The following is a 72089-nucleotide window of genomic DNA, read 5'->3' as shown; positions in this document are numbered from 1 at the left end:
GGCAGTGGTGTGTGTACATTTCTTAGGTGGTGACTCTTCTTAGATGCTCTTGGAGTACAGCATCAAACTCAGCCATCAGTTTCACAATTTTAAGGAAGTTTCCATTGTTTGGCACATACAGCTGATCTGAAGAGCCACGCAGTGTTAGGTTTTGGGTAGCAATCATTCTCACAATGGCAATGAGCCTTTTCAGAACATTTTGCCAGTAAAGAGACTCTGATGCAATCTTCTCTTGATGCTGATCATCTTTGGTGGCCTTTAACCTTAGTCTCATCTCAAGCTCTTTCCACCCATGGAATGCTCTCTCTGATGATTTGCTGACTTCTCATGGCATGCCAGATTTCTAGCCAGATTTTTCCAGTCCTTTGTTCCTGTAGAACCCAATGTGGCTGGAATATTAGACTGGAAGAGTTTGCAACAAAAACAGTTTGCAGCATTCTAGGTTTTTGAGTACATAAGCCATGGCCTCTCCACTTTGTCACCATTGAGGATTTCACACCAGTAATGTGTTGGATGGAAACTTCTGTTTTCATTGTCTTTTGGGGACCTGAAGTTTTTCACTTGCTGTGGTCCATGAAGTAAAAGGAAGTCCCTCAGGCTACTGCTCAAGTGGGTCCATAGTCCTGGATCATCTAGGCTTAAGGAACTAAAGCAGCTGTTTCTTGTTACTCCACCACACTCTTCTCTGATCTACGCTTTTCTTCAGGATTGTGCATGGTTACATCCATTTGAGATGGAGATATGGATGCTGCAGTAGCTGCCAGGTCAACTGCTCTCTGACTAACTAGAAGATCAGATATCTCCTCACCACTCACATCCTCACTGGGGCCAGAAGGCTCACCGTGAACATTTGCATCTATGTATCTCAGGAGAGCTCCTTCCTGCTTAGAAAGAAAAGCTTCCTTTGCTTTCTTTCTTTTCTGAATGCTGCCCCAGAGGGGCATTTTCTTCTTTCACTCATGACTGCTGTTCTGTGCCAGCAATAGTGGCTCTCAACACTCAGTTGAAGGGGACAAATAAGCAGGCTGGTAGCAGGGCCTGAGTGAGGGAAGATATCAGCATCTTAAGGGCCTAACTGGCTCCTACTACTTCAGTTGACTGCCTGTTCTCCTCAAGTGGGTTCAGGGAAGCAGCAGGAAACAGGAAGCTCCCTGAGAAGCTGGTGTGAATCAGTCCAGGTTCCTCGGAGTGCTAAAGAGGTACATAAGAGGCTCCTCCTCCGCTCTCTTTCTGAAGCTCCTGCTGCTTTCTGTTATTCCCTCTCACCTTTTCTCCTGCCTGTCTGTTATGTCTCTTGTGCCCTCCTTCCTCCAGCACAGCACTCCACCATCTCTGTGCATCTAGAGCAGAGAGAATAAATATGCACCACCAGCAGACACAATTTTCTGCACTCTGGATCCTAGGGGCACCCCCCCCCCCAGTCTGGCACCTGAGGCAGTTCACCTCAGTTTGCCTCATGTTAAGGCCAACCCTGGCCTTCCAGCCCACGAGATGTAGGAGTTGACCACAACTGAGTAGGTGCTGGTGCAGGTTGATGACCTGGCACCTCTTCCCTCACCCACAGTATCCAGATTTTTGATTTCTGGTCAGTACATCTGATCAGACACTTTCAGGTCCCCTTTTCCATCTGCCTTTCTGGCTGAAAAGCGGATGCCTGGCAACCCTAGATATGGATCAGCTCTGCTCTTTCTGTTGTCTTCCTTCTCCCCACTCACTGCACCGAAGTGTAAGGACTGGGACAAGAGGTAGCACTAACAATTTATACTGTTCTGATTATTTTAGATCTTGGATTTAGACACCTCCAAACTCTGGACATTTTGGGCCACTGTATTAGGAAAGAGAAAAATTACAACCCAGACTCAATGGGGACCACATTTTGAAAAAATCTTTCTCAAATTTCCTTTTCTGGCATTCAAACAATTGCCGAATCTCACCAAGCTCATCATGACCCTTCTATAACAACTCATGCAAAACCTGCAGATATATCCCCACTGGCATGGTGATCAATATCCTCCACAACACCCCTTTCAAGATCCATGGACCCTACACATGCAAGTGGTGTACCTCATCCAATAATAACTGGATGTATCCAATAACAACTACGTGGGTGAAACCATATAATTTCTACACGCTCGAATGAACTCTCACAGAAAAACGATAAATGACAAAAACATTGTGGGTGAACACATTTCACAGAACAATTGCTCCGTAGCTGACCTCTCAACCACAGTCCTCAAAGGAAACCTGCACAACACCTTCAAAAATGAGCCTGAGAGCTTAAATTCATAACTTTACTTGATACTAAAAATCATAGTCTTAGGGCTGGTCTACACGAGGAACTTACATCAGCATGGCTACATCTCTCAGGGGTGAGAAAAATTCACACTCCTGAGGGATGTAGCTATGCCGACTTAACCCCTGGTGTAGATAGTGCTAGGTCAATGGAAGAATTATTTTGTTGACCTACCTACTGCTTCTCAGGGAGGTGGATTACCTACACCAATGGGAGAACTCCTCCTTTTGGTGCAGATAGTGTCTATGCCGAAGAGCTACAGCAGTGCAGCTGAAGAGGTGCTGCTATAGCAGTTGAAGTGTAGGCATTCGGTTAATAAAGACACAGGATTTACAACTTGTTACAACAGTCTTTAACCTGCCAACTCTCTGTTTTTGACTTCTGATGACTTCAGAGGTGTTAACTGGCTACTTCACCTTGCATGGTCTATTACAAAATGTGTTAATTACTTATGCCAAACAATCTGTTCCAAGTTATATTTAGCTTTGATGCTCTGAACACCTTTCCCAGACCTGAAGAAGAGCTCTGTGTAGCTTAAAAGCTTGTCTCTTTCACCAACAGCAGTTGGTCCAATAGAAGATATGACCTCACCCACTTTCTGCTTCTAATATCATGGAACAATATGGCTACAACAACACTGCAAACAATATGGGGGAGGGGGCAGAATAGTAATTTGTGGTAGGAATGTTACGTTTGTATGTCAGACCTTACAGCTTTCCAGTAGAATATTCTTCCATTCTATTAGCCAGACTTCATTGTGCCATAATCATAGAAATTTAGAGCTAGAAGAGACCCCAAGAACTCATCTAGTACATCCCACTCCCAGTGAGGCAGGATTAAGTATACGTAGATTATCTCCGACAACTGATTCTCTCATCTGTTCTTTAAAACCTCCCAGGATGTGACTTTCACAACCTCATTAGGTTCCAGTGCATCATAATACCTACTTGGTAAAAAAACAGATCCTATTAGCAGCCTCCCTTCCAGGACCATATTGAGTAACCTAGTCCCTAGGTATTTCCCTTTTATATTTTCTTTTCAATAGTCTAGTTGCTCCTCAGTGTATTATAGAATTGTTTATAAACAATTCTATATACTTAGGGTCAAATTCTGATGTCAGTTACACCAGTATAATCTGGGAGTATCTCTACTGGTTTCAATTTCACTGAATTATTGAGTTTTTTATTGGGCCCCTGGAGTCTAATGGGCATTTTCACCATATTTTTAATAGTTTAAGGAAGGTCAAATGGCATTTAAACTAGTTGAACCCTTAGCAAATTTTAATGTGCCAATCTATTATGATATTTTCATGCAACGTAACTAATGCAAGATCTCATGATAATTCAGAAAATAAATAATGACAGCACTGAACCATCTGCCTGCACCACATCATTGTAAGATGTCATGGGCCATCAAAAAGCTAATTTGCTAGTATCCATTTATTTGCAATTGCAAAGCAGAAGGTGAAACTGAGGAAATTAATTGAGAGAAAAAAAAGAGGAATAAATGTTGAATGACAGCAAAAGATAGGGCCCAACAATGCCTTAGGATGCTCATATGGTGATCTTCAAAATAACTTTGAGCTGTTGCAAGATAAAGATAAGAGGCTCTGGCAAGGGTTTGTTGAATAACATCATGCAGCTAGAGAGATAGGTTAAAGGAAGCCTCTCGCGCACACACAAGAAGAATAGATTAGAAATGTATAGATAATAAAATACCTCACCTGAGTGTACCTCTGTTTGTGATCCGAATTAGCACAACAAGAGATGTGGCACTGGCAATGAAATATTCTTTCTATATGCAGAGGCGGCTCTAGCTTTTTTGCTGCCCCAAGCATGGCAGGCAGGCTGCCTTCAGTGGCACGCCTGCGGGAGGTCCGCCAGTCCCGCTGCTTCAGCGTACTCACCGCTGAATTGCCGCCGAAACTGCAGGACCGGCGGACTTCCCGCAGGTGCGCCACCAAAGACAGCCTGACAGCTGCCCTCACGGCGACCGGCAGGGCACCCCCCGCGGCCGCCCCAGGTACACACTTGGAGTGCTGATGTCTGGAGCCACCGCTGTCTACATGTATCTCCCTTGTTCTCAAGGTTTTTACTACGGTGCATTTCCTCTGCCTGGTTCTTCTGCTTTGTTTAAATAATATCTTGTATTATAATAGATTGCAGAGAGTGAAAACAGTAAACTGCAAATTGACATACTGAATTTGTGGTTGACTGGCATATTTAAAAAAAATAAACCTGTACTATGGAAGAAAAAATAAATTTAAAATGGTTCTGTATTGTATTATTCTTCATTAGACTATTTTTTGCACACCGTGGGCCAAGTCTACTCTTGGTTATACCATAGTAAATCTAAATTAACACCACTCAGACAAATGGATTGAGTCTAGGCCAGATCATACCCCCTAGATTCACTCAGGGAGTGGATACCCTTGCATGCAGATTTCATGAGCACAAATTCTTCCTGATCCCTCAAGGTGGATGAAACTGCAAGATGACAAGGTCATGCTCTATCACTGAGGCTTCCAAGACTATGTAAAGCAGTCACCTCTACTTAAAAAATCTTAATCATAACCAAATTGTTCTAGGATCCTTAATAAAAAGGCTATTCAATATGACCAAATGCTTCAGGGGTGCCCATTGAAATAAAATTAGCTATATTAATTTTCTTAGCAAACTATGAAACTAAATAGTCTATTTAAATTAGCTCATGCACACCTGGCTGATACAAAACCTGCCCAATCTGGGTCAGTTATATGAAGGAAGACTTTTAGTTAGGCATCCTTTCAGAACTTCAACTAATACTTTACTGTCAGAGTTAATTAAGCAGATTGGCCTATAAGAGGCACATTGCAATGGATCTTCATGAAGCAGAACAACTTTTGTCTCCTGCAGTGTAGAGAATACAATTTTCTTTTTCCTGAATCACAAAACACGTCTTGCCCAGTCTGCTCTGATTTAAGACATTTTTAACAATCTATGGAGGACCTATTGGACCATGGTGATTTATTACCAGGGAGAGAAATTTGACCGCCTCCAATTCCTTTAATGTTAAAACATCATTTAAAATAATTATAGCAATAGAGGACACTGAGTAATTTAACATGTTGGAGTCAATGAGTCTTTCCATTGACTTCAAGGGGAGTTGAATCCAGCTCCTGGTGCCTAGCCTTGGGACATTCATATTTCCATTCCTCATCAACTAGTTTGCCAGGATTATTTTTCTGTTCATAACACTGATTTGTGCGTTAGGGTCTGAAATGTGCCCAATTACGACATTGTGTATTTCATCTCATCTCTAAACTTGGAGTCTGTTATCACTCCTCTGTGTTGCACAGTTTCCTTTCTAATTCTTTTGATTACTTCAGGCAAATTCTTTTAAACGGGGTGAATAAGAGATTATGTATGACATTATCACTGGTTTTGAGGTTTTACATAATAAAGACTGAAAGTTACCTGTGTTTTCCCTTTCATTAAATCTTCTATTATTCTTTTTTTTTTTTTAAAGGAATGAATAAACATGTAGTTTTGTGATAAGAGATGCACTGGCCTTAGTGTGTGCAAATGCCTCCGAATTTTAATCCATCCCAGTTTCTCAGCTGTAGACTTCATATCTCGTGCCTCTGAGGAAAACTTATCAAGTCTGTCTGATCTTTTTTTTTTATCTCATTGGGGACATACACAGAGACACAATGTTTCCTTATGCTTTTTAGGGACCAGTACAATTCCCACTGAAATAAACAGAGTCTTTTCAGGGACTTCACTGGGAAAAGGATCCATCTCTAAGACACCTTCTGCTGATATCCATTTCCCATGTAATTCAGTGGGGTTTCAATATTCTCCCACTTTAGCTTTGTGTATATTAACATGTAGGCCTCACTCTATCTGCCACAACATCAGGCATAAAAACATAACCAACCCATTCCCTCCGTATTTTCTCATAGATCCTTTGAGATAGGTGGATTTCTGTAACAATGCCACCTGTGCTGGATTTCTTCTAAGGACAGATAAATGCTCTTTCCTTTGTTCTGGGATGATATAAGCCCCATACTTTCTAGGACCATACTTTAAATCTATCAATGGTCATTCACTTCTTCAATGATGTCTGTATTTCACGATTATTAATTATGAGAGTTTGATATAATTTGTACTGCAGTAACACTCAGGATTAGGGACCTGCGATTGAGTGTTCTGGGCTCTTTGAGGCCCCCTACTGGAGGCCTCATGGTCTTACCACACCCCACCCCAGGAAAGGAGCAGTGAAGGTGGGTCCTCCAGGCCTGCCTAGAGAGGCTGTAGAGAAGCAGCCAATCAGAGTGCAGCAGGCCCAGTTAAAAAGGAGCTGCAGGGGCTAAGTAGATCAGCTGCTGACTCAGACTAGAAGGGTGAGGAAGGACAGGAGGTGAGATCTTTATAGGGTGATGTTCGGACACCATAAGCAGAGCATGTGCAGGTTTCACCTGTCAGTGCACTGTTACCAGCCCCTGGAACAGCTGCACTAACATATAGGAAGAAACTGTTTTGAAGAGCTTATCTGAAAAGACATAAAACAGCTGAAGGGCAGGGTAATGGGATACAACATCCAAACAAGAGTTAGGCTGATCAAAGGCATGTGTCTTGTTAGTTCTAATATTGGGTTTTTTTCCTCTTGTTTAATTTTCTTAAAATGGGTGTTTTATATATTTTGAGTTCAGCTCTAGCTTTTATCCATTTTGGCTTATAAAGAGCAGTTACATATTTTACTTTTATCCTTTGCATTTGTCTTTTAATTTTTTAAAATATATTTAGTCCTATAAGTCGCTGCAAGTAAGTCAATGGGAACAGAAGAGCAAACTCTGCCTCCCCCAAGGGAATGATGTGGGAGTCCTCATGGAGCTTTCTTCCCTGCATAGCCTCCATTCAAGTTTTCTCTATTGGTGGGAAAGTGTGAGCAACTCCGTGGGAGATGTTGAGTAGCGTAGGGCACTAAATGGGAAGTTTCAGATACAGAGACTATTTAGGCAAGCAGAATGTGCAAGGATTCTGGAATGTTGCCAGTACACAGGGTTGAATAATCCTTCTGCCAAAAACTAACTTTTGTTATTTAAAAAACAAAACAAAACTTGAATGCTATTGTTTTTGACATATTGGACCCGATTCTTTTCTGACTTATACTAGTTTTAAACAAGAGCAACTCTGTTGATTTCAAGTGAGTTACTCCGGATTTACTAGTGAGAGAATAATCAGGCCTATTGAATCTAGCCAGTGTTTAGTTGCAGAGCAAATGATCATCGTGTTCTGCTTCATGCTTTCCTGGTCGTTCATTTTTAAATTGTCCTAGGAGCAAAGGTTGGATTGGGATGTAGCAATATTTTTCTTACATCTGTTTTTGATGGTATTCCAAGATTCTCCATGAATTTGATACACACAAGCTTTGTACATTTATTTGCTCAGTATCTTTCAGCATTTATAATTGCTGTAATTTACCACCCATTGAAAGCTCTCTACGGCAGTGGTTCCCAAACAGTACGTCCCTCGGCCTGTGCTGCTTCCAGCAGCTCCCATTGGCCTGGAGCAGCGAACCATGGCCACTGGGAGCCGTGATCGGCCGAGCCTGCAGACGCGGCAGGTAAGCAAACCAGCCTGGCCCACCAGGGGCTTTCCCCGCACAAGCGGTGGAACAAGTTTGGGAACCACTGCTCTGCAGTGATTCCTCAGAGCTTCTGTTGGATATTTTATCTATATATTCAAAAATAATTTAATTGAGGACTTGCATACACATGTGACTAATACTACTGTGAGACTTTTCTCTGCAATTCATGGGTCTGCAGGAATCTTTTAATTTAAATGAACCCTTCTGTAGCATATACTAATGGTCATACCCTTTATTTTAGTTATTACCACAAGTTTCTGTCTTTTACTATTAATGGTGATACGATTATTTTTGGATCACTTTTATTTTACTACTTTTTGTATCCCACATGCCATATATCAGACATGCTCTGTGTGCTTGAGAGTTGATTGAATACTTTATAGTGAAAAATCTAGTCACGAAAATTTATTCAGTGGATTTTTTTCTTCTCAGAATTCATGGTTGCACTGTGATTTCCTCAAATGTATTTGTTTTTTGAATATATTTGTCAAGCTGTTTCTGTTAATAATCCTTTGTGCACAGATTGCTTGTGAATAGCTAATTGCAAAGGCTTGATATTTGAAACTGAAGTTGTTTTTATTGGACACAAAGGTCACATGGTATTTTTTGTTCCCTGATCAAATGAGTCTATCTTTTAAAATCAGTTTCCATAAATATTGCGCAAGTCTTACTTAAAATTTGCTGTTTTGATTAACATTCTTGTCAGTAAATTCATTTTCTGGACTAGTTGCATGAAATAAAAGCAGTCAGTCAATTTATTAAAAATTCAAAAGAAAATACATAGGCTTTTTTTGTTTGTTGGTTGTTCCAGTTATCATCCAACTATATAACTGGCATTTGGGGATCCTTCCTGAATCAAAACAAAGCAAACTCCTTCATGTAGTCTTTTTCCTTTCCAGTGATATAGAGAATATGATAACTTACTGACCTTACTAGGTGCTTTATGATAAACAGCTTTGGGTTACTTCAGCTAAAGTATGATACCTCAGCATAGTTTAGTTACATTTCCATCACTCTCCTTGGTATGACTCTACTCTGAGAGTATTAAAAGCAGTAATACAATACCTGGAAGCATAAAAGTGTGTGTGTGTGCATGCATATGCGCACAACAGTTGTCCCACGGAGAATGCTGTTTGTTTTAAAATAATTTCTATATGCAAAACTCATCCTGAATATTATCAATTATTCTTGATATGTTTCTTAATCTAGATAGGCCTAGAAAAATCTTAATATGAGTAGTCTTTTTACTTTTCATTGATTTAAAATTATTTTGATGATTTGAGTTGAAGCCTTTGATCTTTTTCCTTCACCTGTTTTTATCTACTTGCCCTGTGTTTTATATAATAGTTGACTTGTGCAGATATGAATTTCTTTCAACTAACAAAGCAGATGATTCAAAATATGGGAGTGATTCTAAAATGACTTGCGTCCACAAGTCTTGACTGTAACTTTTAACAGGAACAGATCATCTGAGTCCAATGACAGTCCAGTTTTATTAATATTTGAATAACAGGAGAATGGCAGTTGACACTTCTGGAACTAATAGATCTGCTTTGTTGTTGCTGGGTTTTTGTTTGCTTTCCCATCTGGAAAGTAGTCTGAGGTTTGATACGAGACACCTTGTTATATCACAGAATAGCAAGAGAACACAACAAGGAACGCAAATGATAAAAATGGAGGTTGGTGGATTCTGTGATGTTAAGTCTGCCAGCAGGTACATATCATAATGAAAATCGCCAAGGATTATATATTAAAAAAAAAAAAAGGAAGACGGATCCCAAGAATATTAAATGTTCACAATAATTACCCAGGTGTAACACTGCTGATAGGAGCTAGCAAAATTGTCTGTGGAATACAATCAGGAAAGTTAGCGGGCTTCTATTTCTGATATCACAGATCATGTTTGAAGGCAAAAATGTAAACAGAAGCTTGGAAGAGTTAATAAATCCTATTTGTTTGTTCTATTTTAAAGGTGGAGTTAAGAGCCCTTTATCTGCCAGTCACATTTCTTTCAGGTACCTACTGGCACTGCAATCCCGTGGAAGCAGTTTCCCAGTGATCACAATTTAAAAGTGTGTGTATGCAAAAAGGAGCTGCTGATCATGCTCCTTTAATCTATACTGACAGTCCAGCAAAGAAAACATTTTAGGTGACCTGAAGAGTTCCCTGATTCCATTCTGCACATGTGTGACTACAGGTATTAGCACAGTTATTAACTTCTTTTTGTCTGCAGAAACAGTAGGTGAAATCCTGACTCCTTTGAAGACTATGGCAACACTCCATCTACCTAAGTGAAGCCAGCATTTCACCCATCATCACCAAAACATCCCTCTTGGTCTTTTGGGAGAAGTAGGTCTCAAGACAAATTAAATGAAAATATTTGTGATAGTCTTACTATGGGGAAACAAACAAAAAGTTTACAACAAGACAGTGCCCATGATATCTGGTTATATTGACATGATGTATTGCACAACACAATTTCACCTTTTAGGCTGGGTCTTCATTACCACTTAGACTCCACCTTGGGATTTGTCATAAACCCCACAGAAAAAGAAAGGAAAATTAAACGTTGAGCTTCTGTGAAACAGTAAAGTTTCCATTTTAGGTCAAGTAAGAGTTGCCAACAGATTATTTCTTTTGGGAATAACTACTCGCTTTTATTTTGTTAGAGCATAGCATTGTTTTCTTCTTCTTCTTCTTCTTCTTCTTCTTTTTTTTCCCCATCTGTAAGATGCAGCGAAGAAAAGATGTAAAGAAATGGTTGTCAAACTTGTTTCATTTGTGGATTTATTTTATTTTATTTTTTTTAAATGGAGATGTGGAACCCTTTGGAAATCTTAGACATGGGGTCTGCAGACACTGGTTAGAAAACTACTGATGTAGATTAGCTGCTTCCTAGGTAGTTCAGTTTACTATGGACTGCTTTCTCATTTAACTTCTTGTACATTGATTGAATTACCTTCCTGTTTTCAGATTTCATTCACATCTTTAGGAACTCCAGGCTGTTTGAACAGCTGCAAGAAGGGACTTACTCCCCAGACCAGAAAATTACCATTGGGGATGTTGAAGTGCCTCTAGTTATCCTTGGAGATCCAGCCTACCCCTTGCTCCCAAGGATAATGAAACCTTACTACTGTCCAGGCTGCCTGTGTACGGAGCAGTTCAACTATAGGCTGAGCAAGTGCAGAATGGTGTAGAATGTGCCTTTGGATGTGTAAAAGTTCGCTGGCACTGTTTGCTGACTAGGTCAGACCTCAGCGCAACCAACATTCCCATTGTTATTGCTGCTTGCTGTGTGCTCCATAATATCTGTGAGAGTAAGGGGGAGATGTTTATGGCGGGATGGGAGGTTGAGGCAAATCGCCTGGTGTCTGATTTTGAGCAGCCAGACACCAGGGCCATTAGAAGAGCACAGCAAGGTGTGCTGGACACCAGAAAGGCTTTGAAAACCAGTTTCATGACTGCCCAGGCTATCGTGTGACAGTTGTGTGTGTTCCTCCTTGATGCAAACCCACCCCCTTTGTTGATTTTAATTCCCTATAAGCCAACAACCCTCCCCCCCCTTAGATCACATCTGGCAAAGGAAATAGAGTTAATATTGTTTTGAAACTCTGCATTCTTTCTTTATTTTTAAAAAAGTGAGAACTGACAAGGTAGCCCAGGTGGGGTGAGGGAGGAGGGAAGGATAAGGCCACATGGCTTATTGTAGCCACACTACAAATCAAAATTGCTTGAATAACAGCCTTCTGTTGCTTGGGCCATCCTCTGGAGTGGAGTGGCTGGGTGCCCGGATTCTCCTCTTCCCCTTCCTCCCCCGCCTTCTTGGGCATCTGGGTGAGGAGGATATGGAACTTGGGGAGGAGGGCAGGTAGTTATACAGTGGATGCAGCAGTGGTCTGTGCTCGTGAGGTACAGGAAAGGCAACCACCAGATGCCTGAGCATGTTCATTTGCTCCCCCATTAGCCTCAGCATCACCTCCTGCCTCTGCTCATTGTGCTCACTGTATGCTTTCCTGGCCTCTGTCATGTGTGCCTCTGTGCATTCAGCTGTGCCCTATCAGTGTGGGAGGACTGTATGAGCTTGGAAAACATGTAATCACAAGTGCGTGTGGTGGTTTTTGTTTTTTTTTCTCGCCTTCTAATCTGCAATAACGTCTGGGACAGAGATGATAGGAGAAGCGTAGAAACATTTGCACCTGCAGAAGGATAAAAAGGGAGAGTAGAATTTAAGAAGATATATTTCTGAGAACAAAAGGGAGACTCCTTCACAGTGAATCAAGCAATTCACAGCAGACAGTACATGTGACCTTGACCCTAAAGCACATTTTGCCTTTTATATTGAGCGCCTACTGGAATGGTGACACATCACACATGGCTGGGCAACAGAATTCAGTTTCCAGGCAGCCATGGTAAGCCAAAGGATACGCGGGGTTGGCTTCTTCCACCTTCATAACATGTGGGAATGGTTTCAAACTGCAGCACACTCCTTTCCCATAGCAAGCAATGCCAGTTGGGTTTGCCGTTTAAAAGGAGGGGCTGTGGTTTTGGGGTGGATGTGCAACACACCCCTCCCCTACCTAACCATATGGCTATTCTCTGGGATGATCCCTTCACTCCTCCCCCACTCTGTGGCTATTCTCAGGGATGATCTTTTTTAGCCAGTCGCAAACAGCCCAGCATGAATGGGGTCCTTTTACTGTTCCCTTACAAAAATTCCCCTATTTCAACCAGGTGACCATGAATGATATCACTCTCCTGAGGCTAACACAGAAAGATGTAAACGGAATGTTGCTTGAATGTGACCAAAACTCAGGACCATTCACTGCCAGGCTTTGTGCTGCAATGATTCCAGGCTGCTTGCTGTGGTAAAGTGTCCTACCATGGGTGGAAGAAATAAGGCAGGCCTCCCCAGAAACCTTCTACAAAGGCTTTCAGGGTACCTCCAGGAGAGCTTCATGGATGTCCCTGGAGGATTCCCACTCCATCCCCAGACATGTTAACTGACTTTTCCAGTAGCTGTACTGGGCGTGAATGCATCCGAAGTCTTCAGGGCAAATCAAACATTAAACACAATTGCTTTTAAACCCCGTAGTGTAGTTAAAAATGTGCACTCACCAGAGGTGCCTTCTCTGGCTTCAGGGTCGGGGATCCCACCTTGGAAGGATATTGGCTCCAGGGTGATGAAAAGGTCCTGGCCATCAGGGAGAACAGATTCTCCACTTGCACATCCTCCTCCTCCTCCACAAAATCCTCCTCCCCATTGCATGATACTCCCCCCTTGCAGGTGTCCACAGACGGTGGTAGGATTCCCCCTAGAATGCCATGCAGCTGATCATAGAAGCAGCATATATGGGGCTCTGACCCGGAGTGACCATTTGCCTCCTTTATCTTTTCGTAGGCTTGCCTGAGCTCCTTATTTTTCTTCTTTTTGATCAGAGTTCGGCCTGCACAGATTCTTCTCCCCATACAGCAGTCGGATCCATTGTCTCCTGTTCGCTCCATGCTGGAGCTCGTTTGTGATACTGGGGGGACTGCATGGTCACCTGTGCTGCTGAGCTTGGCACAATGACCAAACAGGAAATGACATTCAAAATTTCCTGGGGCTTTTCCTTTGTACCTGGCTAGTGCATTGGAGTTGAAAGCGCTGTCCAGAGTGGTCACAATGGAGCACTCTGGGATAGGTCCCAGAGGCCAATACCATGGAATTGCATCTGCACTACCCCAAATTCGACCCAGCGAGGTCAATTTTTAGTGCTACTCCCCTCACCAGGGAGGAGTACAACAGTAGATTTTTAAAAACCCTTTAGGTCGACGGAATGGGGTTGGATGTATAGATGTATTGCTTATAAATTTAACCTAATCTCATAGTGTAGACCAGGGCTCAGGATTTTAAGTACTAGTTAGTGCTAGTGTCTTTCGGTTTATTTGATTATTTGGCAGTTCTCTAAGCAGACCTTTTTTCCAATCCATCCCATCTGAAACTTCCAATTTGAAATCTCACAAGCCTACTGTCATTGGACAATGAGAGCAGAATATGTGCCTCTTCCTTTTAAAATGGGCCCTATCTCATACTAGGCTTTATTTTAAACTGGTGTAAATCTGTGTGGCTCCACTGAAGTAAATGAAGCTATGCTGAGTTACACCAGCAGAGGACCTTCCTCACTGATTTTTATCCACAGTGGTGTATGTAGCTATGTAGATGTAATTTTCTGCTTAGAACATGGGCACCCAAGAATTCCAACATCAGATCAGACCAATGTCCTGTAGTACTGCCTATATTAATTCAGTGTTAAACCTATACAGATCTGATGTAATATCTGTAACATTATACACAATTTTCTCATGATATGTAATGTTAATGTTCAAAAGCAACATTAGTGATTTCGGTGACAGGAATCTGGAAAACATTGGAATATGTAATAGGTCCTAAAACCTAATGTTTCTGTAAAATCTAGCACTTTACTGGATGGTCTTGTATGGTTGCCTTGTTTGTCAGTAGAGAGCTAGATTGTAACTTTAGGCCTAGCTCTGAGTGAAGGAGGGTGGCATCATCAGTAATGTTGAGAAGTTGAAACACACACACACACACACACACACACACACACACACACACACACACACACACACACACACACACACACACACACACCTCTACCTCTGCATCACAAAGCTTTTCCCATTTCCTCCTTGTGCCTGGGAGATAGTAATTAATTGCTGGCATAGGTTAGCACTGGGTAGGTAGTAATCTACTGCTGCATCAGCAATTCTGGGCAGACAGTAAGAGGGGATGAAGCTTTGGCTTCACCATTTCCTACTCATCCCAACTCACTTGTTCCAGGGATGGAAGGGAGTAAGCAGCTGACTAGACTATGTTCTCCTACATGCCTAGACCCAAAATCCAGGTAGCCTATGTACCAGGGGTGAAATTAACTCAAAGGAATTATCGGTATGCTGGAGTCCTGAGTGGGGGCGTGGCCTCAACCGAAAGAGGTGTGGACTCACTCAGAAGGGGCAGGGCCTTTCAAGATTTAAAGGCCCTGGGGCTCCAGCTGTGGCTGGGAGCCCCAGGGCCTTTAAATCACCCCGGAGCTACCAGCTGCAGAGGCGGCTGGGAGCTCAGGGGCGAATTAAAGGGCCTGGGGCTCTGGCCACTGTGGAGCTCCGGGCCCTTTTAAATCACCATGGGAGCCCGGCTGCTGGAGCTCTGGCGGGAATTTAAAGGGCCCATGGCTACCTGGAGCGGCTGGAGCCCTGGGCCCTTTAAATCACCGCCGTGGAAGCCGGTCCAGTCCGTCATGGCATACTGGCTCTTGCCGGTATGCTGGGCCGGACCGGCTTACTTTCACCTCTGCTGTGTACAGAGTTCTTACTCACTCTTATTTCTGAGCACAGGCCTATAATGTGAACCACGCCATAGCCCAAAGTTAATTCAATGCTGCCTCTGCCTCTCACTCTGAGGCTACCCCACAAGAAATCCTGAAGACTTTGGCTGTGGCTTTGTGAGGAATAATAAGAAAAATTGGATCAGCTCTTAAGAAACTAGATTCTATTTTTGTCAGCAACTTATGTAGGGGTTTTTTTTTTTTTTTGTGTCCCTGAACTAAGATAAAATAGAAGAAAACAACGAGACACTGTAGAGGAAGAAATTTCCTCTGAGATTCCCAGGAGGTGTCAGTTGGTCTTTAAGAACAATGCAGCTGCTATGTTTTTACAAACCACTCTACAGCACCTGCTTACTGACAGAGGCTCATTTCCTAATTTTCTGTCTTTATTTATTTTGTGCCAAGAATATTAAAAACATCTTGCCATTATTTACAAGATGATGTGGATCAAACATTAGTTTCTTGACTCCACTTATGTTCTACAACTTGGGTCCCTTGTGTGCTAGGTTTTCAGAGGGTGAAATAACACTGGATCAAGGTAGCGGCTTGTTTACAGCTTTTCAGTAGACACTTAAAGATTCAGTCACAGATTTTTTTTTTATTTTTTTGACAGATCTCAAAAGAGCAGATGAAGTTGTCTGAATGAGGAGTGACAGTATCAGTAAATAACACGAGACATTTCCATGTGAACTGGTAGATTTTTTTTTTCTTTGTGATTATAATGATATTGATTAAAATACATTAGGTGGCGTCACTATTTGGCTGCACACCTGTCCTAAACACCCCTTAGTATGTATTTCACATGTGAATAATGATTTATGGCAGTTGTATATGCTGTTTGGGAGAGAGACTCTAGTTTTAAAGAAAAATATATATAGAAAATGATGATAATCCTCCATCTGCAGTTAAAAGTCCCAAGCCTCTTCCTACTGAAATCCATTTCAGTACATTTTTCTATTGATTTCAGTGAGGTCAGAATTGATCCCAAAATATGGTTTAAAGTAACATTAGTAACAGCTTAAGCTATCCTATTGACTGACAAAAATAAATCCTTTTGATGGAGAATAGGCATTATCTCTGTCTAACTCAGCAGCACACAAGAAGGACTCTTACAAGGTAAATGATAGAATGCACCCCATCCCCAGAATAGAAGGAGCTCCTTAAATTTTTTAAGTATTCTGCACAGCCATAAGCGCAAAAGCGTTTGATTTATTTAAGATAGAGATATGCTTGACTTCCTAAAACGCTTACGTGTTTTATTTTTTACTTGTTTGTTTGTGTTGCTTTTCATTTTGTATTTTTCCTACCCTTTTGTTATAGGCCTAGAGGATGACACTGACAATTTGTAGCTGGAGTCAAAATTTCCTCTTTAGTTACTCCACTGCACTGGAGAGGGACTACACTTCAACACGTCTGTACTTATCACAGAGTACACTCCCCAAAGTGCTGGCATAACTACCCCACCAGGTGCATGGGGTGTAAACAAGGCTCTGTCTACTCCTTACACAGTTCTGCTTCTCGCCTATCTGTGTGAGGGTTTTGCAGAATCTACAGTCCCTTGCATGCAGGGATTAGTGGTACAGAGCCCAAGTACAAGGGAGTAAGGGGATGCCTTATGCCCCCTCCCTTCCACTGTGCCAGTTCACAGGATGGGACAAACAGTCCCTTTGTGAGGAATTAGGCAAGTGAATTTATGATGTTGTAAAACGTCTTATGAAAGTATTGTGAGTGAATGCTGTATACCATTGTTCTTTCTGTATGAAAACAGTAATTAGAAGATTAAGCAAAATTAAAAACCTTCTCTCTGGATACTGTTTCTTGATCTTAAGGTAAAATTTACCAAAATGAACATTTGCCATGTGATAAATATATATTTTTTTCACTTAAACATATACCTAGAAAGGATGTTGAAGTTTAGTGTCTGGAAAATTTTCTTCCTCTCCCTGCCAAGAATTTCCATTTCATAACGTCAAATTAAGATAAGCACATTGCAGCCAGACCATTGAATGCTGCACTCCCATTAAGAATCAGGTTTGGGAGTGGATTTGACGTTCCCCCAAAGGACCAGCACATTTAAAACACAATGTGGAGAAGTCAAGTTAAGAAATTCAAAAAGGAAATGGGGGTTTGCTTGAACACAGTGCTTGTTAATTTAAAGACACTGTGAAAATTCCATTTTGCTTCAGCTGAGTTAATCACATTTATATCCTATTCTAGCTGGAAAAAAAATAAATTGTAGCATGCAGTCTGGCAATAGGTATATTAGTTTATTAATTGTCCTATTACAGATCTTCACATCAATAGCTATATTGTATATGTGTTAAATGTATGTATAGCATATGTCTAAGTCCCCTTCTTTAGAACATTGTTCCCTGAAAACATCTTTTTTTCAACCAGGAATATTTTTAAATAGGTATGTGTGAAATTCTTTAAAGGAGCAGGTAGAAGCAACCCTGAATGGCTCTGAAGGAACTATGTTCAGTTCTCTTTTGCTAAAAGGACAAAGTGGCCTGGGAGGCAGGACCTTTTGAAGAGAATTAGTAAAAGTGAAAATTTGAGGAGAATACTAACTCATTTCAATAGGGAGTTCAGCATAAAAACTGATGGCATGTCATGGCACCACCCACGGATTTCAGGATTCGGTACATCACTGGCTTTTTGCGTTTGGCATGTTTTACAGAAGTTTGGGAAAAAAATTATTTCAAAATTTAAAGCACTGCAAAGTATCTCCATTTAGAGCAATAAATTTCTGTGTACTTCTGAAGTTTGCTTTATAATCAAGAATTTCCCCTGACTGCATAAAATAAATGATTTTTAATTGTTAGGGTCTGGTTGACGGGAGGAAAAAAAAAAGTAGTCACTGTTATCAATTCACCTTTTTGGTGGGTCAGCCAAGAGATACCATAACTTAACTTTAATGCTGTGCAAAGTAAATTTCTGCCCTGAACATGTAGATTACATTATTAATTCCGCACAGATCTTTCATTCTGAAATAAGTGTCCTGATGTTTTCTTATCTCTAACCAAATATTCAACATTAATTCACTTTGGGATGCAGCATGTTTTGTGACAGACGGTAATACATTTGACATAACCAACCAGGTGAATCATTGTATGGCAAGTATTCCACAGATACAATTTTTAAAATTTTAATAAGCAAAGAGTAAAATATGTACACTTTCAACCTTAGGGTTTTTTCTGAAGGAGATAGAAAGAGACCAGGACTCGAGAGCATGTTTGTCACACATTTTTCAAACAATCTACTCAACACTTACCAGACTTAGTCTAAATAGATTACAATATCCAGTTAACTTATTCACATAATTACAAAGAAATGGCAAAACTATACTTTATTTTTGTTACTTGTTTATAATTATTCTCTTACTACTGGATTCTTCTTTGGCAGGGAATAGATTAGACAGTTGCAAAGGATTTAGTTCAGCTTAGGTCCATTGCAATGCTGAATAGGGATGAAATGTGTATTTTCTTTAAGATAAAGTGAAGCATTTTTCTTTCTTTTGGCTGAATAGGGATGGACTGCTGAACTGGCACCGAAATCCTGCTGTGTCATATTGGTGAATTACATCAGTATTCAAACAGAAATAAAGCTGACTATGCTTTTGTCCCATTTTAAACTAGCAGTTAAACTCTTTCCAGATCCGTGAGCCACTTAGTTGACATTTGTCAAAGGGTTAGTTTCCTTGCTTAGAAAAGTCATTGCCAAACCTCTTTGGCCCTGCTGCTCTGAATTTTGAGTTTCCAATAAAACCCCGAAACCAGGCAGCTTTTCTTTATCATCAGCTTTGATTGATTGTAGAACTCTTGTACAATTCTAGTATTGGCTTCCTCTTCAGCTAAGGAGGGTTTACTACAGCTCTTCTGCTTCACTAACACTCACTGACTGATCAGTTGCAGATGGGGAGACAAACTCCTGAGAAGTGGGAGTTATTAGGGCTTCGCTTGTATCCACACTTCTCTTGGGAGGATCTGCAATTTGCCACCTTGGAACTAGATTTTAAGTGAAATCTAAAGGAAAATTCAGGCACCAAAGGGCCAGATCCTCAGCTGGTGTAAATCAGTGTTACTCCATTGACTACAACAGAGCTAGTCCAATTTATACCAGATGGGAATCTGGCCCACTTTTTATTTTTAAAAAGGGGAGAGGGTCTTTCATCTATTCATTTTGAAAGTTGTCTATCACTCCCTTTATTTGTAGTTGTAATCTCATAAGCACTAGCCTTTTCTTACTCACTGAAATATCAGACATTTTTCATTTTCTGCAAAGAGAAATATCAAAACACTAGTTGGTGACAGGGGATGACAAACTACAGAGACTCTCCTCCTTGTTTTGCTTCTAAAGTGTAACCTGCAGTGCAGTCATTTGGAGGCCATTGGAGAGCTAATATTTCCCAAGGGCATCAAAGGAAAAGGTATTTGATTCCTAAGTACTTAAAAACCGAGAGTCTCAAACCCCAAACTGGGCATTTTTCTTTGAATCTGACAGCAAAGATTACTGACCATATTTAGCTGTCAGGCAGTTACAGGTAAAAATACTGGTCACAGGTTCACAATAGATACATTATATTGATGTATGTGCTTCACAAAACAAGAAAGCTTAACATAAGTCCACGTTCAATAGAAAACAGCCTGAATGGCCATTTGGAAGGGCTACAAACTAAGCATTTGCACATACCTCATGGAAAGTCTGTGTGAAAAGTAGCTATACCTTTTTAATGTTTTGTCAGTAATTCGACAACTTGACAATTTGTTTTATAAATTATTAAAAATGGACCACCCTTCCTACCAGGGTTGGCCTGCTGGGTCACAGGCCAGAAGTTCTTCTCCAAGCAAGGGCTCAGCTGACCTCTCCATCCTCTGCTCCAGTTGCAGGCAGATCCACCTCCACCACCCCATCCTCTCTCCCATGTGCTCTCCAGCAAACGATCACCATTCATCTTGCAGGCAGACCTGACCCTCCTCCCCCTCCACACACCCCTCTAATCAACATCCAGCTGTTTTACCCAGCCTCAATTTTTTCCCAGTCTCCAAAATGTTGAGTTAAAGGAATTTTTTTTCCAGTGTACATCTAAGTTCCTTCCAGAACTGGAAGCAAAAGAGATGAAACATTTCAAGAAAGGCAAAACCATCGACAGAAATAGCCTGACCAGAAGCCCAAAACATCAAAATCTCACAAGACAGCCAGTTCTCCGACTTTGATTTTCCTGCTCAGCTTTGACTATTTTTAGCAGATTTTGATGAGCATCATAACTTCAAAGCTATCATCTGAACCAAATTTGAACTTCGAACTGTGGCACTGCAAGACAATACTCTGGCTCGAATAAATTAGATAGCATGTAGACTAACCTGGTTTGAAGTATCAGAGGGGTAGCCGTGTTAGTCTGGTTCTGTAAAAGCAGCAAAGAATCCTGTGGCACCTTATAGACTAACAGACGTTTTGCAGCATGAGCTTTCGTGGGTGAATACCCACTTCTTCGGATGCAAGTGGGTATTCACCCACGAAAGCTCATGCTGCAAAACGTCTGTTAGTCTATAAGGTGCCACAGGATTCTTTGCTGCTTTAACCTGGTTTGGTTTCTAAGCTCTGTAACTGAATACATCCTACTTTATGGAATAGCCTAGAGTTTGTAAGATCTGTAAGCCACATAGATAGGCTTTGAGAATTTAGAAGCTTCACAGACAGACATGTCTGGCATATTTTCTAAGCTCTGGAAGTTGAGTAGGCTTGTTTCTGCTTATTTTTCTCTTTTTAAGCTCTGTTAAAATAAAGTGTCTGATTAAATGAAGATAGAAAGCTTCACTAACACAAACTGTGGACCACCCAGAGCTAAATGGTTCCTGTCAAGAATTGAGAAACTCCTCAGATGCACCAGCCTGAGATATTTGGCTTTCGGCATTTAGTAATCTATCTCTGGTTCAGGAAACGTAGAAGCTTACCACTATGAAACTTCCAGGGTCCACCAGCAGTCAAACTTAAAAGGTAGACAAGTGCAGCCTATCCTGTTTGCAGACTGTGGATGTCATACTTAACACCATAGAATTTACACATTACTGTGTGCTCAGTTACCAACCCTTGACTCTTACAAAGCTATGCCTGCAGGTTTTGTAAGGGATTGGCTATACCTGAACTTCTTGTTAAGGGCCTATGTAATGCCTGAACAGCTGGTAAGCTCTGTCAGATTAGTGGCTATAGTTTATGGAATTTCCAACACAGGTGCTAGAGCTTTTAAAAACTAAATAGCACCTATTCAGTTTCAGTTCGTTTCCATTGGCAAAATAGCTTGAGTGCCTAACTCCCATGTGAGGCATAAGAAGGTAAATTATTAAAGACCCTGATGCTGCTGCTCCCTTTGTTTCCCAGAGAGGGAAGAAGGCTCCAAAGCTAATGGTTCTCTGGTCTACCTCTTATGAGAGAACAAGAATTCCTGTTCTCTCAGCAAAATGTCTGAATCACTGCTGTGTTGCAGAGCAGCTATGGCTGCAATCTTGTGTTCCAAAACAGCACTAAACTACTTTCACTGTTTTTAATCTGGGATCTGGCGCTTCACCAGTGATGGGCTGCATGTCGCATTGTAGAAGATCTTGGCATACATTCCTTCACATTTTTTTTATACATCTAGCCACTTGAGGTTCCGTTTCACTAAAAATAAAATGAATGAAACCTAACTATGAAACTAAATCTGTTTATTCCAAACGTAATTTGTATTAGCTGCCCATGGAGATTTAGACTGGATGTTGGAAGAGAACGGCTTGAGATGAAAAAATAAAGGCCAAGAAAGATGTGTGTTAGGAGAGAATGGCATTTAGGGTTGGCTTTCTGCCCATTTTAATAGTTTTCCCTTTAAATAAGATTTGTAGGAATGGGGATTGGTCATTCAACAGGGTAATTTCACTGAGCTATGCTTCCAGGTTTCAAGAGGATACATCTGAGTTTCAGCAGTCTCCTATGCAAAGTCAGGCTTGATGATGAAGTGACAGAACTCACACCAAAGAGACACATCTTTTTAATTTTTCCCCTTTTCCATGGTATCTCAGATACTACAATAATTTGTCATAATACCACATTCTTTCCTATTTGAAGTAGCTCTGATGCTGTGTCTGTCTTTGTTCCATTAATGCATTACCTTAGTACCAGCCCATAGTGTAGAACAGTGATTCTCAACCTTTCCAAACTGCTGTACCTCTTTCAGGAGTCTAATTTTTCTTGCATACCCCAAGTTTCACCTTACCTAAAATCTACTTGCTATAAAAATACAAAAGTGTCACAGCACACTGGTGTGAGTTCTGTCACTATTACTGAGAAATTGCTTACATTTTCATTTTTACCATATAATTATAAAATAAATGAATTTGTATATAAATATTGTGCTTACATTTCAGTGTATATTATAAACTAATCATTGTCTGTATGAAATGTTAGTTTGTAATGACTTTGCTAGTGCTTTTTATATAGCCTGTTGTAAAACTAGGCAAATGTCTAGATGAGTTGATGTACCCCTAGAAGAGCTCTGAGTACCCCCAGGGCTACACGTACCCAGGGTTGATAATCACTGGTGTAGAATATTCTTTAGTAAATATTGATTTTTTTTTGTAGTCAACCACTGTACAAGTTTCTAATGTTTTATACAAAACACAAAGCATGTCTAAAGATCTGAGAGCATGCAACTTCTAAGATCTCTGCTGTCCATTGACACAGGAAATGGGCCAATGAAAGAGATCATAGGTTACAGTGATATAGTCACCCACTGGGATATCTTTTTATTTGGAACTAGTCTTGGCAAGGATGAGCTAGACAGCTCATCCACTAACCAATGCCCATCAGCGAGTGACAGGCTGACTATCAGTTACACAACATTGAAAATACCCTGCTAAAGTGTCTCATCTGTACAGGACTTTCCGATTTCAACATTTTTCAGTTTCACTTTGTACACTTCATAAAATGAAATCCAGACATTTTCTCTGAGCTCTCATAGAAAAACAACCTATTCCTTCCACAGACAAAGATCAATGAGTAGATCTCTACTCAGTAACCTTAAAATAGCATTATCACATAACAGTGATGTTGATAGGTGTCCCTTACTGCTGTATTTTTAATGTGCCCCAAAAGAATAAAGTATACAAAATGCATTTGGTTTAAAAAAAACAACAAAAAACTGCTTCACCTCTGACATTCACCATACTACCCTAACCCAAGCCCTTATTTGGCACATAGCACTCCCATTATCATTCCTCTGTGTGTGGACTGAAGGCAGTATATGGACTTTTGTTAGTCATTTAAAAATTGGCTGTATTCCCTTTGGCTTTAGCGCAAATATTAATATCAATTGACACTTTTTTTTCAGGGAATCAATAGCCATAAAAATGCTCCTTAATAATTTATTTATATTGCAGGAGCACCAAGTGTCCCTGGTAATGGATCAAGGGCCTAATTTTTAAAGGTCTTTATCACCTAGAGAGTCAAATAGGCACTAGGGCTAGATCCTCAAAAGTATTTAGATACCTAACTCCCACGGATTTCAATGGGAGTTAGGTGCCTAAATATCTTTGAAGATTGAGGCTCTAGAGGAATTTCCCAAAGCACCTAACTCCCCTATGTTCATTTGTAGCAATTTTGCCAGGTTATTCTATTCTGTTGTCTGTGCTGTCGCTTGGGGTGGGAGGTAGGCTTTTTTTGGGCTGTGTTTTCATAACGCTGAGCACAGTTCTGCTACTTTTCTTCTAACATCATTTTATTTTAGGAGAACACGATAACAAGTGCCACTGTGTTTCTTTGCAGAGACGTTTATGTTCTGTTTGCTTATTGCCCTCTTAATCTATTTAAACATGACTAAATGTTTGTATATCCATGATGATTTCCTTCACTTTTCTTTCACAGAGAAATTATCATCCTTTTTTTAAAATTATTATTTGGCTGGAATGTTGAGATTTTCTTAGTAATCAAAGTACAAAACTATCTGCAAAAGCCAAAGGCTGACATAATGTTCTTCTAATCTGCTTGAATCCTGATCTTTAATAACCCTGTAACTTTCTGGAATTAAGTCATAACTGTGTGTAGAACAAAGAATTGACCAAATTTGGTGGCTGTTTTCTGCTCTAGTCATATACTTTCTAAAAGAGACCAGAAGAAAGCCACCATACATGTGTCAACCAGAAATATCCAGACTACATGACTTAAGACTGAAGTTACCCCAAGAGATAAGAGGTTAATTGCTAGGCACTCTTCCTATTTTCTTCAAAGTTTCTCCTTGATCACATGTTTTCCTCCCATTCTTGACCCAATTTTCCATGTTTATCACAGAGATTCTTTTCTTTGTCCCGTTTCCTTATTAGCAGTTGTGCTTTTGTCCTCCAGTTCCATGAACTATTGTTCCTGTTGTTGCCTGCTTTTCTGATAGTGGCCCAAATCTGCTGCAAGCTTTCAGCTGACACTGTTGAGGAGAAGATTGATTTGTGTATTTTTTTTTCTGACATTAATAAAAATAAGTGAGGGCTTAATGTATTTAAAACCCATTGCTAGTAAGAAAAAAAAAGTGGGATATACTTTCCCCATGAGAGTGCAAATGTCCCTTTTCTTGAAAATGTCCATTTTTTTTCCTGGCCAGGCTCTACTGCTGCATGACAAACACTCTCTTTTAAGTTTATGATAAATACATCTCATTCCCTATGTGAAGTTTGTTTGGGAACTATAAACGCTCTTTCTGATATGTTTATTATACATTAGCTGAAAAATTCCTTAAACACCATTATAACTACTTTTGTTATAACAGGACATTTTACACTCACAATACACTTTCACCTATAACATCTTTCTGTGGAGACACGTATCTTTCCAGACAAGTCCAGAATGTTGTTAGTGTCTTAGTGTGCAGCTGTCTTACACTAGATTTGAGTACGTTCATGACTAGGATAATAAATTTCAGACCTCTGGATTCTAAGCCACAGGCACAACGGTGTATTTTCCGTTTGTCTCATTATCACATTGCTTATAAATTAGCTCTTTGCTTTGCTCCTGTTTTCTGGAAATCTGACATTAAAGCACATGATTTTAAAAAACACCAACCCAGTAGTGTTGCAAACCTAAGGCAAATCTACATTTTAGCAAGGATGGGGAAACTCCTATTATTCTACAAACAAACCAAAAATATTCTACGCTTCGTTACTGGAGAGTCACTGTTGGGTTTAGAGGAATAGATAAGAAGCTGGCTCCATAGATGACCTTTGCTTTTCTCAAGAGGCCTCTCTTGCTGCAGGATCCCCACCCTCACGAGGCTCTCCAGAAACATCTCAATCTCCAGTACAATTACATCAGGGATCTAGATTTAATAATACAATAAAAATATGGCTGCATGTACATGTGTCTACAGTGATTGCCATTAGAAAGGAAATATTTAACTAATGATATTGAAATAGTTGTGATAAGTCACAATATTTACCTAATCCTTGAATTCAATATTTGGAATAATGAATCATCTTACTGAGTATTATTTTTTTCTTCAAGAGCAACACTATTCATAAGCATTTTTGGGTCAAACTTATTCTGAGTCTCTATCCATTGAGTTCCATATACAGGACAGTGATGTCATAAGCCTAACTACTGAACATACAACTGTCTACTTTATCACTACATATTTAGATGGTTGTGATTTTTTTTTAAATAGCTATGCCACATCTGTTGTTAATTCTACTGATACCAGCTGTTAACCACTGAAAAAAAGGCCAGAGGAGAGCACTCAATGAGCTGTTCTTAAAAAATAAATACTGAAAGGAATCAAAAAGAAACCCACACATTTTTATTAAATGAAATATAAAATACTGTGATTAATTTGGTAAGCTTAGGGCCCTAATCTTGGTTGGGCCTCAAAGAGAAACTGTCATATTTTTCTCTGTAAAATAGGATGGCATCTTGGACATGATGTGGTGTCTTCAGATATAGATTCACTAGCATTAAGTAGGAATGCCTCTTTTTTTGGCAGTATGGATGCTGTAGCCATTCTTAACAATCAACCATTTTGCTTTTTGTTTAGTTAATACTTGAGCTTTTTCTCTTTCATTTCTTGGAGCATCTAGTAGTGGATCTGAGTTTGTCTGTCTGGGGAAGTATACCACAGGTGAAATGATTCAATCATTTATTTAAATTGCTTATTTTGTGCTACATTGGCAAAAATGTTGTAATAATTATCACGTTCAGGTCTTTATGCTGTAAAAAGCAAATGAATAGTAATCATCAGCAGATCTGTCATTTTTAAAAGTAAAAAGGAATGAAACTGACATTGGAGATATGCTGGGTTACCTAAAATGAGATCTAATTACCATTGAAGCTACCTTTCAGTGACAACGATGGCACTGAAAATAACTCGCTAATAGAATCAGCCACTTGTTCAGCTGCCCTGTCCACATTCCAGGAGTTTATTGATTCTAGCAGATTGTGTCCCCTTTAAGAGTTCACAACTCCACCCATTCTCTTTTCTCCAACATCCAATTACAGTTCATCCCACTCTCTAGCCATGGCCCTCTTGTCAGTCACTACTGATACCAGCCATTCCCCTTACCATCTGGGCTTCTAGTGATCTGTAAATCTTTTTTATTGTTTCCTAAGAACCTTTAATTGGTGTAACAAGAACCTAGAAGTTTTGATCACTTCTCTTTTAACTTTTTAGAAAGGCTAATGTTTTCATGCACAGTTAAGTTAGAGCCTAATATTTCTAGTACCAAAAATCTATGTTCTGTTTGTGTCAATACTTCAGCATGACTTATAAATTAAACAAAATGAAATAACCTGGATTACAATACCTGAAAAAAATTGGGTTGTAATTAAAAAAACACTAAAACTTAAAATATTTCACAACCATGTCTAGTATAGGCACTCGTATGTTTCAACGTAGGGAAACTAATGGAGTAGCTATTCAAGAGATTGTGCTTTGTTTCAGCTGCGCTGGTGATTTTAACCCACTTAAATTAATCTGTGCCCCCTGTTTTCTTCTTTGGGCATCCCTTTATGTCCATCTCTCCTCTTTCCCAGGTCTCTTGGTGGCGAGAGTGAGTGCTGCTGATCATAAGGGTGTGTTACAGACTGCATGCAAGCCGGGAAGAAAGCTTGCATTTTAGGGGGTAAATGTCTAAAGTTACATGGTGTTTCTTTGTGGCTTACAAGCTCCAATTTGTACTATTTTAGATTACATTTTGTGAGTTCTGCTGTACAGCAAAGCAACTGTGTTTAAAAAAAAAACAAAAAAACCACAGCTATTCTCTGATCTTACTGTGGGAGTGAAGTGGGTGGAGACTGCTGAAGAGTAATTGGTTATGAACATTTTGTCCAACAAGTGAGAAAAAGGGTTTTAAAAATATTGGAAAAAATCTGACAAAAGCAGGCAAAAATAGGAAGAAAATAGAAGTAACAAGAAATCCAGAACAAGTAGTACCAAACAAATTAGCACATTCCAACCCCCCATAATTTCTACTGTAGTAAGAATAGTGCAGTAGGAAGGAGCAATCATCACAGGAATGAATCTCCTTCTGCTTCTATACGCACGTCTGAGATGTTGTTTTTTCTCCCATCCGCTGACCAGTGATACATTTACTTACTGGCTCACAGTAAGCATGGAGAAATATCCAGCAGCTGTGAGAGGGTAGATACTTAGGTCACTTTCCATACATAATTTTTTCCTTCTGATCTGAATTACTCATTTTCTTATGGTTCCCCGGATGGCCTTCTGATCACTTGTATATTTATCCAAGGCATTCTCACACGTACCTGAAGCTTTTTGTCTGTTTGCTTAAAGAGGTGCCAGTACCCTAATTAGCCTCAAGGTACTGAGGATAAATGCTTCTACTTCTGGCAAAAGAATGAATAAATTCAAAACTGTCTTAAAGTCAACATCTCTAATAGTGCCACAGAGGAAAAAACCAAAGTGGCACAGTTTAGAGCAGCCTTAGGGTTGATTTAACATATATCTAGTTGCAATGGCGCCCACAAGGAGGGTTCACCTCACAAACCTACTTGACTTTATGCCACCTGGAGATTGCTCTACATTGGGAGAATTGTTACAGCTGATTAGCATGGCTTTCTTTCCTGCTTTGAACTCTCAAAGCAGCACAAGCAGGTGAAATGAGGATGCCAGAATCTGGTGTGGCTGTTTGTTGAGTGTTTCTCAGAGTGCAGTGAGCCTGGGCAGTATAGAATGTATGTGTGCCTGGGGTGAAGGATGGGAATGATGGTGTCTCCTCTCCATCCTTCTGCTTGCTTTCTGTGACCTGAGCACTGCTGAAAAGATGGGAGACAATCTTCTGCTCCTCTCCCATCTTCCCAAAAAAGACTTTTGACATGACTGAGGTGGTGTTTGATTGAAGCTACTCTCAAATGTAAGCACTGTGCTTGGTGACAAGAATTACCGGATTGGGCCCACAGTTCCCCACTATTTAGATATATTCAGTATCTGAATATAAGATCTGCTATGTTTTTGTACTCATAGGAATCTGTTTATATCAAACATACCTACTAAAAGGCAGATTCAGATCTAGTATAAGCAGGTGCTACTCTATGCTTTCCCTAGTCTTAAAATTTGTATTTTTCAGATGTTCATTTAGAAGAAAAACGGTAAAACAAATATATTTAGGTTATTAATCTCCAGTCACAGAAAGCCATCCTGTATGTTAACTGAGGAGAAGTAAATCCAAAAGGCCAATGGCTTTGCAGTTAATTAAAACTCAGGCAAATATGAGCTTTTTATAGCTGCCTTTTCCCATAAATCACCTGCTTCCTCTTCCTGGGAGGTTGCCAGTTTCAAATCCAAGAATTTTTTGGCATCATTGAAATCAGAAGAGACATGTTTTTAATAGCTCCTAGAACTACATAGAACTGAGCTGGAAAGAGTATTTTAATTTCTGTATCAATGTAAATGAATTATGCCTATTCCTTATTTAAAAAACAAACACATTACATTATTGTGCAATCATAGACCAGGCCAAAACAAGGCAGCAATACTATTGTAAGTTATAGCATCCTGAACCACTGCTGTAGAATATTGGACTGTGTGCATAAGGGGGGGTTTAATGTATAACGAGTACCTCATGCATCCTAATTTGGTTACCTGAGAAACAAGATGGCTTATTTACGTACCTGTTTTTCTAGGATGTAGATCCATATTCCAATGACATTTTAAAATCCATTAAGGGCCAGACTCTTAGTTGGTGTACATCAGTAGAGCCACACAATTGTACCACAACTGAGGACCACATCAATCTCTGTTAAAAATGGAGGCAAAGCTTAGCATGGCAGTACAACATTTTTCTTGCTAGAGATTTGAGTCTCTAAGACACCCAGCTTTTGGTGTGGAGTCTAGTAAATATTTTTAAAGTTCTTGGGGTAGATGCAAGGTTGTGTTTAATAAGATTTCAAAAGAAGCCTGGATCATTTCAGTGGTCATGGAACAGATTTAGTGACAATTTTGCCTTTTCATCGTATTTTCCTTGATTTCTTCTCTAAATGATTTACTGAACTCTAATTTTTTTCAAGATGCTAGGGTAGCAATCTTGTAGAGTTTCTCTACTGTAATTGCGAATAAAAAGCTTGAACAACAGAATTTGCTGATGATGTAGCTAATATACAGTAGATGGGTGATTTAATGATGAAAACATAATCAAATGCTATACTTACTCCTTTTTGAGAAATGTTCAGTAGTTTTCCCTAATTACCAGATAGTCTGAAAATAGTTGCAAGATCTTAATGATGGCACCTTCTTCTAATTAGCAAGATGGAATTCTCTCCTTGCCTCAGCAAAATCAATTTAAGGTTTCTTCTACGCTCTTACCAGCATACTGTGCTTCCTAAAGATTTCCCAGAAATCAGCAGCATTTTTGGCAACCATTCTAAAACAGCAACCCTGAGCAAGAGTTCAGGGTAAAGCGCTCTAACATGAATAACATTTTTGACTATGTAAAGGGAATTATTCTAACACGTAGGGTCCCATCCTACACTTCCTGGAGTCAGAGACTAGGCTTAATCTCTTAAAATAACAAAAATCTGGTAGCTTGGGCAGTAAAACTATTGATACATAAACCAGTGGACAAATGACTTACCACATACAACTACGGGTTGATATTTACAAACATCAAATTACAACTTTTCTCTCCAAAGAGCATGTCAAAAATAAGCTTCATGAGGGAGGTGAGAAGTGAGAGAAGAAAGTTATAATGAGGAAGAGAGACCTCTTTTGTCACCAATTACTGACACTACAACAGTCAGAGTTAGAAAATGGCGCCTGTTTTAGAACTGTATCTGCTGGCAAAGTTTCATTAACTCTCACTCCGTTTTAATTCTAATACATTTCATTTTTAAGTTATTTCCCTGCTGGTACCTGAACTCGTAATACTCAGATCCAAGGGTAGTAGAGCTACTGTTTAAACTAGAACAGAATCTCAATTAGCTAGTATAGAACTAATAACCTCTTGAAGGCTACTAACCACAGGAGGATATGGTGATTACAGATTATACTCAAATTATGAACAGACACAACTATAGGACACCATTAAAATTGTGAAAAAAGAGGAGAGTATATATGCTCTTTTGCAGTACCTGGAATAGCGGGAATATATAATATTCCAGTTAGCTACCAGTTTATTTTGTTTTCATGATACAGTTTTAAGAACACCTGCGTGTCTAGAAACCGACCAACTTCTTATATCTTATTATATAGTCTTCCTGTTTTGTTTTTCATTTATTGAGATGCAAGGCAAGTCACATCTACATTTTTGTGCATGACAGTGACATGATGGATCTCCTTTCTTTTTACCCTGTTGGACAGCAATTTTTTTATTTTTTTCATTTGCCTGTGTAATGTAATTGAAATGTCCAGAAAGCAGATACACACATTTTGGTGTTTCCCTCAGTCAGTACAACTTGGCTTCATATGTTGCTATTTTGAGTGCTTTCCTTCCTCTTTCTCATACATCTCAGATTTTATTTCCCTCTTGTACTATATTATATTTAAAATACAATTTTAAAGCTTCTATATTTCCTGCCTGCACCTCACAACTTGTTTTCCATAATGAGAGAACATACATTGAGGATCCAGTGGTTCCGAGGATGGGGAAAGGGTTGGAGAGTCTTTAGCTTCTGAAACACTGGCTGGAGATCAGGTTGGTACTGTCTGGAGATAATTCATAATGGAACCCCATGAGAATGGTTACGCTGTAGTGAGTAGCTGTCCAACATACGATAGACACTGACTGCTACTCTAGTTGATAGTGTCAACAAAGGACCCAAATTTCTGGGCTTGTAGATTCTAGATTTCCTTCCATCTTAGATTTTTCTATAGTTTGATTCTGCAAGGAAGTTCAAAGCCTACCTGGTAATGGACTTTCTAGAGGATTCTAAGGTTCTAAGAAGCTTTTGCTTGATAGCGCTCGGACAGCCAAGTGTGTCCTCCCAGACTCAGTTAGTGTGAAGAAGCACATCTTGGTTAAATTAATAACATTCCATTAAGTTTAACTTTTGAGATATTTAGCAAGTTTTCAAGGCACTCACAGCTCTTCATATCTGAATTGCAATGCTGAACAGTTTTCTGAACGGTTACAAGCTTAACATTTTTTTTCCAGTTTTCTGACCCAGCCAATCCTTCCATCTCTAGTAAGGACACTGTATTTTAATTGTAAAAACAGCGTAAGAAGTGGCACCACTGACTTAGAACCAAAGTAGAAGGAGCAAAGAGTGGATTGGCAGGGAGCGGGGGAGGCAGGAGAGGCTGTTAGGGCTCAAAGTGGGGAGAACCTGGAAGGACTCAATTCGAGGATCCTGGCTGACTGTGGGAGGAGACTAATCTGTGTGCTCATCAGCAGAAAGTACATATGTGTTGTCAAGAGAGAGCTTCCATGGCTTGGAGGAGTGATGAGCAATGTGCAGTAGGTGACCGCAGATCAGGGAGGCAGCCCTGCAAGAGCATTGTAGTGAAGTGAAGCCAGCTGTCATGCATCACTATACCCAAGGGGCTAATGTCATATTTTGAATGTAATTATCTTTGTTTTGCAAAAATGCAAACAGTATTTAAAGAGCAAAAGAATTAATTAAAAACAATCAGAAAAGGGAAGGTTAAATGGAATCCCTTATCTCAACATTCACTCTTAGGCCCTGATTTTGCCAGTCCTTATGCACACACTTAACTGCCCCATTGTCATTGAAATCAATTGGGCTCATCATGGTTGTAAAGTTAAGCAGGTGTGTACATACCTGCAGCATTGGGTCTAAATGTTGCTCCCACCATGCAAACGCAGCCACACAGCTTAATCATCATGATGCTAGATCTCCCCATCCTTTTCCAGCAACAGCAATTCTCTTTGATTGTTCATATTGCCACCTACATGACAGTTTATTAATATGTAAAAGATAAATTAAAAAGAAATAACTGCTAAAATGTATAGTTTTATTCAGAGCCAACTGGAGTGTGATCTGTCACATTAACAAAATCATCAGAATTCAGATCTGCGTACACAGATGATGCAACAACAGATAATTAAATATGATCAACTCACAACAACTTTGGGGTTATAATTAATTCAGAAAAAAATCTGCATCTGCATACTGCTAAAATGGTTGCAGAAATATTAAAATCAGCCAGGGCTAGAAGTGGGAACGCCACATCCACAGTGCAGAGTGTAATAATAAAGTCATGTGGGAAGCCAGTCACAGAGAAAAATATGTGGTAATAAAAGTTTTGCTTCTGCCTAAATCCATCCTGCACATATTAAATAAACATTCTTCTCTACAGAAAATAAGTAATCATTAGACACCATGACAGCTTAGAACCTAAATCATAACCAATAAATCCTCCGGCACTCTCCAGAAGTGGAAATCCCCCACTTCTGTTCAAAAGTTGTAGACTGAGTTCCTGTAATGAGAACATTGAGCTTTAGGGTCTGATCCAACACTAACTGAAGCCAATGGAAACTCCCCACTTCCTTCACTGGGCACTCTATCAGAGCCTTAGGTAGAATTTCTTTCAATTTAAATCACATTATGGGGAGACTCTTGAGGTGGCATGGCTCACTTTCACTCATACATTGACTAGTTATAAAAGATTATATTGAACTTTTAAAGAGACATGCATCCATCTCTCTCTCTTATTGACTAGTCAAAAAAAATCAGTCTCTCTGCATATATAATTTTGATGATTTCCCCTTTTCCTACATCTTTATCTCAGCTATTATCTTCAGTAAAAGAGAAAATCCAAAATTAAATCTCCATTCAAGCTTTAATCCAATATTCTATTTTGTGTGAAAACATAAATGTAGAAACAAAAGCCTTTACCTAGCACTGGATGATGCATTAAATACCTCTTCCTTCTCAAATCCAAGTGAATTTTGCTGAATGTTACAGTTTGTACAAAAAACTGGTCTAGTGTAAATAAACTTCAGTGACTGGCAGTGCTGTACAGGGAAGTCCTCACTTGCATCACCACACTCTTTTTAGCCTCACACCTTTCTGAGTTGAGACTACGAATTCTTGCCAGAAATTTATGCAGTCTCCCCCTGTGCCCATTGCATGATCCTTACTTTGTCATGGACAAAAGAAGAGCTACACAAACTATGGCCTTGATTCTGCAAACATTTTTGCAAGCAGTCCTTACAGCAATGGAGCTACGGGTCCATGTCAAAACTAACCATGTCAGAAGTACTAACCTCAGAACTCAGTAGGATCAGATCCAGCACCCGGACTTCCACTGAATTAATAGAAGCTGAGGGTCTCAACACTTCTGAAAATCTATCAAGTGCCTTTATGCTGTGCCACTCCCATAAGAATTAGTCTGCGTCTCCCACTACTTTGGGGCAACACAACCTCTCTTATACATACAACTCTTCCCGACAATCCAGTATTATCTAGTGTTCCACAGTCTTCTCTGACCAAAATGCCCTATTCCTTTTTTATGGTGCCTGAAAGAGTGCTTGGCCTCTTTTTTTGGGCATATCCCATAAAGATTCCCCAAGATGTGAGGAATCTGATGTCATCTGAATGGCTCTCTCTACTCTAAACAGATAAAAGCCTGTACTTTATTGTTCCAAGCCAATAAATAATGGCTACCATATTTGTTCAAATTAACAGGCACAGGAACTCAGGGCAGATATCTGATATGTTGATCCCAATAGGCCATATGAACCCTCACAAGATTATTTAATGCAGCTACCTGTTTGTATTGGGAGCTTAGTCATCCTACTGTCACATGGCATAGATGCCAAGCAACAAGGCTTTCTTGCCAACAAAAAAGGATTCCCAATAGGTGCCAAATTGATAATCCTATTCCTGTTCTTCCTATTGGCAAAGTTCAGGTGGGCATAAAGCAGAATCATATTTGCTTCCCTTTAATGCTGATCTGTTTAGTGTTGTCAGCCAGAGCTGAGTTATCTCTCATGAGCACTGATAATTGTGTTCTGGGACACTGATTTATGATCAATAAAATCCCCACATTCCTTTTCCAAGATTTAAAACTGTGCTTTGGTACTAGTATGGTCGATTTTCCATCGTTTACTCTATGTATGTGTGTGTGTGTGTGTGTGTGTGTGTGTGTTTTACAAATCTCTACAGTATGTGCACTCAGGAAAATTAGTGATTAGGACTAAAACCCCAGATCCCAACACACCTGAACTTTAGAATTCAAGCCTATCTCTGGAACTGAACTGCTCAGCACTTCTCCTAGCTCTAGAATAAGGGGAACCAAAACTCCAAACGAAACACTCATGACTTTTGACTATCCCCAAAGTTGCTAGGCTCAGATCTGAATTAAGCAGGGCCCAATTGAATACAATTTCTCTATAAATACTATAGAAGTGCTTTTGACAGCTAAACAGTCTGTTCAGCTTCTCTATTGTTGCCTCCTGCCATCTTCCACTCACCTGCTAGAGACTGTTTTAACTCCATCCTTGCTTTGATTGAGACCAAAGAGGCTAATTTATTAAAACAATTATTTCTGTTTTTATCACTGTGCTATTACTTGAATTAATCAGATGGTCCTAGTGCTGTACCGGGCGGAGTCTCCAATGCACTCAGCCCTGCCTGTCAGTCTGTGAGAGGAGGAGCTAGCTGTGGCAGAGATACAGCTCTAATTCAGTTTTCAGATTAACAACACGAAGATTAGCACAGAGAGGAATTACAAATATATTTGTTTCATAAATTTTCTATTCCCTTTCATAGGCCACAGAGGAATTACTATCTGTCAGGACTATATGGTTATGTGTTTTGATCTATATCGATAGTAACCTGAGTTATGCAGGGTGTTTGGGGTGATTTTTTTTTTTTTGGTCCCTTTTCCCAATGTTGTGAGGATTAAAAACAGTGCAATTTATTTTTCTCTGTCTGCCTCAGCATAGGATGAGCCAACCTCTTGGTAGCTATGACAGGCCCCAGTTTTACAATTTTGCATTTCCATGTATACAGAGGCCCTCTGCCCCAATCACTGTTGTCCATGATATTTTAATATCATCACGGTTACTTAGTCTGTAGCCTTAGCTTTAACTATGTCCTTTACGTGATCAATGGGGAGAAACACTCAGGGTATATCACAGCAGAGACCCAGCAGTGAGACTGCAGGGCTAAAAATAGCAGTGTAGCAGTTCAGGCTCAGGCTGGAGGCCAGGCTCCAAGATCCTCCCCACTTGTCAGGGTTCAGAGCATAGGACCAAGCCCAAACATCTGCACTGCTATTTTTTAGGGTTGCCGGGCATACGGTTTTCAATCAGAATGCCTGGTCGAAAAGGGACCCTGGCGGCTTCGGTCAGCACATCTAACTGGGCCGTTAAAAGTCTGGTTGGTGGGGTAGTGGCTCCCAGGCTCCCTGTCTGCCCTGGCTCCGTGTGGCTCCCAGAAGCGTCTGGCATGTCCCTCTGGCTCTTAGGCGGAGGGGCCAGAGGACTCCGTGCGCTGACCCTGCCCTGAGTGCTGGCTTGGCAGCTCCTATTGGTCGGGAACCGTGGCCAGTGGGAGCTGTGGGGGTGGCACCTGCGCGCACAGGCAGTGTGCAGAGCCCCCTGTCCCCTCTGCCTAGGAGCCAGAGGGACATGCCGGCTGCTTCTGGGAACCACACGGAGTCAGAGCAGGCAGAGAGCCTGCCATTGCCCCACTGTGACACTGACCAGGAACTGCCTGAGGTAAGCGCTGCCTGCCTGGAGCCTGCACCCTGACCCCCCCAACCCAGGTCAGAATCCCCTTCCACACCCCAACCCCGTGCCCCAGCCCTGAGCCCCCTCCTGAACCCTAAAGTCCTCATCCCCAGCCCCACCCCAGAGCCCTCACCCCCTCCCACATCCCAACCCCAGCCCAGTGAAAGTGAGTGAGGGTGGGGGAGAGGGAGGGAAGGGGGAGGGGGCATGTAGTGAGTAGGGATGGAGCCTTGGAGAAGGGGCAGGGCCTCGGGGAAGGGTTGTGGCTAGGGGCAGGGCAAGGGTGTTTGGTTTTGTGCCATTAGAAAGTTGGCAACCTTACTATTTTTAGCCCTGCTGTGTGAACCCTGTAAGCCCAAGACAGTTGGCCTAGGCTCTGAGACTTGCTGCTGAGGGTTTCTTTTTGCTGTGGAGACACACACACACACACACACACACACACACACACACACACACACACACACACACACACACACGAGTGCATACTAGTTAATCTTAGGGTAACTGAATTCCTCCTCATTTAGTAGGACAGGACTAAAGAAGCCCCAAATTATCAAATTTATTCCAAAACAAATGGAGGCAAATAAAAATCCAAGTTGATACATTAATAAGACTGTATCTAATTCATAGTGATCATGAATTTTGCGAAAAATGTAAAGTCGGCCATTTGCCATGAAAAATAGAAAATCCCAGTGGGACGAATTCAGACTTTCAGCCAGTTTTTCATTTACTACAAAAAAAACCCACTTAATTAACATATACCTGCAGGAAATTCCAGAAACTAGTATAGTTGGACTGAATAAAAAGAATAGCATCATTCTGATAAATCAGGGTAGTGCAGAACTTTTTCTCCATGGACCATTGTTGCAGTTAGTTCTTTTTGTGGGCATGTTCATGGACAAAGGCTGAAAGATTCTTTTCATTTCATGCTGTGAATCAAGAGTATCTCCATTGAAGGCAATGGGGTTATCCTGATGTAAAACCGGTGCAACTAAGAAGAGAATAAGGTAACTGCTAAAAGAAGCTCTCATCAGTTCATATAACATGTTTATTGTACCCTATGAATTCCACATGTGGTTAACAACTTCTTTTCCTGTCTTCTTTCAAGCCTAACAGTAGTTTTTATTATAATTCACATGCAGTTCATATCAGTAGTATCTCAAGAGGAAGATGCACATTTGAAATGACAGGCAATGTATGCTTACTATTGGGCACATATACTTATTTTAGCTAGAATAGTTTCAGCAAAGCTGTCACATAAGCTGATTCTTTAAGCTTGTGTATAAAATTACACAGTATTAGAATTGTGCTAGAATACTACTCAGTCACAAATGGAAACAGAGCTCTCTGTATAGTTCAAAAGTGAAATATACTCTTCACTTTCCATATAATTGGAGACTCACCTTTATTCACCCTGTAAAAGGGAACCACTCTATAAAAATGCTTGTCTAATTACTTTTTTCAATGAATGGAGGCCAAAATTTCTCTAAAGCAGTACTTGTGCCAGTAAAAGTTTGTGGTATTTTTAATTTGAATTATTAAAATGGAACTTTGAGACATCTTGTGGTTCTCCTGCAGTGGCAGTTGAAAGAAAAAATTGGAAAGAAAAAATAAACTGCAAATTTGGCCAAAGTAAAGATGTCATTGAGGGCTACAGTTAAGTTCTCACCATATTTAGATTTGTTCCTTTTGGCAGGCTTAAAAAAATGAAAATCCTTTTTTTGGACCATTAACATTTCAACATACTTGCAGATATTGATTTGTTTGTTGCATTTTTAAGCTAGCAGGGTCAATAACACCCTGCCATAAGGAAGTGGGGGTGACGGGGGTTTGCAGTATACAGGTAATTCTCAACATACACTAACCAAAGCAGTTTGATGTCTCTCTCAGAGAGCTCAGCCAGACACAGAATATGTCAGACGCTGGTGAAGATTTCCACAGCACACTCACTCTTCCTGTCTCTCAGGCATCTATATGGCCCATATCAGTTCTGGAAATCACTGTCTGTGAGTATAGAAGTGTGTTTGCTAAAATTAAGATGTCCTTATTTCTCCCTTAGGTTGCTGTCAAGCCAGCCAGCATTTACTGAAGTACTAATGGTGTTAGTGTAACCTTTTGAGCTTATTATAGACATTTTTCCATATAAAGAAAAAAAGACAAGAGAGGTGACAGGCACAGGGCAGATGAGTCACACTGTCTCTCCCAAAGACATTGCACAATGGGTCTAGAGTGCTCCTGTGTGGCAGTGACCAAGAGACTGGGAAGAGAAAGCCAATTCTTCCCCAGGCACCTACGAGCCCTTACCACCCAGAGCATCCCTTTATTTTACTTTCAATGTATACACCTGTCTCGCCCAAACTCTTCATCTCCCTATGGAGGGGGACCTGGGCAGGGTTCTGTTTTTGAGCCCATCAACACCCAAACGTAATCAGCCAGAGAGAGGGATGTTGAGCCTGGGGAGTAGTACACTTTCCCATGTTAGGGGCTGAGAGCACAGCCTCCATAATAGCTTCAGCCCCTGACCACATGGGACATATAACAGGGAGTACAGTCTCTTTAAGGCCTGTGAGGCTACTCTCTGGGGCCAGCACTACCCTGTTCCAGGTTTTCCTCTTAATAATAAAATTGGGACAGGGGACGTAGTCACTGAGAATTTGGAAGTTACCTTGGAGATGCAGTTTGTAGATTTCCACAAATACTGTGACTTTGGCCTCAGCTTTAGAGGCCAAGCTTAGCGTTTCATGAACTGGAACTCATATCTCCCCAAAGTAATCAGGGACAAAGATAGCTCAGGCTAGATCCCAACCGATCAGTCTCTGAGATCTGTAAGAACAGGAATACTGGGAAATACAATCTCTCCTATCAACCATCTTGTAGTCCTCATCTGCGAGAAGGCATGCCACAAAAATGAAGATTGTATATCTCTGCCCTTTACACAATTAGGGAGGGACCTGGAAAAAGGCAGTCTGTATTCCTGGTCTATCTTGGAGGTAATAGGGAAAATAAACCCACTTTTTGTATTTTATTTATTTTATAAGCTTTCTTTTACTGGTCAGGCTTAAATAAATACCCAAAGCAGGTAACTTTGTTTACAAGCTCCAATTTGTTTACAAGCTCCACTGATGTTCTTTTTAACAACACAATGTGTTTGAACTGCTACAAGACGTACATAAAGAGAATTAACCTAGTTCTCATGCATCGTAGCGCAGAATTGTAACACGTGGCCATTTATTTAAATTATTGTATTTAACATGAAATCTGAGATTTTCTTTCTTACGCGTGTATTTAATTGCTCTTTTCCTCTTTAATGAGAGCTCTCCATATGTTCATTTGTGAGTGTCTGTGCCATATGTTTCACGGAGGACAGGTATTTGCTTTAATTTAATTTAAATGTCTCCAGACTTCTTTAACACAGAATTAAGGTTGCCCAGTGGTGCCTTGTGCTCTTCCAGAATGTCAAGTTTAGCTACACTCAGACCTCTGAAAACCAGGAAATACAAAGTTTAGCTACACTCAGACCTCTGAAAACCAGGAAATACACACTACTCCTGCAACACAACCTTGGTTCTGCCCCCTGGTGCTGGCAATAGCCACTGGGACTGGTTCAGTAAGAGCAGAAGTGCCTACTAAGTAACCATGAGGAATTCAAAGAGAATGTACCATTGTTTGTATTGTATTCATGTTCCACAGATTTGAATTCCAGCATTGATCTGTTTGCTCTCCAACTGCCTTCACTGTGTTGGGTGTAATTCGAACAATGGAAGTTGGAGCAGGCTGGCAGAGCTGTCACTGTGATAGGACAAGAGGTGCATGTATACTTCAAAGGATCAGGAATGCCTCATTTTCAACACTGAGTTTTGTAGGTTGTGTCAGTTTCAATGGAAATGACTCTTGCCACGGGGATTGTCAGCAGTTTGGTGCTGCCATCTGTGGTCTCTGGGCCTTAGTGAGGGGTCATTGAGGGCATTGTCTCAGAAGGCAAGGGTGAAGCAGTGGTGGCATAGCAAGTTTGGAGTGGTTTAAGTGGAGTATGCTTAGTGTCTGAGGGTAGGGTTGCCAACTTTCTGATTGGACAAAACCAAACCCCCTTGCTCTGCCCCTTCCCTGAGGAGCTGTCCCTGCCCTGCCTCTTCTCTGAGGTCCTGCCTCCACTCACTCCAACCCCCCTCCTTCAGTCGCTTGCTCTCCCCCACCCTCACTCACTTTCACTGGGCTGGGGCAGGGGGTTGGTATGTGTGTGGGGGGGTGAGTGCTCCAGCTGGGAGTGCAGGCTCTGGGGTGGGACAGGGTATGAGAGGTTTGGGGTGCAGGAGGGCACTCTGGGCTGGAACCAAAGGGTTTGGAGTGCAGAGCAGTCTCAGGGTTGGGGCAGGGGATTGGGGTGGGGGTGCGGGGTCTGGGAGTAAATTAAGGTGTGGGAGGGGGTTCTGTCGTGGGGCAGCGAGGTGGGGTGCAGGAGGGGGTTCGGGCTCCAGCCTGTTGGTACTTACTTGAGGCAGTTCCTGGTCCGTGGTGCAGTGGGCTAAGGCAGGCTCCCTGCCTGCCCTGGCTCCACGCTGCTTCTGGAAGGGGCTGGCATGTCCAGCCCCTAGGCAGAGGAACGGCCAGGTGGTTCTGCATGGTGTGTGCTGCCTGAACCCAGAGGCATCACCCCCACAGTGCCCATTGGCCGCGGTTCCTGGCCAATGGGAGCTGCAGAACTGGCACTGGGGGCGAGGGCAGTGCACGGAGCTTCCCTTATTTGTCCTGCACCTAGGAGCCAGACATGCCAGCCACTTCCCGGAGCTGCACAGAGCCATGGCAGTGGTGCTGACGGAAGCTGCCAGGGTCCCTTTTCAACTGGGCATTCTGGTCGAAAACCGGGTCTCTGGCAAGACAAAGTGTAGACCAAGTGTAAGACCTCCTAGTTTCTAGGCCTGATCTACACCCAAGTTTTGCCTTAGCTAAGAGAAGGTGTTAGACTTTGTCCTTTTATGACAGGTGTGTGTGTTGCCTTCCTGCTCCCTGTTCCAGTTTGTTTCCTGATTCCTGCTTTTGAACTCGGCATTCCTGTTTCTATTTAAGGCTCTCTGTGTGTGCATAGCATTGGGTGTGTGCAGCTGCTCAGGGTCTGCTGCTACATATCTGCTGTTCGGACTGTTATGTTTTGTTCAGACTGTTGCTGACCTAATCTGTTCAAAGTTATTAAATGCTTTGATTGACAACCTACCTGCATATCTTGCTTGTTTTGTGTGTGTGGATTTGGGGTGTATCAGAGCGTAACAGTCTGACAGTCCTCTTGTACTCTGTTTTCAGTTTTCTGTAACATTTGTGTGGCTAGTGGGTACATGTGTTATTGGCATACTGGGGCATTGCTCAAAGAGGTCAGAGTTAAGGTTACATTGCAGGGGTGGAATGTACCTTAAGTTTGTATTTCCTGATTTACAGATGCTTGAGTGTAGCTGAACTCAACATTCTAGATGGGCACAAAGTTTTGGGCATGCAACTTGCTTGGTGTGTGTGTGTGAGAATAATTACTCAGCATCCCAAGTACCACAGTCCAGTTTTCCCTTTTCACTGCCTATTTCTCCTTACTAATGATTATCCCAGCCACAGAATGCACTGGTTGCATGTTAGTTCCTTTACCGCTCCTGCACTATCTCCTGTCCCTCTGCTTGTCCAGCACAGTCCAATTCTACCTCCTCAGCCCATCTTCCAAGGGAGAGGCAGGTGTTGGAATGGGACCCACAGGTTGAGGAGCTGAGGAGAGGATGCAGGAACAGTGTAGGCACTAACATGGAGGTTAGTAACATTTTTTGAAGAGGGGGCCAAATATGGGGGACATGGTTGTGGGATTTTGGGGGGGACAGAGTTGAAGCCCCCCAGCCCTTCACAACACAGCTGACCCACCTCCTTTCCACCCTATTCTTCTTTGCACTGCTCTACAACTCCCCTCACTGCTCACACACCCCACCACTACTCCAACTCTTCCAACAGTCCCTCATCACACCCATTGCTCTACAACCCTAAGCTTCCTGCTGCTACTGAGCACCTCTCGGCTCCACTCTCCTCCTTACCACGCCATGCCCCTTGTAAACCTGGAAGGGCAGTGGAAAGGTGGTGGGGCTCTGAGGAATGCATTTAGGGGGAACAGAATTGGAGGGTATGGATGTGAGAAAATGTGGGAGAGGCAGACTTGAAGCCCTTCCTCAGCTGCTCCACTACACACCTCTGACCTCTCCCTCCAACTTCCCCACACTTTCCTGCATTGCTTTGAGCTCAACTTTCTCCTTCAAAGCAGCAGCAACACTCTGGGGGAGAGGCCAGACAAAAGAGTGAGCCTGGAGCTCCTTTGCCATCACTGGAAGCAGGATGGCAAAGAAGGGGTGTTCTGGGTTCCTTCCCTTGATCAGAGAGCAGTGGAGGCAAGGGAACCCTAGGCACTCCTTTCCTTAGCCTGAGAGAGCAGCCATGGGAAGGAATTGTGGGGATGGAAGCATTTGTTGGGCCAGATGGCACAGATGTCTCCCCTTTCCCCCCCTCCATCTGGTGTGTCACTGTAGAGGAAGATGACCAGTTCTTCCCCTCTTGTTCTGCTCTGTCAGCATTTCTGAGTTCCTAGTTGCTACAACAACTGCAAGCCCTCTAGCTGTAACAGAGTCCAATTCGTCTGCAGGTGTGTATTTCATTTTTTAAAGTGTCTCAGTTGAACTTGTGCCAACCTGGAGTTCCAAACTCAACCTTCGGTACCTTTTTCAATACTGCTTCCTTAGCTGAGATAATCCTGAGTGGCTGAGACCAGTTTGGGGAGGGTTGGAGCAATAGTTTGAGCAGTAGGTGTGTACAAAAAAAGTTAGAAGAACCAGGTGATTTCACAAGTAGCTGATTTCAGGACAATCCAAGTCAACATGTGGATCTTAGAGTATTTAGATTAATTATTTTTTTAAACAGTAAGGATCTGTCAACCTTTATAGAAGAGCTGCCCTCTACTATAATTCCCTTCCAGATCCCACAGAAAATCTTGCATGTGACTGTGTTTCAAAATGGCATCTTGGACCTTTATTTCATTTTCCAGTACATACTTGGTGCCATTTTGGGTGGTCTTTTGCTTTTTGTTTTTAGCTAGCTGTTTCTTGGTGATACAGAATAGCTCCAGCTATTCTCAGTTCTTCAGATATTAGACATTAACACTAATAATGAATAATTCCTGCATGTTCTTTTCTGACACTTTTTAGAAGGTCCTAGTGTATTAATTGCATTGTAAAATTGTGGGTAAAGTAATGGTCAATATGTACTGGAAGAACCCTGTCAACTCTTCTGGTAATGATTCCAAGAGATTGCTGCATCATAATTATACAAATGAATGGAAGAAATCTATCTGTTGGGTTTTTAATTGACTAGATGTGCAAGACTATTAATCAAGCCAAAGCAAGCATTAAAAATTGTGTGTGAGAGTAATTCTCATACTGTTTCCAATTTTGGGATTATTGATTTTTGTAATGAATTTCTAAAAGACTAAAGGTAAAAGCCCACAAAAAGAGAAGGAGACTCTTTGCTCAGGTGCACTGTTTCCTAAAAAATCAGGTAATGGAAGAGGGAGCCCTGCTGAAGAGAGAAAAGACCATCTGAAAAACAAGAACAAACTTAGTGAGTTTGTATCTACTATTTAATTTCCCAAAAAGTCTTTATAGGTTTTATAGGTAACCTGCAATGGAGGTTTTTAAAAATTGTGTTCCTCTTCTTTGTTTCTTGATGATGTAGAAAGAAGGCCTGACTTTTTTCTTAAAGCACTTTCCCCGTTTTTGGTTTTAGCCATACAAAGTATTGGAAACATCATCTGGGCTTCCCTAATTTTCCTGGAGAACCTCCTAAAGTGTCCGAGCATTTATACTGCAACTGCTCACACTGTAATTAAGTGTGGGATCTGAAACTTTAAGAAAGACTTTATTAGTCAATTAAATTAAGTCAAAATATTTATTAGTCAGTTAAGTTAAATTAGCATTAGCACAAACATTCAAATAACAAAGGGTTTTCTACAGTCTGGTTAACAATCCCTTCCCCTCTCAGTTGCTCAGACTTTAGGCAAGAGTTCAGCAAAGCACTTTCATCAATTTAAGCAGGGGGAGATGTTCAAAAGCCTCTGGGGGAATTAGGATGACCACAGTCACGTTGATGTCACTGCAATTAATGCTTCTAAATTCTTGTGGTGCTTTTTAAAACTCCTTTTTAGGATCATCCCTATTCAGCAAAGCATTTGAACAAATGCTTAAAGTGCTTAAGGTTAAGCACATGCTTAAGTCCCACTGAAGTCAGTGTGAACTAAGCAAAATCTTAAAAGGAAGCACATGCTGAAGTACTTTACTGAATTGGGGCCTCAGGCTCTTGTGATGTCATCATTTCACAAGTTCTCCAGTTGGTACAGAACCTTACAGGCTACACAGGACTCAGATTTTTATGTTTAAAAAAAAGTGTGATAAAAAGCTTTCCTTTGAAATTACCTTTCAGTCCTTCTTTATATCACACATCACAAAGAAGAAAAAATTGGAACGGGCCTTTTTTTTTTCTTCTTCGCAGGTCATTTTTAAGGACCCCATGTTGACCTGCAGTATAATGATGGGCCTTTGCAGTTGCATGTCAATTATTGTTTTCATTATGATGCTTGCAGGCTATTATAAAATATCAAAAGGAAATTGAGCATTCTGACTGACTGATGAGTCATCTAGCCCTGAGAGTCTGGTAGAGCAATCACGTAGGTCTGACATAACAATAACCCCAAAAGAGTCTATACATTTTGAAGTTATTTACAAAGGCCACGATTTAATTTAAATACAATAAAACAAAAGAGCCCAAAGTCAGTCTCCTAAATCTATACTTAGGTGCCTCCCAAATTCTCAAAACAGCCAAGTACCCAGCAGTTCTCATTCAGGTCAATAGGGCCTTTTGGGTGCTCAGCACTTATGACAATTAGGCAGGTCTCTAAATATGGATTTAGGCTCCTATTTTTAAAAATCCAGTCACAGCTTTGCTATGGGTGGGGTGTGTGACTGGCTCACCGGGGAAAAGGGAGGAGAGCATTAGGAGATGTTCTGCCACCTGCCTAGGATTATATTGTCACTGCCCCTGTTCCACTGTTGGGGGCCCAGGAGCAGATGCTGTAATCTCTCTATGCCAATTTTATGCTATCTGGGGCTTCCAGTACACCGAAAATCTCAAATGGATCTTAAAGCAGAGTAGCACAAAGGTAATGGAATAACGGACAGGATGTAGCCAGGGTCTCTATTCTCTGCATGTCTCATCAATGATCCGCTGTTGCACACGATAGGCCACTATATTACTCATTCTGTAGGGATTGGTCCTGGGTCCAGTTCTGTTCAATATCTTTCACCAATGATTTGGATAATGCCATAGAGAGTACACTTATAAAGTTTATGGATGATACCAAGGTGGGAGGGGTTGCAAGTGTTTTGGAGGACAGGATCAAAATTCAGAATGATCTGAACAAACTGGAGAAATGGTCTGAAGTAAATAGGATGAAATTTGATAAGGACAAATGCAAAGTACTCCATTTAGGAAGGAACAATCAATTGCTTTAGGAAGGAACAATACACAATGGGAAATGACTGTCTAGGAAAAAGTATTACGCGGAAAGGGATCTGGGGGGTTCTAGTGGACCACAAGGTAAATATGATTCAACAGTGTAACACTGTTGCAAAAAACAAAAACAAAAAAAAAAGCAAACATCATTTTGGAAAACATTAGCAGGAATGTTGTAAGCAAGACACAAGAAGAAATTATTCTGCTCTACTCCATGCTGATAAGGCCTCAGCTGGAATATTGTGTCCAGTTATGGGCGCTACATTTTATGAAGGATGTGAACAAATTGGAGAAAGTCCAAAGGACAACAACAAAAATGATCAAAGGTCTAGAAAACATGATCTATGAGGAAAGATTGAAAAAAAAATGTGGGTTTGTTTAATTTGGAGAAGAGAAGACTGAGAGGGGACATGGTAACAGTTTTCAAATACGTAAAAGGTTGTTAAAAGGAGGGAGAAAAATGTTCTCTTTACCTCTGAGGATAGGACAAGGTGCAATGGGCTTAAATTGCAGAAAGGGTGGTTTAGGCTGCGCATTAGGAAAAACTTTCTAATTGTCAGGGTGGTTAAGCACTGGAATACGTTGCCTACAGAGGTTGTGGAATCTCCATCGTTGGAGGTTTTTAAGAGCAGGTTAGACAAACACCTGTCAGGGATGGTCTAGATAATACTTAATTCTGCCTTGAGTGCAGGGGACTGGACTAGAAATCCTACCCTTCTATGATTATAAGCTCTTCATTTGTGGGACACCACATAGATCACTCCCCCCTCCTTTACTTCTTCCTTTCTTCTTGTCCTCCTTTCTATGAAGCTGCCTCCCCTCATTTGTGCATTGATTGTATAATTGTAATCTTAGATAAAATCCTTTTTAATTGAAAAAAGTGTTGTATATTGAGGAGCAGCACATCATAGGTCTCCAAGACACAAGTAATGTTCAGTGCAATAAATTGAAGTTGTTAGCAAATTATTTCTAAGACTTAAAAAAATGTCAAAGATACTCTTGTTCTGAAACCTTCATAAGTATTGCAACAATAATTGTGGTCTTTTAATGACCATAGTTCATCCAGCAATAACAGGATGGAATCTGCACACTTTTCTATCTTTTTGCTGGAGTTTATTGTTGCAGTTGTAAACTTTGGTGTACAATAAACTACATAAGTTTATTTTCCAGGTAAGGATTTTTATTTAGTTGATCAAGTACAAGCATAACTTTAACACTTACAACTACAGTACAAGAAAATACATAACCATAAAAACAAAACAAAACTGACTTTAGAATGTCCTGGATGGCAGGGAAGGACGTCTGTTAATATTTAGTATGTATTTTCCTGAACCATCTCTTCCAATGAGATCTAGTTCTCACAGGTGCCAGAGGTTCATGAACTCAGAGACAGTGCTTGAATTTGGGGACACATACCGTAATTGGGTGTCCCATTCCCCCACTTCTGGGGCTGAGTGGGAAAAGGGGAACATTGGGAAAAGGAGTAGAATATCACTTCCTACTTCTCAATTTGAGCACTTATCTTTCAACTTACAGCTAGGGTAGGACTTAATGGCTTCTTGGAGAAAACAGCAAATAATAACTTTAAACAAGACATACCGTAGCCAGTGCTAGAATAACAATAAATCAAAGGAAAAGCAAGCCAGGAAATGGCCACTTGGTGTTGTGGATCCACACGGTGTGAATGTTCTGTTCCCTTATGCATCTTCCCTCTACTAAGACAGTTGCTAATAACAGCTATTTGCTTACCTATTTGTCCCCCTTTCTTCCTGTGTTTCCAAACGTTCAACTATTAAATCATTCATCATTTTTCTTTAAAAAATGATTTTTTCCCCAGTATTGAATACAAGCACAGACCATGAGCTGAACCAACACCCGCTAAAATCAGTGAAAAGAGTCCTGCTGACTTCAATGGGCATTGCACCAGGCTCCATAATAGGACAGTTTTACAGCAGCTTTTTGGTGAAATATGGTTTCACAGTTTCGACAGAGTAGAGGCAAACTAGGCTAGGGAGCAGTGATTAGAAGGTGTAGTTACATAGAATAGTATGTACACACTTTGCAGGTTTGAGGGGGTTCTTAAGGTCTAAATAAAGAAGAGAGCAATTATTCTCTGTGACATTTCTGTATTTGGGTTTTACATTGATAAATTGTTTGTGTTACATGCATTTGAAAGGGGGTCTTGAAAAAAACAATTTGAAAGAATAATCATTGCACTTTTTTCCAAATAGGGATTTAAATGTTTGAAAATTTGACCAGTCACTGTTGATTTTTAAATAAGTTATGTATGCAATTACTTGCATGAAACATGAGTGTGATTGCTTGCACGATTTTCATTCTAACATAAATTGGGTAAGTGTACGCTCAAATAACCATAATTAGCCATTTATGTGTGTGTAGTTACTCAAAATTTTTGTGCAAACATGGTGAAACTTTCCACACAACTGTCTCTGTAACATGTTTAATAATCAGGATCAGACTATCTATGCACATACTGCACCAACTGCCTGTTAGTGAAGTTCCTCTGTGAATGGTTCCACAAGCTTCATTTTGATATCTACATACATTCATAGGCCCATCAGTAGCTGGTATAATTTGCTCTTATGTTCCTATTTTCCAAGTTTGTCAGAGGTGTTGCACAGATACATTATAGTGATGTCATTAGTAAGGTAGTTTTGCTTCTTCGCTTCTTCCATGTAGCTGATTTCTTCCTCCTTTGTTATAGGTGCTGGAACAGGGGGTGCCACAGCAGCCCATGGCTTGAAGTGGTTTCCATCATATACATGGTTTACAGTTTGGTTCAAGGGTTCCCCTAGGAGCATCCCATGAGCAGTTCATAGAAGGCTGTGCCTGAAATTCAGACCAGCTTTTGGGCTGATTCTTCTTCCTCCTTCAGTCCACTATAAAAATTGTTCCAGCAGCCCTGGTTATAGTTGTAGTAACAAGGTTTGGGACTGTGTGTTGCAGGTTCCAGTGTTCCTCCCTGAGTTTATCACATTGGATCAGACCATAGAAATTGACTGCTTTTCAGAGGATGTGTATTTTCTCCCAATGAAGTCAAGACTTCAGTGGTGCAGGATCAGGGCATTACTTTTATTTAATAAAATGCTTTTATCTTTATTTTATTTTTAGTGACTTAAGTGCTAGTAAAAAGCTCCAGGCTCAGAGTCCTGGAGACTAAAGTCCTCTCTTTATCTACAGAATAAGCACAGCAACAGCTGTGGGGGCAGTACAAGCTTCCCCATGATGCCCCGCCCAAGGGCGGCTCTAGGTATTTTGCCGCCCCAAGCATGGCAGGCAGGCTGCCTTCAGCGGCTTGCCTGCGGGAGGTCTCCAGTCCTGCGAATTCGGCAGCAGCCTGTGGGAGGTCTGCCGAAGCCGCGGGACCAGCGGACCCTCCGCAGGCATGCCGCTGAAGGCAGCCTGCCTGCTGCCCTCGCGGCGACCGGCAGGGTGCCCCCGTGGCTTGCCGCCCCTTGCATGCGCTTGGCATGCTGTTGCCTGGAGCCGCCCCTAGCCCTGCCAACATGTGTTAAATCTGGTTCGGAGAGGCCTTCTCTATGTATAAGAGGTTAATTCAGTTAAACCTCTGTTGAGGCATCCTACAAAGGTGGAAGTAATGTCTGATAGTTCAGCTGCTAGCCCAAGACCAGGGAGAGAGCTAGGTTCAATTCCCTGTTCCACCATGGACATACTATGTGAGCTTGGGCAAATTTCTCTGGTTTCAGTTCCCCTGTCTGTAAACTGAGGATGCTATCCTACCTCCAAAGGGTGTTCTGAGGATAAATATTAAGAGTGCTTGCATACTATACCTAAGACAGGTGCTAAGTGTTGTGATAGTTTTCTTAAAGAGAACACCTCTCTGGCAGGAGAGTACTGAAATCCTAATCATATCACAAAGGCCTTTGAATAGATAGATCAATAGGAGGTATAACTTTCACAACCTAGAGATGAAAGTCCCCATGTCCCATTACTAGTCTCATCAGAAGTCTAGACTAATTGGTACACTAAGGTACTTCTCTATATATGTTGTCTCATCATTCTGGAAAAAAATAACATCTTTTCATCACTTTAATTTCTCATCCATGCTGCAGCAGTTTATCTTATTTGTCTATTCCTTCAGCATAAGTTTTGACCCATTCTGTAGGTGGATGTCCTGGTTCCTATTAGAGTTGTTTCTTAAGTGCTTTAGGGTCTCTGTGTGCTCCGGGAATGTGAAAATTGGCTAGCTGGGGTGTCAAACACAGGCTAAATGCATCTTCCCACTAGCAATGCATCTTGTTATCTCCAATAGCTGAAATGTTAATGTTTGAGTGGATTTTTATTAGGAATAGGTCCCAGAGACTCTAATTCAGATGTCAGAGGTTGACAGCAATATCAATAAAAAGCCACCAGCACAGCCTTTATTCCATATTCCAGTGCAGACATGTGACAAAAATAAGCATGACAATGTTATAGCTTCTTTTTCTGCCCAAAATATAGCTACATTAATCGCAAGACAGCTGATTTTTCAAGGTCAAAAGTGCTTAGCTACAAATTGATGAGCTATTATGCATGTCTGTGGTTTTCTTGCTGGTACTGTATTAATAATATGCGTGCAGAACAGGCCATAAAAATTCCATTTAAAGGTATTAAAGCATACTGGGACATTTAATCAGGTTAAAATTCCTGTCAGTTGGCTCTAGGCACAGTGTTGTTCAGTCAATGATTAACAAAGTGTGCAGAATATAAAGATGAATGCCGCTTACATGAGTTCTGATTTCGCCGAAATGACCTTTTTGTTTTGGGCATCTAACAAATGGTTCCATGGAATTATATTACATTGGTATAGTTACACTTTTGACTAGCCCAGTTTCAGCAACCCTGATGTTTCGTGGTCTAAGTAGATTTGAATGAAAGGAGAGCAATAGAAGATTAAATATCTCCAGGGATGATGGCAAACCTTTTGAAGAGAAATATCCAGCAAGGTAAAACCGAAGTATGTTAAAATGCAGATCATTTCATCCACTTCCACCATTTAGCCTCAAAAGAATATCCTCACTAGAAGTGTACAGAAACTTATTCTTAACCAAAATTACCATTAGTATCAAGACCCAAGAGAAAACATTTCAGTTACAATAGCTTATCCTGATATGCTTAAAACCTTACTGGGTAACAAAAACATTGAAAAATAATAGAAATGGTACTTCTTGCTTGATTAGTTCCTTTATGGAGTTTGTAAAGTAATGTTGCATCTGAAGTCCCATTATACTGACTCCATATTAAAATTGCCCCTGTTTAAAATGAATATGATTCTCAGATACTTCTGCAAGAATAAATGAGTCTGAAAATGGAAATAAAGCCAGATGATGGAATTGTACTTTTCTTATGTAATTTACATTTTTACAATCCTACAGGAAAAAAATGAAGCTATTTTTACTTGCATGGAAACAAATTTTTTAAGACTATGAACGTCAATGTGGAACAGTGAATTAACTACACACAACCTTTTCAATAGACTTTTTAGAATAAGCAGAAAATATTTAATGTTTGCTTTTGAAAATTCAGTATACAGGTTACAAAATACACAGTAAAACTGAAGTAATAATAGCGCTTGGATCTGTTCTATAATTTTGATATGTCACTAGGAAAAGTGATGCTTATTTCACTTTCTTCACAGCTTGCAAAAGTAAAAATACTTAAAGCCTTAATTATATATACAATATATTATATCGTCTAAAAGAAGACAAATAGACTCCTTAGTGGATGTTTTATCTGTCTTGTTGTCCAGCTATACCAGAAGAGGACAGGAGACCCTGGAAATGGTTTAATTAGGCTTCAACTTTATTATTAGATGTCTGGAATTCCCCAGCAGATAAAAGCGTACCATGAGGTAATTCCAGGATCATTTCAATATCTACCTGGGGGCTTCCATCAGCACTCCTCTTTTCCATCTTGGTCCCCTGCCAACCCACTGTAAGAGTGCAATTGTACTTTTCTTATGTCATTTTTTTACAATCCTGCAGGAAAAAATCCTACAGTGCTCTACAATGCTACACTGCCTCTCTGTCAGTTTACCACAGCATCTCAGAAAAACTTAAATAGATGGAGAGATTCCTTTTTAGTGTGGGTAGGGGAGAAGGCTCAAGGACAGAGGATCACAGAAGTCTTTGTACCAATTCTCTCTGTTAAAGCCTTAGCTCCAAATAATCATCTTTTTCATTAACGTAATAGAGTTGGAGCTATTTGGCCAGTAAAATCCTGGCTAAGTGTGCACTTTTGGTTAACAGGAAAAACATTTCCTTTCTGAATATTGAGTCTGCTCATAATGTGGCTGTGAGGACTTCAGAAGCTTTAAAAAATGTAGCAAGATCAAGGATCCAAATGTATTGCTATCTACAAGAGTTGTTTTGGCATTATTACATGTATGTAGAAAACATTTCCAGAAATGGTCCCAATACATAGTTTGTGGTTCTCCAAAATTACAGCTGCTCTTCAAGAGGTCATTGGTACTATATAAATCGTGACTGCTCAGAGTTTACTCATTCTATTGTATTACATTATAATCAATTCTGTAACATGCCTGCTATTATAGCCAACCAATTATTGTTAAAAATATCTTACACCATTATATTTTAACCATATATCTTAATAATGACTGTTTTAAGGGTATACTAGCTACCAAGGTATAAAACCCTAATCATATAATGTAACATGTATTATCAGTTTTCTAATCATGAATTATTTTTGTCATCAGATAGGGAAGAAGCACTATTATAACAGTGCCTTCTGGTATATGAAAAGCATGTCTAAGTACTACACACATTATGATATTTGTCATTAGTAGTAGCAATAATAGTAGTATTTCTTATCTCCACATCATTAGAAGACACATCACTCATTTTAGAACTAAGTGTGCCTCTTTCCCACATAATATCTGTTGCTTCACTGTTGATTCCTATCTAATTAGTGGCTCGAGCAAAGCAACATTTAAGCTATGATTACATATTATACATGTTTAGAACTTCACCTCACACCATGCCTCCTCTCCTGTTTTAGATATACACCAAGCTGCAACAGTCAGATCCGGTTAGTTCAACATTCAGATTTGTAATGTTGCAAAATTAAGGGGTTTTCCAAGCTGGTTGGTTCAGTCCATTGTTGTAGTAGTAGTTGCCAGCTACAAAATTCAGATTTTGGAGCCAAGTTCGGCTAGGGGCCTTTGGATCCAGGGTTTTATTCAGGTACATGTCTGCCTATCACATTTAGGCATCATCACTTGGTGCTGTGTCACCCACTAAAAAAGGCTGTCACTCATGTATCTTGAAGAAATAAGCCTAAGCAACTGTATGGAGAAAAAATGTACCAGCTACACAAAGGAAGTGCCTGGATCCTTTACTTTTTTCAAGCAGAGGCTGAGGTAATGAAATCAAGGCCAGTGGGGTACATCAGTCCTTGTGTTAGCATAAGTATAACAAGGAGTCCCTTGCTCCTCATCCTGCTGGATGTGTTCTCATTCAGGGAGATATGCAGGGAAGTCAACCTTATCTGCTCCCCAATGGTGGTGAAAGGCCCATTTCATCACAGAGGCAGTACCGAATGCCCTGTAGGGCCTGAATGGATATCTTACCACTGCTTGGAAGAGGAAGAAAGGATGATTTCTCCCTATTAGGCTCTCTCCTATTGTAGTGAAACTCTGTTTAGTTTTTGTGAAGGAAATCAACTTCAAAGGTTGGATTGTAGCCTAGAAGAGGTTTCTTTTCTCCCCCCGATCCTGCATAACCCAATATAGAATTTGCATATTTGCAAGTATGTTTATTAAAAAAAAAAACTTTAAAAACATTACCTTTAAAAAAATTGGTCTCTAATGGTAATTTTAACAATGAAAATGGAATTAGTCAAATTGGCCTGGCAGTAGGGGATATAAGGCCAATTTACATTACTAAGACATCTTTCTTTAGAGAAGTTTTTTAAATCATAGCTACAACTAGAAAAACTCATTTCGTTATCTTTATGATAAAATTGATTCTGGATAAACTAAGAGAACTTTGAGAGAATCCCATATTATCTGCTGACTGCTGAGTAAAGGCAGTGAAGCTAGTTAAAATTCTGCTGCTTCTCATAGAATAAAGGTCTGTCATTTAATTCAACATCCTCAGTCTTTTGTAGAAACAATTATAAAATGCAAATATTTAAAATCATGTATGCAATTTGCATCTTCTCTTCTGCTTTGGAACTAATGATGCATTCTGACAATATTCCATAGTTTAATAAATCTATCCTATCAACACATGGCTACTTTGGCTGTTTAAAGCTGAGGAGTCCAAACAGTAGCCTAGACATTTTCCTACAATACCTTCCTTTACACATATGTTAACTGCAGAATTCTATTTTTGGATTCTTTTTCTTGCTCTCGGGTTTTTAATCTCTCTGTTTTTACATCTTTAATAATGCACATAATTTTGTAACTCATTCAGGCTATGACCCTATTGTATATCTGAATATAATAAAATGAGGCAAAATAAGTATAGGCCTTATAAGCATGTGTTTAGGGTCCCAGCTTCAGGATTCATGTGATTACATCAAAATCCGAGTTTTCATTTTTTTGAAAGAAAGTTTCTAGTCCTAATGTTTGTGAAGAAAAGTTTGAAAATGTGACCCAAATATGTGACTAGTGCAGCAAAGTATGCTTGAGTCTGCAGACAGCCTGAAACAATAGCTCTTAGTGGGTGAGCTACTTCATGTGTCTCAATGGGATATTCATTTCACGAGCTATGGCTTTGACATGCTGCGTCAACACCACCCCAGCAAATGACCCTGTAGGAGAAGAGTACAGCAGGCCTGGCTCATCACCCAAAAAGATATGGCCCAGTTGTTGGGTAAAATGGGGATCCCCTCCTGCCACTTCTGTGTCTCTAGATGAAACCACTGAGGCCATCTCTGGAGAGGGGAAGAGTGGGACCATACCTGACAATCCCATTTTGGAAGGGGAAAGTGGGGTATCCCCTGCTGTGGCCACTCCAGCTGTGAGATGGGTATATGGCAGGTCGGTGGAGCAATGGATATTGGGGTGCTCTGGTGTGCCTTCAGCCCCAAACTTATTGAATCTGTCCCTGGTTACAAAGAGAACTAGAGATACAGTATTGAAGAGAGATTTCAAATGGCAGAATATCCTGCCATTTTGGAACATGGGTGCAAAACAGGGTCAGCCTTTTTTAGTGTGTTGTGATTATGAAAATACACCACCTTCCTCATATGTCCAGATTAAAAAAAAAAAATGTGTTCACATATTGCAAACACCTACAGCTAGAAACTTCAACTTAGCTTCCTTGGTATAATTTTTTTAAAGAAATAATAATTTGTACTTCTACAAGGCTAAATTGTGGCTCTCTCATAAATGCCAAGAGTAAGGGAATCCAAAGGGGAATTTTTCTGTGACAGAGCTAGATCCGGTACCAGATTACTTCCCCCGCTATGTTGTTTCAACTGTGCTGGAGGGTGTATTCTGGGGATGGAGCCAAGGCTCTGCCTACTCACCCCTGCCCTTCCAAGCCCCACCCTGGCCTCCAACATCCAAGCATGAGTAACTGCCCTACAGAGACTGCTCTCTCCTCCTACCCCCTCCCCCTCTCTGCATTGCTACCTGTCATGTAAGTAGCCTGTGCAGTAGTGTAAACAGGGAATCCCCATGCAGGCATGGAGCGTGAGTGACAATCTCGCCCACAGTTAGCACCTTCCACCCACTGCACAAGTGATTTCTGTTCCTGTGTCCCCACACAATATTTCATGTATTTATGTTGTTTTAACTGTGTGATTAAAATATACAGAATGAGTTAGGCTGGGTTAACACTGCAGTAAAACCTATGGTATATTTTTAACTTTGGAATTGAAATGCTAATTAAAAGGGGTCAGCAGCTGAATTTGTCCCTATATTTGTATTAAGATAAATTACCACAGTTTGTGTGATTGTAATACAATTAAAGACAACAACATATTTATTGTCCAGGGATAAATATTTAAATAAGTACAACAAATAACATTTGGATTAAAAACCTGAGCACTTGTAACTTTTCCCAAATACAGTAACTTTACTAAAATCTTGAAATACTAACTAATTGGTATGAACTAAAGTGGATGTGTGTGTGTGTGTGAGGTGGGGAGTGGAAATAAAGACCTACATCAATATTGTCTTTCAGAAGCTGCAAAAACAAGTAAATGATATCCCAGTCCTGAATAAGTCAGAAAAGCCCAAGTACAAGGCCTTATTTCGCTGACTATGTTGCCACACAGCAGATATAAGGAAAATAATCCTCACCCCCCTGTACCTTTTGTCTCTGTGTAGTAGCTAATTAAGGCCCTGATTACCACCTTCTGCAAGAAACATCTGTGGGGAAAAATGTCAAGGGATGAGAAAACCTCTGTGGAGCACTCTCAAAATTCTCTAATGAGGGGGATGGGCTTGCCTCCTGTAGAAGAAGCAGGTAATTTTCAAACCTAGCAGATCTTCGGAAATCTGTAGATCTGTGCAGAGACCTTTGTCTCTACAACTGCTCCAGAGCCTCCTAGCGTCTCAGCTCAGGCCCCCAGATTTGAGCTGGCCTTGGAGCCTGCCCTTCCCAGGCTGAATCCATAGGTTGGCGGGGGTACCAATATTTGTTACGCACCCACTGTTGTCCCTGAACTTCCCTGATTCCTGTTTTCTTTCCATGTGTGACTCCAGAAAAGCAGGTACAGCGCCTCAGCGGCCCTTGAGCCGGCCTTCTGGGTGGGTGGATGGGAAGTGGGGGCAGAGGTGATGCTAGCCCATTGAAGGCCTTAAGCAGGAATATTTGTTTGCTCCCCCCCATACATACTAAAGCAAATAGGGGACCCCCTTGAGTAAGCCTAAGCACTTACTTAGTCTGCTTATGCCTATTGCCAGTTCTGAGTGGGGGGGGAGATCTTCCCACAGAGGGTGTCCTCCATGCTAAAATGCTGAGAGAATAATCTCCACCTAAATTCATATTCAATACAAATTTCTGAGTTATTGAAAGCTAATGATCAGATACTCCATGAAGTACAAAAATCTAAATAAAAAACACAGCTTGCTATAAAGCAATTTATAATCCAAAAATGATAAAGTACATTGATTTGTATGTGGGATTTTATAGTTCCAACTATATGCAGTGCCAAGTATTCAAAGACATACTGTACTCTGGATTCTTGGATAAACCATTGCAATCTGGTATATCAAGCCACTGTATAATCCAAACAACATCTGTTACTTGGAGAATTAATATAAAATTGCATCGTCTCAGTACTGATAGACCTTAAGCTCCCTGTAGAAGAGATCTAATGTTTTTAAAGCTAGTCAGTTGCATCTTGAATTTGCCCATTTCTTTTCACCTCCATTGAAAATTGTAATAAATTGTATATAACAAAACATAAAGCCCCCAAACAGTTTGACACATGTTGTCAATGTTGGTTAATAAATGTAGAACAAAGTTGGCATATTTATAATCTGTGTAACCCTTCTGGCAACTGGTTAATAGCAACAGAAAGGGCCTGTTTCAGTATATCTAGGGTCCCTCTAGACAAATAACTAAACTGGCTTGAGCTCCCACTCAGAAACCTGGGAAAACTAAATACCCTCTTTCTGGGTGCCTTAACAGGCTGAACTTCCCCACTCACAAGTACTCCACTAGTGTCTATAGAAAGGATATTTTTATTAGAGGAAAGAGAACACAGTCATAAGGGGAAAAAGCAACAACATATATTTGCAAATGTGATGGGGTGATCACCCCAAACTAGCTCTGTAGGGGTTAAGGTGGCCCAGATGGGGCCAATTAACCTTCACAGTTGCACCTGACAGATGATCCAGAGATTAATAAACTCTAATTGCTGATCAAGCTCAACTGGGGAAGAAGCTGGACTAGAGTTATAGAAAGAGGACGTTTGTAGTAGCAAGGGGCTATAGGGAGAGAGTCTACACCCACTCTCTAGGTACAATGCAGTGGGTTTGAGGAAACCTGGGCAAGAGAATAAGCCCTGGAAGAAGGGTCAACCGGAGGAAGAAAGCTTGAGAAGAAAGTGTAGGAAGAAGCCCAGGGGAAAAGTAGTAAGGAAGGGGATTGTGTAGACTTTAGCTGCTGGTTACAGGGTTCCTGGACTGGAACCCAGTGTAGAAGGAGGACTTGGGCCACTAGCCACTGGGAAGTGGTGCAGGACTCTGGAGGTGCCATCTGGACAGCTGGTCCAGCAAAACTTGGATGCCCCAGGAGATGGGGGACTACATCATGACCTAGCTGGAAGGTCAAGTCATGAAGAAAGAGAATTGGGAATTACAGGAGGAGGAAACCACTGCAATGATGAAGTGACAATCGGTAAGGGATGCCAGATGGGAAGAAAGCTATTATACCATGCTTGGCCAGGTGAAGGTGCTCTTGCAGTGTGTAAACCCTGTTACAGCAAATAAAAAGTAAAATGCCTCCCACCCCATCACCCAGTAATGTCGGCAGTAGTCCTAACTCCATTTCCACCTGCTGGTGAGAAATCCCACCAGTGATATTCCCTTGACTGCACCACCTTATTCATCCACCAAGACTCACTCACAGTTTGGATCAGTCTGTAGCCGTAGTCCAAACAGGGGCAGCTCTAGACATTTCACCGCCCCAAGCATGGTGGCATGCCGCAGGTGGACCACCTGGAGCCGCGGGACCAGCGGACCCTCTCCAGGCATGCCACCGAAGGCAGCCTGTCTGCCGCCCTCCCGGCGACCGGCAGAGCGCCTCCCGCGGCATGCCGCCCCAAGCACGTGCTTGAGGCATGCCGCCCCTGAGTCCAAGTGTGCATTATCCTATCCTTCTTGCATTATCCTATCTGCAAGCACTACCCTAAGTTAGATCCCTGATTCAGCTTTATTATGGTGCTGGGTAGGTGGGGCCTCACGAGAGTCCACTCAGCTTGCACACTAAAGTGCTCATGGAATGGGAGGCAAGAGCACTTAAGGCCCTTGAGCAGAGTCTTGTCTGCTTGGCAAAGAGCTCTTTCCCCAATTTGAGCTTCCCTGGTAGCCCCCTACCTCCCAAAATTCAAGTTCATGTATAATTATGGTGGCTCACCAAATGTGGAAGACTTGTGTGTAAGTAACCTGCAGAAATGAAGTGCATTTCCCGCCTTTTTTCCAACAGAGGAGGGAGTAGAAAGCTCTTCCCCCTCTGTAGCTTCAGGATGTAGATGTGTGTGTATTAAATCATTTCTTTTTATCTCTTTGAAGTAAATAGACTTCTCTGTTCTTCAGTGTGTCCTAACAGTAGGGGCTGATCATACGCCTATTGAAGTAAATGGCTTTTGATTAGGGAATTGGGCTTTTTGAGGGAAGGTAAAAAGTCAGTGCAAGAAGAGAGTGATAGAATTGATGATGTAGAAACAAATTAGTCTCAATGGGCCAAATCCTTGAAGTCTATCCGATTTTCTCTTAGTCCTTAGTTTTCACAAATCCATGTGATGTAGACAACTGACACAATAACAAGATATATCAAACTTATTCCTTTGTAGTGCTTGAATTAGAGCCCTGTCTCTTCCTCACAAAACACAAGTGTCTACTATTGATCTTTGAAGGCTTTAGACCAGTGTGCATCAACCTTTTTGATACCAGGGACTGGCTTCCTGCCTTCCTAAACTGTATCAGGGAGTTTTCAGGGACCAGGGCCAGTCCATGGACTGGTCATTGAGAAACACTGATTTAGTCAATGTAACAGTGTTTGTACTATAGGAGAATATAGAAATATAATAGCATTCTACAGAGATTAACCCCAAACCCTATAAAATATAATAGAGAATTATATGATTTATATAGATATTTTTGTAATGTCTTATGGAATTCTATAATACAAATGTACTTTTCAGTTAAATGCTACACACCATGTATGTAAAGCAAGAGGTCAAGTTCTCAGTAATAACTAAACAATAGTGGTAGGTCTCATGATCTGTGGGCAACATGAACATATGCCCTGGTACATTATATATTGCCACTCCTCCTAGTTATTTTATAAAGCTTGGCGGGGGAGGGTTAGCTCAGTGGTTTGAGCATTAGCCTGCTAAACACAGGGTTGTGAGTTCAATCCTTGAGGGATCTGGGATAAAAATCTGTCTGGGGATTGGTCCTGCTTTGAGCAGGGGGTTGGACTAGATGACCTTCTGAGGTCCCTTCCAACCCTAATCTTCTATGATTGTGTACTCAAAGTTTACAGGAGCTCTAACAGTTGGATGTTAATCTGTAATAAATTCATGTGCTGCAGACAAATTACACCTACCTGTATGGACAGGATTAGAGCTCTGGTCATTCAGACAGCTGAACAAGCCTCTACCATATTAGCAAGAGTTTCTGCTACTAGCTAAGAGAGGTGGTAATAATAAATCCTTACCTTACTATCACTTCCACTCTGGTTCCTTGAATTCTCAGGATGCCATGAACCTATTTTAGGAGGCAGGTTGGCAACCATTGTGTGCCCATCTTCATGAGAGCTGCAAACATGAACAAAAAATACTGGTTTAATGTGTATTTTTTACTATTTTGTAATCTATTTAGATGTAGATACTGGCTAAAGAAGTTTATTCTGTTCTCAGATGTCACTCCCATTTCTGTTTTGCATTTCATACTGTTTTGTCCACTTCTTGCTTTGTTAAAGCTGGATATTTTCTGTACCTGGCTTTGCTGAAGTTTTGAAAGCTGATTTTAATTTAATCAATGAAATAGTAACTTACAGTCTACTGTTTATAAAAGAAACCTTTTATTTTCTGGACCTAATGGGCTGCACTTGACTTCAAACAAACACTGTCTAAATATTCATTACATGAAAAAAACAACCTTTTATTAAAGTCACTATTTGAATTTGACCAAATATATGAAATAAGTCATTATTGTAGGATATTTTTTTTAAAGTTACAATTCTAACAAGATACTCGAGGGGTTGTGGTTATTGAGGTTATTTAATAAAAACACAAATATCCTGTACATAAGGTTTAAACCTACACTCAATAACTTACATCCACCGACAATGTCCAATTACTTGCTTATAGTTAATCATCATAATTAGAACCATAGAAAAATGTTGGAGGCCACTTACGTTAGTAATTTGTCTTCTAAGAGATGTAGAAATTCACCTCCCATTTTTGCTTACCAGAGCACACAGTTGTGTAACAGTTAAATCACTCAACACCTGAAAGCTGCCATGAAAGTCTCTCTTCAAATGACTTCAGGAAAATGTCATTGATGTTTTATGACATTTTCTTGATTTATGGCTGAACTGTAACAATCACATAACTGCCATTCATATACACACTGTCAGAAAAAAAATACCTACTGCAATACTTTACAAAGCTCCCGTTCAGCTTTAACACCGTTCTTTTTCCATAAAGGCAAATGAGTCCTCCTCTGATCATATTATTCTGTTGCTATCTAATGTATTGCCTCCAGTTATACTACATACAATGGACTAGACTCTGTGGTCCAGATGAGTTGAATTCAGCAGAGGACTGGACGTGAGAGATTAAAGGAAGTTTCAAGCCATCTTTACATTCACCAATCCTGGAGCTAGCTGGAGACCAGGATGGTCCACCACATAGATTAGAAAGCTGCTCTAGTGCACACCTGGCTGCCCATAGTCCCAGGAGGCAATCCTAGCAGTCCTGATTGCTGATGCACAGGCCTAGGCCCCTTTAACCAGGTCAGGCCATCTGATTAGCTGCTTTGTGCCATCGAAGTAGGGTGAAGATGCTCTAGCATAAGCTAGGCCTTGTCCCATATCCTGATATTTATTTACTAAATCCTGATCTTGTTGTAGATAATGAGGCTAGAGTTTTGCCATTGACTTCAATGGAATTAGGAATCATGAAGTTTTCATCCATTGACATACAAAATGCTGTCGTTTCTTTGAGATGCATGGCATCTAGCATTGAAAATCCAGCTTGAATTTCATGCACTTACAGATGAACAGTTGATGTAAATGAAGACAAAAATAAATATGTTGGTAATATTGTTTTCGTCTCACAGAAAATGAAATTTGAAGAAATATCAATTTGCTTGTCAACAAGATTGTATTAAATCAGTTAAAAAGGTAGTTTTATTACCATGTTTAGTATGTAGTGAAGAATAAACTATTCACAGCAATTTATTCATTTAATTGAGCTATTTTTTTTCTGTTTAAAAGTTTTCTATGAACAGATCACGGTTTCCACAAACTTGTTCATCGTTCAAAATTATTTGACAAATGTTTTATACAAATATATTTCAATATATGGATTGCTTTCAAACTCTTCATTGCTTTCACATATTCAGTATTTACGGTTTCCAATTTGATCTGATTTGGTTGAACATAGAGATCACATGGTTTGTCTCTTGAATCACTTTCCTGATTGGGTGCCTTTAAAATCAGATTTACTGTAAAGATTCAGTTTTGCAAATTCAAAATTCTCACTTATGCAAAATTTGTTTCAAAATTCAGCTCTTTGGTGAATATTCCTCCCTATAAATCTGTTTGCAAGGATAGCCAGTTTAAAACTGAAAATGAGGGAGAACAGTCAGAATGTGTAGGAACAAATATGTAGAAGTAATCTTTTGTGGTGTTGGCCCATCTCTAAGCAGTGCATAGATAACCATCAAATGCTGAACTGATCATATGAACTTTAACTGTATCATTCCTACAAAATAGATGTTAAATTATTTTCAGAATATTTACATCTGTCTCCAACCAGTGGTGCAATAACAACACAAAAACACTGAAAAATGTTTTCATGTAAATAAACAGCTACACCTGTGTTGAGACCATCCCAGACAATTCTATTGTGACAGAAGCTAGACATTCCTTGTCACAAAATTATGGCCCAGATCCTGCAATCAGATCTGTTTATGTGCACCCTTGTGATCCATGCCCATCTAATATGGAAATTAAGGTGACTGTAAAACTCTGGCTGTTCTTCAGCTGTGTGCTGGTTCTTTGTCAATAGGGTAGCTACGATGACTTTATTGGGTTATAATAGACTCTAGCTGCCATTTGGAGGTTTCTGATTATTAATATTTTTCTTTTCTGATTTTAAATATTATTGATTTTTAAATTTATTTTGTTTGTCATTTATTCATAATTTATCATTAGTAACTTCCAAGGTCCCCCAAGAAAATTGCTGACGATTTAATAACAAATTGTCATTACAACTGACAGTGAGACTGTTATCTCTCTCTTAACTCTCTAACTATATAAATTGCATTGGTGCCCAGTCCTTCAAACCTATCAAGTCAATAGAATTAATTCCAGTAATGAGCCATGTGCTCAGTAATAAATATTTTGAGAGACTGGGTGATTAGTGATCAGAGTACTTGTGTGAGTAACTGCTCCCCAGTATGACTAAGGGTACAAAATCTGGCCCTAATTGAAAACTTTCCCTGAACATGATCACTGTTTTTTTGCATATAGCATGAGATAACACAGGATCTAGTAAACTGAAGCATGAATTAGATCCTCAAATGGGGGGAGCCAAAATTAGTGCAGCCAAAAACTCTGCTAGCATTTATATTAATACTGATTATTTCCCCCCTGTAAAATATTTATTGGGGTGGGGTGGGGTGCAGCAGGGATGATGCCTTAGCCAACTCCCGTCACTGGAGACACACTCATACTTCTCTTCAGTCATTTTATGTTAAGAATTCAATTATAGTTTATAAAAGTTAATCAATGAGTAAAACATGCTAGAAGCATGTTACACAATACGTTATAAATGGTTATAAGAACACAAGTAGAAGGTGTTCTAGATGGTTAAAGGCTTGGTTAAGGCACCTGGCAAGAACCAGCTAAGTGGGTAAGCTTCCCTCCCATTTTGATCTACTTTAACCACACATCATTTCCATTAGCCATCACTATTAGAAGAAAGGTAAGAGTTTAAATTCTTTTCTTAATAGGAGGCAGAAGAAAATAACCAACTCTTGATACAGTATGAAGGTGTCATAGATTTTTTTTAAGCGTAATGTATGTTCTTAAAATTCTTCTTATATAAAGAAACTGGGTTTTTAAGATCACTGTCTTTAATAACAGTGTAGAGCAGTTCATGGGGGGACTCTGAGAGTTGTTAGAAAAGATGATAGCAGCTTACTCACTTTCTAAGTTTAGTGTAGCATGTGTTTTCAGTCACTTCTGTGACAGTTGGTTTACAAGGTCAGAAGATACCTTGATGAACTCCATGTAATCTACTAGTAAAGACAAATCTTATCTTATCCTTCTAGTATCCTGAAAGCATTAAGCACATAGCATTCATCATGCTTGCATCACACTGTTGGTAACTGTGTTGCTATGTTATGGTACAGTCACCTTGAAAGAAGGAAAGTCAATAAAAGGCAATCAAGTAAGTTGTGCTCATCATGACCGAAAATATTTAATGTTGTAACTTCCAGCACTGTCACCTTTGTATAGATTATGAAGGCCTTTACTGTCTCCTGTGGGGAACCAGGCAGATCTGGCATTTCAGGCAGGGTCCATATCCAAAAAAAGAGTAGTTTTCTGTAACCAGCAGGTAGAGTTGCAATCTTTGGTATTGAAGGATCAAAACATGATCTGCCCTGGGAAAGAATGTGCAAGGCAAAATGTATTTGCAAAACAATCTGGACACAATTCTTCTTGTGGTAGTCAGTAATCACTCTGGGCCTGAAGTGCTTGAAAGAGATCCTTTTTCTTCAGCAACCGTTCCCAACCAGCTCTGCATAACACAGCATAAGCTTCTGCCCTGCCTCTTCCCTAGCTTTCCTGTCTGGGAAGCTAAATCACTTAAAGGTACAGTTCCAAATGCCACCCTTCTCTCACATTGGTGTGAGTCAAGAGTAACTTCAGTGAAGTGACTGGAGCTGTTCTGGCCTAAAACTGGAATGAGGTCAGAGTTGGGACCTAAGAGTGTAAAATTGCAGAATTCTTGGACTACTGTATCACACTGTTTGAGGAAGTAATTGCCCACCCCTCCGTGGAGTACACAGGGGGTATAAGCTTTCAGAATCATTGTATGTACAATGGAAACCCCACAGATCATGCACATTTTGTATAGCAGGAAAGGACACTTCTCTGCTCTAGTCCCTGGCCTCACCTCTCATACATCACAACAAGGAATCCTCTTGGGTGCAACTCTGATGAGTCCCTCAGCTTGGACTATAGCATGGGGTGAAGGCACCAAAGAGATGTTCACTGAAGTGCATGCAATCAGGAACAGCTAAAGGGACACCTTTTAGCTAAGAATTTGGCTAGAGTGCATGACTTGCCCATCTGTATTTTGTTAACCTCAGGTTTTCATGTTCACTTTCTGATTTTTTCCATTCATATACAGATCAAGACAGTGCCTGGGGACCCAGCTGTGCTTTTCAGCACAAGATGTTCTTCTGCTACTCACTCGAAGTATATCTTGGGATGAAGATTTTTGGCTGTTTGTGATAATCCGCCAAATCCTGCTATTACAGGTTATTCCATTTTACAAAGAATATTAGCAGGCTCAGATATTCCTTCTGTCTGTAAATTCAAACACCACCTTTCAATTGTTTAACCAATGGCTTCCTTGCTGAACATTATATTACATCTTTTATATTAGGAAGTCTATTAATTCATTGTTATGGCTCATTATTTCTATTAACAACCAAGGTATTTTTAAAACAGTGTACGTTTATTACAGCCTACAAATGGGAATCATTCCATACCAAGCAGGGCCGGCTCCAGGCACCAACATTCCAAGCTGGTGCTTGGGGCGGCAATGTGCAAGGGGCGGCAGGCCCTGTTGTTTTGCTGCCCCAAGCAGTGCGCCGAATTGCCACCCGTAGACGGCGGGGGCAGTCCGTGCGCCGTTAGGGCGGCAGGTGCGTTTCCGCGGCAGCTTCTATGTGTAGCTGTCCACGGAGGCTGCAGCTAAACATAGAAGCTGCCGCTGAATTGCCGCCGCCGCGGAAACGCGCCTGCCGCCCTAAGGGCACATGGACTGCCCCCGCCGCCCCCATGGTGGCAATTGGACGCGCTGCTTGGGGCGGCAAAAACTGTAGAGCAGGCCCTGATACCACGGTCATTATTAGCCCAGCTAGAGTTGAGCTTAATAACCTGTACCTTCATGTCACATAATATCCAACACATTTATGCATAGAACTAGGAAAATACTAGAACAAATCCTAAGGATAATGTGAAAAAAAAACCAAGCAAGGCTGCTGATGAGAGTTGTTTAAAAGATGGTCTCATCCAAAGGCCCCTATAAATAATACGATATTCACTATCCACTCAATATTTTAAATTTTTTTTTAAACGAGGTTAGTTTGAGTTCTGACATCTCAGTCCCTCTCTTATCTATCTTTTCCTGGTTCAGCTGTTGCGATGACAGAGGCAGCTTTTATCAGTGCAGCACCAAGGCAAAAACATGTCCAGTCATTGCTCCTGCAAAGACTGGCTATAGAGAGGAGGAACTTCTCTGCCTCTACCTCTCTGCTAGGTCTCCAGCAGGGACTGCAGAAGGGGAGAAATAGAGTCTAATGCTATCTGGGACTTATGGGGAAGGCAAAAATACATTGGAGCCTGGAAGGAGTCAAAAGCTACAAACAGAGATGAGGATTTCTGACAGGTGCCTTCTGGCTCTAGTTGCTTTTATAAAACTGAGAGCGAATGAAGAGAAGGATCCTTTCACAGGATTATGTTCACTTTAAATGAATAACATAAAGGTAGACACACACGTACACGCGTTACCACTCAACTCTTTCAGGTAACTAGGCAAAGCTGATATAGAATATGTTGAAGCCTGTCAATCTGCAATACCTTCTCTTAGGACCCAACATTGGCCTTGACCAACTCATGCTGAGCCAACCCCCTCCCCCCCCCCGCTGTAAATTGGCATAGTTCTACTGACTTTACAATTTTAAGAATTTTAAGATGATAGAAATGATTCCCAAATTACTCCTTAAAATTGACATTATTAATCAGTGGTTTCCCACAGGTGTCTCAACAGACGCGGGTTGTATGAGTAGGTATCCACATGTAGCAGAGTTTGCAGGATCAGGCCTTATGTTGTTACTGATAATGCAAGATGGGAAATTTTCAACCCTAAATGCCAAAGTGATCACAGATGCCAGAGTCATAATGAACTCTGAAATTATAATATTTCAACTGAAGCAAATTAGCAATGGAAATACATAGCAGAGTTAAAAAATGAGCAAAGAAATTAATAGAGCAGCACAGTTTCATGTTGTTCAATCAGCTTCTGTACATGATATTTTTTTAAAGGAATGTAAAGTTATGCATGAATGAGCCTGAAATATTAGATATCCTATAGCTTCCCTTTCAGTGATAAAAATCAGTTGGAAAGTATATCACATGAGTTTAGGCATTATAAAACTATATTTGTGTGACCATTTCTCACTGAGATAGACCATATAACGTCTGTAAATATCTTCCTAAAGCATGTGTCTAATACCAGTCAGTAGCTCTATTTCTAATAGTTCAACAATTTTCAAAATTCTTCTTCTCTGGGCCTAATTTTGAGGTTTGGTTGAGCTCTGTTTAAGTAGCATCTGAGTGTGGGGGCAAAAGTTGTTTTATACCACAACTGTGGTTCCCTGATCCTAGAGCTGGCTATAAACTGACTTAGCCTCCAGCACAACTTAGAGTGTTTTCACTAGCAGTGCTATGCTGTCCATCGAACATTCAAAAGCAGAAAAGAGGCTAAATCCGTCAGATTGGCAACGAATCATTTGGCCATCTCTATTTCTGACCCATACTTTAATCCCTCAGTGATGCTTGTTTCCTTGATGTAGAGTTAGTCCCTCTTTTTCAAACCTCAAAGTAATGGTGTGATTACAGTCTGTTTAGGGGAAAGCTGCTTATTTTATTTGAACTGGTTGACTGTTCCTAGTGCTGAGTCCTACTGCCATATTCTCCCTGATAGGGTACCCTCCATTTTATTTAAGTAAGATATCCCCTGATGTCCTCCCTCACTACTTACAAAAATAGTGCCTGTCCCATCAAGGGCTTTGCGGGGGAATGTGGGATGCTTCACCACTGCCATTTTGTGTCTTTGCCCAGTTGAATTGGCTTTAGGCTTTGATGAATTCCATGTAAATTAAAAACTGTGGGAGACACCATGCTACTCTCTCCCTATGTGTAACTAGGATGTGGGTAGCAAGTTAAGTGCATATTGACAAGGCTCCTGCGATGATAGGTGCCAGTAAAGTTACATGCACAGCATAATCGTAAATGTGCAACTATTTGAACAAAAATAGGCTAGGGTATGATCAACATATTGTGCTATCCTCCCTATGGAAAAGACTTTCCAACCACACTCCGTGTCATGGAAAATTGATAATCTAGTATACTGTAACTTCAGAAGTTTCCTAATACTTGCAATACTGCCAACCCCACCCATTCAGAATCATGACTCAGACCCCAAAAATTATTAATTATCTTAACAATGAGATTTTTAGGTGGGGGGGAAACAAATGTTGTGGGAGTTTTATTTGGTTTCTGAATTTCTGAGCCTTTGGGTTATACTTGGCTGTAGGGTTACCAGATGTCCTGTTTTCATAGGAACAGCCCCGTTTTTTGGGACTTTTTCTTATATAGGTGCCTATTACCCCCCACCCCCTGTCCCGTTTTTTTCATAGTTGCTATCTGGTCACCCTACTTGGCTGACCTTTTTAGACTTTTCTTCACAACCAGGAGGGCTAGATACGTAGTACTTTAAAAAAATGTTTGCAGTGTTGTAGCCATGTTGGTCCCAGGACATTAGAGAGACAGGGTGAATGAGATATCTTCTAGTGGACCAACTGCTGTTAGTGAGAGAGACAAGCTTTGGATCTACCACCAGAGCTGAAGAAGTTGGTCTAATAAAAGATATTCCTTCACCCAGAATCTTGTTGTTGTTTTTTATTAAGAGCTGAGATGCTCACAAAATCATTTGACTTCAGGAGCTGGGGTTAGCAGAAGAACACTATAGGGACACTCTGAAAACTTCTATGATTTTCTCAAATGTCAAAAATCCTTTAATTCAACCAGAGTCTCCACATGGCAGTGCCAGTCATAAGTACAGCTTGTAATAGGCAGCTCTATTCAACATGAGGACACTTTGTTTCACTTTCCATTCTCCAGCCTCTGTTTCAAATCACATCCACATGCAACTCAGTTAGGGACGGTCACTAAGAGCTTGTCTACATGTAGAAATTGACTGGCATAGCTCCTGCAGAATAACTCTCCTGAATAGACTCTGTATTCAGAATAATTACTGTAAATAATTTATGAATTGGAGTAATTATTCCAGAAATAAATTCACTTTTATTTTGGAATAGAGTGTCCACACAGAGGAATTATTCTGGAAGAGTGCAGTAGTCAATTCCCCCATTGTGGACAAGCCCTTAGTTTATCTATCTACTCTGAACTAGAGCCAGTCCAAAGGGGAAAACAAAGAAAACTTCACAAACTTGAAATTTTTGAAATCCTTTCGGTTTTTCAGGGTTGAAAATGGAATAACTTTGAAATGTTTGCAATTTTTTTAAGTTTTATTTTGAAGTGTTCATTTAATTTTTTTAAAAATTTGGATCATGTCAAAAAGAACAATGAAAAGGTGAAAGACCTCCCCAATATCATTCATTCCCTTGCATTCAGTGGTAACAAAAGGGGGAGGGGGGAGAACAAGGAATAAAGAGGGAAAAGAGAACTAAAACAAAAAATTAAACCCCCAAATTCTGAAATTTCAAAAATTCAAAATTTTGAAATTTTCAGTTTTGACAAAAAATGACTTCTTTAAAAAAAAGAGAGCTTTTAATGAAACCTTTGCATTTACAAAAGTATTTTTTTCATTGTAATAAGGTTTAATAAAAAATCTTTGATCAGGTGTACACTGAACATTATACATTGTTATTTCAGACATATCAAGTTATCTGGAACATAGAAATTCCACATTGCTACATTCTGATTAAAACGCTGGCTTCTTAGACAAATAGATTTGTATTTAAATGGGCACTTAAATGGTGAAACTATTTCTTCTCTGCTAACATGTTTATGACCTTGAAGGATTTCATATTTTTTTCTCCTTTTTGACCTTTACTGAAGCACAAATTTAAACTATTAAGTGGTGAATGTTGTAGAGCTTTTCTGAAGGCACATGGAGGTCACTCAAAACACAGCTGTTACAGTTTAAAGTTCATATACATTCATCTATGTCCTGTCCCAAGAGGAAAGGTTAAATATACCTTCTATAAGGTAGAAGCCACACAGTGACAAATGGAATGATTATTGAACAGAGATGGTTCTTAGAGGCTGTGTTTTGGTTGTTCAAAGCCTTCAAGTATCATCATAAGAGTGGTTCCAATCAAGATTGAGTTTGTCTGTGTTTTCAAAATTCAAGGGATTTTGGTGGAAGATTTGGGATCCCCCCCCCATCTCTAAAAAGAGGCAAACAGGGATTTGTGCTTGGGTTTTGTGAAATTTTATCAGTCAGGTTTTGTTTTTGAAAAATCAGGTGTGGAGGGGCTCTAAATTCCATTTTATCTACATCACAATAAGTCAATGGAGTTCAGACTCTGACTATTCTTAGTCTAAACTGCAGCTCCAACATAACTTGATCTCAAGTGATATTAACAGTGTCACTTTGCTCAAAAGCCAAGGCTGTGCAACATCCGACCTTCTGGTTGGTCCATCTGCTACAGTTCTAAGTAATAGCAACTTCTATTGTTTACAGGTAACACGTCTTGCTCCCTCAAGCATAGACCTCACAACTTCATTCTCAGAGCTCCACATGACTGTGGCTCCCATCTCTCTTTATATTGTCTCCTGGGAACTGAGAAATTTTCTACCTCCAGTAACCGGCCACCTCTATGGATTCGTAGAAGATCCCCAAAGGGTCTCCCAAATTGCAGATTAAATCAATAAAACTCAAACAGGCACAGTACTCACTTTTCTAAAAACATTTCACTGCTGTCCCCCTCAGTCTGGGAGACTGAGAGGGTGGGAGCGCACATGATGGCTCTTTATTAGACTATATAAATAGACTGATGGAGAGTGAGCAATAGCTCTTTTTAAAAAAAATTAAACTCACTTGTTCTCATCCATTTCACACAAAGACTGGAATTCTGGCTGTTAAATGCGATCTTCTGTGTTGTTCAGTTGTTTCATTTTGGAAAACATTATCTCTTGAAACACTACTGAGAAGTTGCTATACATATTTTGCATGAGCAACACATTCTGAATATACTCTGTTAATGATTACAGAAAATACAGTTTATTTACACTTTAATTTCCAGCCACTGTAAAAGGAATTTACAGTTTAATGCTATAGCATTAATACAGTCCTTCATTCACCATTTGGAATTATTATTTTTGTTTTTACATGTTAATGCCCCAGAAGAACTGTATTCTTCTGCTATTGCCATTGCTGGCCAAGGTTACAGAAGTACTGGGAATCTTGACAATCATATAGCACTCTCAGCATGGAGTTTGTCAGCATCCCCCAAACTCAGTATCTGTTTTCATGCATATCAGAGCACTGGTCAATTAGCTAGAAAATTATGATTATTTGACATTTACATGGGGTAGATGAATAAGGGACAGACTAGATCATAAATACTCTGTATTATAGCCCTGTTCTTTAAAGTCTTCATGCCATTCCTTGTATGGGATATAAGGCCAGGTTCATTGCAGAGGCTAAGGTACCCTTGCAGACTCTAGGATGGACCCCAGCAGCAGACAGTCCCATGGGATGGCAACAGTAGAAAATGGTCACAATGTGCCTCCCACTTAGGGGCGCGTGGGGATTTAGTGCAGCTCAGAACTTGGGTGGCTGTCTCCAAGATCAGATCTAAGGAGCAACACAATTAGCAGTATTTACTGACTGAGCCCCTCACCTACATTGTCAATTGTTAGAGGAATGCAGGTTCTGCTCAGCGGCTCCTTCCCTGCCTGTTGGGTACCCTCCCGCTTCCCTCCCTGTTCTTCCAGAACTCTCCTGCTCCGCACCCATCCTGGAAAAGGAGACAGAGCTCCTGCTGTGCCAGTGCTGCTGTTGTGCCTAGAACTGGACTAGAACCTCCCACGGCTGTGCTCATTC

The 72089-nt window shown here is 40.5% G+C and overlaps 2 long non-coding RNA genes across 3 annotated transcripts; one reads left to right on the top strand and one right to left on the bottom strand.

Annotated features, from left to right (window-relative positions):
* Positions 1 to 29439: 29439 nt before the first annotated feature.
* Positions 29440 to 41083, bottom strand: LOC120374340. The gene is made up of 3 exons (XR_005586017.1): positions 40955 to 41083; positions 32545 to 32671; positions 29440 to 29564 (listed from the first exon to the last, which is right to left on the bottom strand). It is a non-coding gene; the product is annotated as an uncharacterized LOC120374340 (long non-coding RNA).
* On the top strand, positions 36307 to 70856 carry LOC120374337. Of its 2 annotated transcripts, XR_005586013.1 has the most exons (5): positions 36307 to 36452; positions 37406 to 37471; positions 38355 to 38470; positions 65355 to 65484; positions 70725 to 70856. It is a non-coding gene; the product is annotated as an uncharacterized LOC120374337 (long non-coding RNA). The 2 variants fall into 2 exon arrangements; XR_005586012.1 differs by lacking the exon at positions 70725 to 70856 and having other exon boundaries at positions 65355 to 65656.
* Positions 70857 to 72089: the final 1233 nt, after the last annotated feature.

This window comes from Mauremys reevesii, linkage group 11 (genome assembly GCF_016161935.1).
Source record: "Mauremys reevesii isolate NIE-2019 linkage group 11, ASM1616193v1, whole genome shotgun sequence".
Lineage (NCBI taxonomy): Eukaryota > Metazoa > Chordata > Testudines > Geoemydidae > Mauremys > Mauremys reevesii.
This window is presented reverse-complemented; position numbering and strand designations above follow the sequence as displayed.